This window comes from Gymnoscopelus braueri (genome assembly GCF_963280865.1).
Source record: "Gymnoscopelus braueri genome assembly, chromosome: 20".
NCBI classification, from domain to species: Eukaryota; Metazoa; Chordata; class Actinopteri; order Myctophiformes; family Myctophidae; genus Gymnoscopelus; species Gymnoscopelus braueri.
The window spans coordinates 35,656,124-35,728,212 of NC_137622.1; the positions used below are offsets into that span (position 1 = coordinate 35,656,124).

The 72,089-nt window shown below is 40.8% G+C and overlaps 2 protein-coding genes across 2 annotated transcripts; one reads left to right on the top strand and one right to left on the bottom strand.

Annotated features, from left to right (window-relative positions):
- Positions 1-11,456: 11,456 nt before the first annotated feature.
- LOC308075665 (chemerin-like receptor 1) lies at positions 11,457-19,681 on the bottom strand (the record flags this gene model as incomplete). The annotated part of the gene is made up of 2 exons (XM_080415613.1): positions 11,457-12,693; positions 19,338-19,681. 2 exons carry the CDS (start codon positions 19,679-19,681, stop codon positions 11,457-11,459), a joined length of 1,581 nt encoding a protein of 526 aa, XP_080271739.1.
- A 25,387-nt stretch (positions 19,682-45,068) lies between these two features.
- LOC308075666 (chemerin-like receptor 1) lies at positions 45,069-46,193 on the top strand (the record flags this gene model as incomplete). Its single annotated transcript, XM_080415614.1, has 1 exon — positions 45,069-46,193. One exon carries the CDS (start codon positions 45,069-45,071, stop codon positions 46,191-46,193), a length of 1,125 nt encoding a protein of 374 aa, XP_080271740.1.
- Between the last annotated feature and the right edge of the window lie 25,896 nt (positions 46,194-72,089).

Here is a 72,089-nt window from a genome sequence, read left to right on the forward strand (position 1 = left end):
TAGTATTGTTGTTATATCTTTTGGACAGATACTGTCAATACATATATATGCGCATATCAGCCACTTCATATGTGTCTACCAGTGTGTGCATAGATATTTATTGCCTGGTACATTTGTTCCTTTGTTTTTAACTGCAGTTGTACATAGATACATGTATTCAGATCTGTTTGGATAGGGGGTTACAGATATATATATATATATGCATTTGCCTGTTCAATTGACAACAATTAGGTGTTGTTTACTTGACTTGTATATGTGCGGTGTATATATATATAATCTTTTGTAAACTAGTTGTCAGGCAAAATTAGATTTGTCTACATGTAATTATTTCATTTTTTTGGTTTTATTTTTTGGTACCACAACTTATGACTCAGGCAGAACACAGATTCTGTACTTTATGACTCAGGCAGAACCCATATTCTGTACTTTAGGACTCAGGCAGAACCCAGATTCTGTACTTTAGGACTCAGGCAGAACCCAGATTCTGTACTTTAGGACTCAGGCAGAACCCAGATTCTGTACTTTAGGACTCAGGCAGAACCCAGATTCTGTACTTTATGACTCAGGCAGAACCGACATTCTGTATTTTATGACTCAGGCAGAACCGACATTCTGTATCCTATGTTACTTTGATTTTGTAAATCAATTAAACCTTGACACACACAGATACCTTCTGTGTGTGCCAATCAGAGGGGAATTATTATAGTAATATAATATAATATAATATAATATAGTAATATAGTCCAGATACACCAATACTGAACCCAGCTAGCCCATCCAAAGTCACTAATACTAGCCAAACTCCGTTTCTGACTCATGAGCTGCAGATCATGAATCAAAAAGGACAGAGGTTAGATATTAAACTAATAAGACCATACTGTCCTATTATTTAGATCTTGTTCTATGGGGCGGCCATAGCTGAGTGGTTAGTGAGCCCGCCTAGGGAACCAGCTGGCCCTGGTTGCCCCAGGTTCGATTCCAGGCTATCCCAGCATATGTGCCGATGATATGAAATTTGTCCCTGAGCAAGACTCTTAACCCCAATTGCTCACAGGTTCTCATTGGAAACAAGACCGCAAGGACTTTCATGAACGACCTGTTAAAAGGAATTATCCTTATCCTTATCCTTATTCCTACCTTTGGTCAATTAAAACATTATATATGTTTTTAATATTTGATTTAATTCCCATTTACCTAGAAACCAGCCACCTTTGCTCCAGGCAACCTCTGTATCACTAAAACCAGCTACAGGCATCTCATCCAATCAGACCCTACATCAGCACTGAACCGTTTGTATGATATTTACTTATTTTCTAGGATAAAACACAGCCTGCTGATTTGAGTATTTTAAATAAACTAGAAACTAGTCATTTAAACCTTCCACTTGGCCACAGACAGAAGTATTTAACCTTGGGTAGGGCTGACGGCCTCTTTATCTCACTCACTCACTCTCTCGGTCCCTTGAACGTGTCAACAATCTGTAGTCACTGTCACTGTTTCTCTCTCTCTCTCCCACAAGCCGTGCATTCGCTCAGAATTGTTTTATTTAAATTTTATATCAGTAATTGAGGGGATAATAATTATAGTAAAACAGGTCAATTGTCTACACTAGCCCACCCACTTCTTGATAGATACTAAATAGATTTTGAACACAGTCTTTTACGTTTTAGTCACGTCTGAATAATTACATTTTTGCATTATGGGAAATATCTTTTCCCCGTCACAGGGACCTCGAAGGCCCCTCAGCAGACAGGGACCCACCAGTGGTAAAAAAGCGCAGCACACCACTCACACTGACATAACTTCATTTGATAAGTCAATGTTTGAAAGTGAGGATGATGACGAGGTTTTGTTTGACATAACAAAAATTACTCTTTCTCCACGTTCTCAGGATGTGGACCTGCTTGGACCTGTGCTTGGACCTGCTGTCGGTGAGCCTTCAGGACTTTCACCCCGACCCCACGTTCCTCCATCTGACACAAGCACTAGTAAGAGATCAAAATCTTTACATGAACGTCGGGTTAACACTAAAACGCACCCTACACAATCACTTACTGCACAGCATACAGTAGATCAGATAGAAACACTGATTGCTCCCTTAATTGCCTATACACAGGGGGGTGGCAATTTGGCTTATAGGTACATGAAATGGTCTCCTGAAGATATTAAGAACATTGCAGAAACTTTACCTAATATTCAGGACAATCCAGAGGGGTGGGAGACCGCGCTCAAAGCAGAGATAATAGAACACCAGCTTAACACTACGGAAGTCAGGGACCTTATTGCAAAAAGTAGCCACAAAGCCATGTCACATCAGATTTCAGAGGGGGCCCACCTCCTCGACCTACATGGCCGTGCGATCCAATGTTTCCGTACCGAGCCACCAGCTCTGGACGAACAGAGACCCCATATGATAAGACAGGTAGACCACGAGGAAGCTGTAAACAAAATGATAGGGAACGCACTAGGTCTCCTGCGTGCTAACACTAATTTATCTGTCCTCACCGACATCAAGCAGAAAGACGGAGAGGATGTCTCGGAATTCATTCAGAAATTTAAAACCCAGTTTAACCGCCATTCAGGCCTAACCAGTGGCCAGGTGGGCTACCAGAAATTGTTTAACCTCCTCTTAATGGAGGCTCTACGCCCTCACTTAAAACAGGCCATCACTATGAATGATCCCTTATGGAAAATGAAAACCACAGAGGAACTCACTACTCTAGCTCAGTATTACAACAATTGCATAGCCGAACCAAAGCCTAGGGCTAAACTACAGGCCGTGATTACTGGGGAGGGACACATCAGCCTACAGGCACCACAGAATAACCAAAACCACAACGGGGGATCCGGGGCAAACCGACAGCAGAACCAACCAGGACCATGGAATCAAGGTAATACATCACACACCCAGTCAACCTTTGGGCCACAGGGCTCACAAAATACAAGTCAGGCCCCGCGTCGAGATTATAAGACCATGCAGTGTTATAGTTGTGGAAAATATGGACATACCCAGGCAAGGTGTTACAACCTAAATGATGAACTTCCCTTTAAACGGACAAAGCCACACAGGCCTCAAACTGATGAATTTGAAAAGAACATAGATGAAATTGATTGATGTGTCCTAACTTTTAAAACACTTAAAAGGAATTAGTCCTTGTAGATCTGCTATTTTGCATTTCATGAATCCTGGTACAATTTGATTAGTTTAATTAATTCATATCCATTCACTTAAATAACTTTATTTTATTTTATATAAAGTTGGTTTTAAAGTCTTACACTTATTCCTCATTGTTACTTTACCCATTACTAAGTATATTAGATTCATCCTAGGTTCTCTGCCTCTCATTTCTCCAGTTTCTTATCTGTTTACATTCTCTTGTTCGGAACTGCTCTCATAACAAAGTAGGCTATGATTAATAATTGCTCACAGAGAACACTACATTAACACTATAATATTATACTATGAAGGCTTGTTTTGGGAAAAAAAATATATATATTTTTTTTTATAATTGATGAAAATATTACCATATATATATATATTGACCATGTTCTAATATGATATGTGTCAATATAGTATTTATGAATACCCATCTTGAAATAATCTGATACCTGTTACATTTATATTTACCAAAGACAATTCAGATTGTTAACCCATTTAGTATTAATCTCTCACATTGTTGTCTTGTTCCCATTTATATGGGTCCCACTTTCAATTGTTAACAGAAAATGTACTCAAATATATACAGAATTAGTCCTTGATGTTACAGTATGTGCACACCCCATACCACTGTTGATTTTGTTCACTAATGTTGCTTTGTTCGTGTTTAGTGTCTATCCTCCCTGCTGGTTTTGGGGCCCTGGTATTGGCTAGACACCCACCTATGACCCCTATGACGCTGCTCTCTCCTTCTCTGCTGTGCCTAATGTGTGATTAGGACTTGGCACCTGTATCTCCACGACACCGAGGGCACACCAGCGTATTAATTCCATTTGATTATTTGGCATTCATTAGTTCAATTTCTGATGGGTTGGTTTTAAGTTATATATCTAATGTTTTTTTTTCTTTTCTCGTTAGTGGTTTAGTTTTTATTTTGTTTTGGTAGAAGGGGTTCTGCTTTGGCGACGGGGAAATATTTTCTGGCATAACAGAATCCCACCCTTTTGCTTCGTTGACCAACTCATCATTTTTGACTTCATGTTAAATTTTCACCCTATAGTATTTGTAGAATGCCAAGGATTTCATTTTAGACCAGTTTTACTGTCTCAGAAAAGTCTGTGACCGAATTGTTATGAGAACATTCTGACCTTGTGATGGCCATTGGGCTCAATATAACTTTAACCCATTCCTTCCAATTACAGTAACTCCCTTATAGCTTTATTACTGTCAGCCCATTATAAATATTATTTCCTTTATTTTTGCCATAATGTCAGCACCATCAGCATATGTGAATGAGTTTGTTCATCCAATTTATTAACTTTAACTGTTAAGCAAACTCCAATATCCACAATCCCTTGTGGAGATTTCCGTTTCCGTTAGGGTCTGTAACAGCCACGTTGCTATGGCAACTCATTCCAAAATGACCTCTTATCTACTCCATTACCCATATAATTCCTTACAGGCAGTGTTAGCTTCCCTGGTAACTAACACATAACTATGGCAATATCATCCTAACGACATTGAATTCCTCCATTGAATTCAATTTAACCCATCTCAGTTAAATTAACCCTTATAAGATTCAATATGTTATAATATTATTTAGAAAACATTAACACATAATATTACAAAGATTATAACGTCATTTTGATTTATTAAAAAAAAAAAAAAAAAGGTTTTTAAATATTTGATCATTTTTAACTTAAAACATTTTTTTGAACTTGTCGATCTGCTATTTTTTTTGGGGGAAAGTTTTTATTTCTAGGTATTTTTGTGTACCGTATCTAATTCTAAGGTACCTCAGAACAAAGATGTTTATTCCTTATTTTTTATTGTTACATTTTTTCAAAAATGTAAATTTTATTACAAAAAAAAAAAAATCCTATTTCATTTTTCATTTTTGCTTATTTTTTTTTCATTCACATCAGCAAATTCATTCTCTGACACACTTTATATATATATATAGAATATATATGGTATTGTGTCAAGAGGAGGGAGTTGGTGAATATTTGATTTAAATGTGAATAGTTGATTAACTTGATTTAAATGTGATTTGATTAATATCTTTTTGATTTAGTTTTTTTGTCATTTATCATTGTCATTTAACGATAAATACTAATCTACAGTCTTAGTCACATTCATCCATTTCAGATCTTGCCCCAGGAGTAATCGAAGTTTACAAAACCTCCCCAGGGGAGACTGAGGGTCTCAAACTCCGATGGAAAACCTTTGTATTTTATTTTTCAAGAGTTCTTAACTGTTTTAAACTGCTTATGTTTTGTCAAATACATTTCATGTACACTTTCTACACACAGTAATTCTGTGTTTAATTCATTTACAGATTAAATAATCTTCCTGGTTAAATTGAGTGACAGAAGCCTCTCCTCTCGACTGCTCAAAGAGGAAAAGTAGGTCCTATACGTCTGTGTGAGTAAAGAGGCATCACGTGAGTTTTTCCCGCCATAAATTATTTTGCTTAGGGTTAACATATCTACCCACAGTATTGCTTCAAGGAGAAGTAGGGCTAAAATTCGACTGAGCCTATACACACTTGGGGGCGGGACCTTAAACAACAGCTTCTTGGAAACAAGACTATGTTGGCTAAAGTTCCTGGTGGTACATACATTGTGGGATTTTCAGGAAAAGTTAAAAGTTAAAAAATTCAGATCCTGCCAAGGGATGGCCTTCAAAATAAAATAAAATAAAGAAAGGTTTGACAGATCTGTTCATAATTATAATACCTTATTCTGGGAACTTATGAGGTGATGTCATTTTTCTCATTTAACAGCATATAGAACCCACTGACCATTCTAATTATTCTATAAGTCTATGTAAGATTTCATCCTACTAACGCTGATTATTTACTCATGAAATATAACCATTTTGCTTCCAAATTAATAAACAATACAGTCCTTTTGAAGAAGTAAAAATGTGTTTGTTATCTGAACAATGAAACATTTGTTTTTGCCCTTATAGTCCTTTAATACAATTTAAAAAGGTATTTAAGTCTACATGTATCTGTTTTCTTATATTAATTAATTAATTACATATTATTTTGACGTCATCTACCAATCTTGTCCACAAGAACTGGGGACTTGTTAGAGTTAAAACTATGTCTTTTGTCGACAATATTGATATATATGCCATCATATCCTATTTTAGTGTGCCATCTTGGCATAACTCAAGTTTGCCTACCAATCTTATGATTTTATTAAGTTCGAGGTTGGACAAAACTAATCCTAGTATCAGGTCTCTCCTTTCCTCTAGAGACTGCATGTGTTTTGAGCTGTACAGAGCGCAGGCCCTCCAAGGTCACTGATTATCTCTGGAGGAATACAATAACAGCTCATTGGAGTTAACTTGACCATCTATGACAAAGCAACAACACCTCCATATTTGCTATCTGGTGCCGGCTCCATATGTTTCCAATCAGTAAATACATGTCTTGGTCAACGCTTTGTGATCTAATGTCCTAATGACCGGTATCTCTGTACATGACCTATATCTCTGTATGACCTGACATCGTCACTAATGTACTCTGTCAGCTGTCACCCTGTCACAGATAAACCTGCCACATGTCCTATGATATCGAAGGGATAACTTGTTTATGAAACCATAAGATGTACACAAGGATACTATAAGATGAACAACAACTTATTATGATGACACCCTGATGCCTGACAGCTCATCAGATATGATCTGACGTCTGAGGGTCTTAACCAATCGTTAGGATCCACCTCATAACTGATGTCCGGACTCCAACTTGTGTATAAATACTATTGCCTGTCTTTGTAATAGCAGAGAGATACTTTTGCTGTACGGTGCCTCGTGGATGGATTCTTTCTCTTAATACAATGTCAACCTTTTAATTTGAGAACCAGCCTGTGTCTGCCTTTGATTTCGTCTCATCCTTTTTACACTGGGTTTTCAGCTGTTTAACTACAAATAGTTTTAATTAACATAGAGCAGGATTTACGACCCTTTATAAACTCTATTAATGCTTGATAGAGTCATTTCATTTGATCTCTTATCTTAATTATCATAATGTGTCTAGGGTCCTTAACCTGGTTAAAATGTCCTATTAATAATGCCATATGGGCCTGTAATACTGTCATGTTAAAAATACTCAGTACTCTGTACTCTCAGTCTCTCTGTCTGCCAACCAAGGTCAAATCCAAGCTACAGGCTTTCTCTGCGGCAATCTTGTTTTGGGAACACAGTATCTGGGTGTTCTTTTCTCTACAGCTGTCTCCCTTTAGTGTCACCAAATCTCCACTGACCAGTGACAGGTCAGAGATGTCAAACGTGTTTGACCCAGACATGGGGACGCTGTTGTCCAGAGATAAACTGTCACACAATCATCATCTACCATCATCAGACGACGACGTAACCATCGCTCTCATCCAATCCGAGAAGTCCACCTTCACACGGAACCTCATCGATGTCACATCCTATGATGTCATATGTTTATGTTACTGGACAATGTTAAAAGCTCGTGCTTGCTCTGTTACAATGCGGAGAGACGGACGGCCGATGTTGCGGACCTGTGATATACTGTAAACCTTCTATTGTCTCTCTGATCTGAATACAAACATGTTTCCTTATACCCTTCGCTGCCTGTCTGAGTCTGGTCTTTCCTTATTGTCTCCGTGCTACAAGTATCTGTACTTTGTGTGGGTCATAAGGTGAAATTCAACTCCAACAGTAGTTCTCAAACTTTTTCATGCCAAGGACCCCCAAATGGACACTTTCAAGATTCATCAAAACATTTCAAAAATATACAAAAGCTTTCATGGCGTTCCAGGGGGGTCCCCAGCAAAATGTGTTAATATAGCATCACAATAATTTTAACCACCACTAGATCTGCCTTTTTTTTTATCGTGAAAATGTGTGCCAACCTTTGCTTATATATATTTTTAAAGCAAACATTTGTAACTCAAATCTTTGCTTCTGGGGGTCCCTGGAAAATAATATTTTAGATGGAGGTCCGCGGCCAAATACATATCATTTTGGGGGTCCTTTACATGAAAAAGTTTGAGAACCACTGCTGTAGGGTGTCTTGCTCTTGCTTGTACCTCAATGTAACTTGCTGGTACAATAATGGTTAGAGATAATTAGAATAAGGCCAAGTTTATGAATGAAAACGGGCACAATAGTAAGTAATGTATGTAAATCTTCACCTGTGCTCCATCTCAAGCCAGTACTTTTCCACAAGTAGAACTGGTCCCAATCTGGGCTGAGTGAGTCTGGGCTGAGTGGTCTTGCGATCGAGAAAGGTCGTCACAGGCAGACCTGTATCCCGAGAGAAGACAGACTATGCACCCACTGCACACAAAATGAAGTGGAAACCGAGCTACACTTCCTAACCGTCTGTCCATTGTACCAAGACATCAGAGACACATACTTCCCACAGATTACAACCACACACGAAGATTTTGAAAACATGACCAATGACAAAAAACTCCCATATCTGCAAGGGCGAAGTACAACAATGTGCAAACACAGCAGCAAGATTCGTGAGTTGCTGTGATAGGAGAAGGATATCAAACGGAACACAACCACCCTAAAGACTAATCATTGTGTATATTCCTGCAATATACCTGCACCCAGTGATCTTGGTACAGTACATAGAAATTGATCTATTGAAGATTCTGACTTTCAAATGTACATATTTTTTGTTTTGATTGTATTTCTGTATTGTTGTATTGTGCTTTCTGCTTTGGCAATGTAAACGTATGTTTTCTCATGCCAATAAAGCCCTTTGAATTGAATTGAATTGAGTGGTCACACCCCGCTGATCTGCAATGGGGTGCCTGCCTTGGCACCCCATAGGCAGCTATGAGTGTGCGACTATGCTCTTTTATTATTCACAATAGTAAGTGAGCCAGACCCCAAAACGCAGAAAGGATCAATTGAGGCACAAAGAGGGATGAGAGATAAAGAGGCTGAACTATTGGATGCATGAATAAGCATACAGACTCCAGTCTTATCATTGAACTTCAGTGAACATCCAATTATATTCAGCAGGCTGTTAGCACAATAGAGACACCGTCTGTAAAAGTGTCATTTTCTTCTGGACACTGCACTGGACTAAGTTATTTCCTTATCAAATCGTATATGTAGTAATCTGGTACTCTAGCAACTGATATGGTGTAGTGACCCAAGTAATTGCTGTCAATTTAGTCATTTGTTGTCTCCGCCAGGCTGAACGGCATGGCGAGAGAGTATGTTTTGCACCCTATCCGTCCGTGTGTCCGTGTGTCGATCTGTCTGCGAGCAGCTAATCTCCGGCACCGTTGGCCCGGTCGCTGCCCGGTTTGCAGGATTGGTTCATTTTTAACAAAATGCCTCAAATCATCAACGCAGCATGCCCTTTCTGAAAAATTGTGGTACGCATCTCAAAATATTGTTCCAGGGACCCCCCAGAAGCAAAGATTTGAGTAAGAAATGTTTAAAAAAAAGATATATATATTCAAAGATTTCCTGATTAAAATGAAATAACAGATCTACAAGCTCATTCAAATATTCAAATTCAAATTATTATTTGAATAGCCAAAAAAGAAACGCCTGGACTGTACTGTTTACTGTTTACCAGTCTGTTGACACTCAATGTTGTTTCATGTATTTTAAAACATTCATAATGCTTTTTAAAGCTTTTTAAAACAAGCCTCTTTCTTTTATTGCTAAATGAAACAGATAGAACCCAGAGCACAACTTTTATTTAGAATTATTTATTTTATAGACAGTGGAAGCGAGTTGCTATTATAATGACTGACACAGCCCTGGGTAGGCCGCCCGGCCTGGCAGATAACTGCACTCAGAGAAACACACATTTCTAGCATTTAGAATATAGGCCTTATGAATAATATGATCACCAAGCCTTATGAATAATATGATCACCAAACCTTATTAATATATGATCACCAAACTATTTTGTAGTTGCAAGTTAATAGAAACCTTTAGAGTGTGAATCATCTTCCTGCTAAATGCAAATCCAATGGCCAAAACAAACATTAAACACAAAATCAGTGGAAAAAGTACTCAAATGTTTTAGTAAAAGTATCAATACTGCATTGTAGAAATAGCCTGATTATCAGCCTGAAATTGGCTGCAGTGTTGGCGATTACAAGGGGGAGGGGATTCGAAATTCCCTAAACCAATCACAAGAGATCCACGGATCCACCTACATCTGACATCATTGCACAGCTTGTTTTAGCAGATATTCGCTGATTGGCTTGTCGTTAGACCCACCCCCACCTCCGACTCTCATTGGACGGTACTGGACGGTATCGAAGATATCCTAGGCTCACATTTCAATACCAGACCAAGAGGCAGCCCACTCAGAGAGTGGGCGGGGTCTATGGTTTGGAACCAGGCTAATGTAGAAATACTCTGTTACGAGTAAAAGTGCGGAATTCAAAATTTACTTGAGTGAAGGTACAAAAATATTGGTATGAAAGTGTACTTAAATACCAAAAGTAAAAGTACTCATTATGCAGAATGTCCCATTTCACAAGTTTTTAAATGTATAAAAATCTTTTGATTTTCAAATGGCCGAAATATAGGGCTGAAGTGGGTAATGTATGTTTTGTAATAATAATCAAAATCTACAAAGTAACTAGTAACTAAAGTTTTCAAATAATTGTAGTGGAGTAAAAGTATAATATTTGCCTCTGAAATGTAGTGGAGTAGAAGTATAAGTACTGAAAATTGGAAATACTCAAGTAAAGTAAAAATACCTCAAAATTGTCCTTAAGTACAGTACTTAAGTAAATGTACTTAGTTATTTACACCACTGCACAACATTAAAATGTGTTTTATGACTGTGTGTACAATTACAAACTCAAACCTGAATCAAGAATGTTTTTGCATAAGCTCCATCATGTTGTTGTTATTCATAAAAGGAGAAGAAACTAGAAAAAGTGCAGGTCTCCGCCAGGTCAGGTACGTTATTGTGGCCTCCTGGTGGCGCTATAAAAGGCCAATGTGAAAAGGGTGCCATTTATTCTTAGGCCTTTCACGGCAATCGGACAGTGCATTCCTGATTTGAGGCATTTTGTTCCAAAAATGTGTTTTGCTAAATTAGACCTGCTGGTGGCGCTATAACAGGCCAATGTGAAAAGGAAACATTTAAAACTCAAACTTTAAAGATGCATGTCAAAGAGAAGCTTTGTTTTTAACCACTACTTCAACATATTGTTTTGATATTTTTCATCATCGTTTCAATCTTGGAGAACCTCTAGGCTACTGAGAAGAAAAGCCATTTACAGTTCTACGTATTAATGTACATTCAAAGACAATCCTAAACCTGTGTCTCAGACAAGGCAGTCTCTTCAGTGGTTCGCCCTGGGTTTGTGGAAGTGTTGGTCTGAGGCAGCTCTTCAGTGAAGGCTTTCTCCAGCACCTTTAGGATAGAGCTGCGGAATACATCCTTGAAATCCTGACCCATGAACACGTACAGCAGCGGGTTCAGGCAGCTGTTGAGAAGTGCCAGGCCGCCGGTTATGGGGATCCCGTAGATGACCACATACTCCAGTGTGTCATTGTACATATTGTACACAAAATCAATCAGATACATGATGTGTAAGGGGACCCAGCACAGGAAAAACGCGGTGATAACAGTTGCTATGATTTTGAAGGGGCGACGTGATTGGCCGGCCAGTGAGCGATTATTCCTGAGACGGTAGATGATGACAGAATAGCAGGAGACGATGATGGTGAAAGGGACCACGAATCCTGTGAGGAAGTGAGTGATGATCATGACCCTAGATCTAAATAACCCCATCTGCCTCACTTCTAGTGTATTGATGTTAAGGGTGGGTGCAAAGTTGTCTAAGCACCAGATGATGTCCTCTCTTTGGGAGGGGGACCCTGTGTCCTTAAAGATGAAGTAAGGGGAGCTGAGAGCCAAGGCCAGCACCCAGACACCCAGAATCACCCAAGACGTCTTTCTGACGCTGCGGTGGTTCTGGGCCCACACTGGACACACCACACATACACATCTGTCAACACTGATGACCACCAGGGTGTAGATACTGGCATACATGTTCATGTAGAAAACGGTACCTTCCATTCTGCACATGAATTTGCCAAAAGGCCAGTTGTCCAGAGCTGTGTATGTGATTCTCAGGGGCAGGAACGCTGTAACAAGGAAATCGGCCACAGCGAGGTTGAGGTACCAAACAGTGTTGACGGTTTTCTTCATTTTGAAGCCCGCCACCCAGATGACGATGCCGTTCCCCAACACGCCGAGCACAAAGACCAGGCTGTAAATGACGAGGTACATGATGTAGAGGGATTTCTGAAGTTTAAAAAAAAATGCAAAATCCACTTTTCCATTCTCCTCATAGTCTTCGAAGATATCAGACAGATCCATCTCGTCATAGTCTTCCCAGAAATCAGACAGATCCATCTGCTTATTGTGATAAACAGCAGTTGTGGTCACAATCTCCATTTCGTCAATGTCTTCCCAAAAATCATACAGATCCATCTCTTTATTGTGATAAACAGCAGTTGTGGTCACAATCTCCATAATTGTCCTAAAACCTAAAATAACAAAACAGTTAAGGTACATGCTTTGTTTTAACACGCAATGTATTATTATTATTATTATTATTATTATACTGAAAATAATAGGTGCCAGGGACCCCCATACATGTGTAGCGCCCCACCCGTGACTGTATTAACCAGAGTACAAAAGATGGGACTCTCTGAGTTCTTAACATCCTGAGTTAAAGTTTTACCTTTACTCGAAATCCATAGTGTGTCATGAAATGCAATCACTACAACCTGTAAATAATTATTTCCAGACACTGCATGTATATTGTAAAATCCTTGAAATACTAGAGTGATTTGTTCAGAATTAAATGTGTATACCCAACACTGACAGTAAAGGGTTAGATAACTTTGCCAAAAACAACGAATGAACAGTAAATAGGCATGAACGATTCCTATAACTAATAAATTGGTCTGACTTGTAATACACTTAATTTAATGAACCTTCTAAGCGGCTAAGCCTGTATTACTCAATTCAATTGTATTTACTTTAAACTAAACTAAACCTATAGTATAGCCCTGTTTTAGAACCCAATTCCCTCAATTGAAATAGTTTAAAACTAAACCCTTCCCTACTTTAAAATTATCCTACTCTACCCTGCTAACCTACTTATCCAACCAACTCTGTAATCACCTCAACACAAAAAGAAAACAAATACCATTAAATTGTGTGCCACTTCTTCAGACGACAACCCAGAGCTCACAGTCCAGAATTCCAACACACCCCAGCAAGGATGACTGTCTTTGCGTCCAGTAGCTGCTAGCAAGTAGCAGGCTAATGATGAATGCTAGTGCTTGACTCCAGTTAGCCACTTTGTAAACAGGGCCAAATAGTGCTGAATAATAGCTTGTTATGCTTTTTAATGCTTTTTACCTAAAACAAACATAATATGCACTGAATTAACGTTTTTCTCTTCCATTGAACTCTCACACACTTCCTTTCTTTCAGTGTCTCAGTGTGTGTCAGCATTTTAGTTTTGTATTAACAGGCATTAGTATATAGTTGTTTTCGGTTGGTTCCTGTTTTTCTTTAGGTTACATTAGGTTAGATACTTGTATTTTTGTCTTCTGTTTGGTCTAGGTAAGAATAGTGTTGTATTTTGTTTAGGGGTTTAGGCCTATGTCACCCTGAGGTAATTTAACTATTGTTCTGCAACTTCATTAATAAATCACTGTATTTTGGGGATTTAAACTGGTGTTGGCTGGCTATGTCTAGGGACTGGGTAGGAGGGAGTCCATTTTTGTGTTACACCTGGTGACCCATAGGCCGGGTCGCAACATAATTTGGGGGCTCGTCTTAAAAGTATTTTTTTACAGTTGTGATAGGTTTTTTTCAGTTTGAGTTACGCTGGTTTGGTTTTTGTTATGTTCTGAGTGATTGTTAATATTTCGGGTTGGCAGGTTTGTATATTGTGTTTTTGGGTATCTTTAGTTTGAGTAACTGGTAACTAGTAGGTTGAACATCGCAGGTGATTGGCTTCTGTCTTCATGGACTGGAGTATAAAGCTGCCTACCTTCTGATCATCAGATGTCTTCCTCCTGGCCAGCCTCCAACCACCAGTTCTGTGTCTCAGTGTTTGTCAGCATTTTAGTTTTGTATTAACATGCGTTAGTGTATAGTCATGGAACTGTAGGGGTGGGTGGCCTTTCTTTTGTTTTCAGTTGGTTCCTGTTTTTCTTTAGGTTACAATATGTTAGATACTTGCATTTTTGTCTTCTGTTTGGTCTAGGTAAGAATATTTTGTTTAGGGGTTTATGTCTAAGGTTAGGATTAGGGTTAATTACCCTGAGGTAATTTACCCATTGTTCTGCAACTTCATTAATAAAGCACTGTATTTTTGGATTTAAACTGGTGTTGCCTGGCTATGTCTAGGGACTGGGAGGAGGGAGTCCATTTTTGTGTTACACCTGGTGACCCCTAGGCCAGGTCACAACCAAGACAATAAAATAAAAGCATACAGTAGATACCCGTTTCAAAGTGTTGGAGAGACGTCAGTCAGAGAAGTGTCTTTTGTTCAAACTGTGGTCGGTGAACAGTGAGGAGCTCCTTATATACAGTACATGTAGGTATCATATCATTGCTGTCGGGCAGAAACCTCCTATCTCCAGGTTTTAACTTTTTTTTGTGTGTGTAAATTAACGCCTTACTTCATCAGAGCAAAGAAATTGCACGTTGTGAAATGGTAGATTTTTTTTTTTTTAAACTATCTTTGTAGAAGTGAAAGTGTGTGTGTGTGTGTGTGTGTGTGTGTGTGTGTGTGTGTGTGTGTGTGTGTGTGTGTGTGTGTGTGTGTGTGTGTGTGTGTGTGTGTGTGTGTGTGTGCGCGTGTGCGCGTGTGTGCTTTATGAATATTGAACCAATGAAAAGTGTCAACAACAACTTGTGACTAAACAATAACTATAGTAGATCCATTGGAACACTAAAGTAACCGTTTATGGACATACAAGGTTTCCACCAACAGCATCTAAATAAGGCCAACATTGCAACTCCTTGCAACTGCCATAGAGCACCGAAGTCTGACGTCACTGCCACTAGAGGGCGCTGTTTCACGGGTTCGTGGGAGGGGGGGTCAAAGTTGAACGAAACCTGCACTATATGGTAGAAATAGGTCAACAATACGAATGACGCTAGTTTTTTTGATTAATTTATTTTTAATGAGTGGCCCCACCAAATCACCGGAACTACTTAATATTCATCAGAACCAGACCAGAACTCTGACCACGGGATTCCGGCAATCAATTAATACCTTTGCAAGCACTACATTAATGGCAAGTATTTCTTACAGCTTTAAGTAAAAAAAAATTGAACTAACCCTTTAAGTATATTTTGATGCCTACGGGACTTTTAACTTGTAACAGAGTATTTATACATTTCAGTATTGATACTTTTACTTCTTCCACCACTGCACCAACCCCACCCCTCGCATAGTGCTCCCGTTTCAGCTGCACAGCACACTATAGCCATTAGCTCACAGGGTGAAGGGGCCTCGACAGCCTCGCTGAGTGACTGATGAGACAGATGGATGGATCTACAGTATGGCCGGGGCAGAGTGCTATCAGGGGGAGATGCAGTGGAGAGAAGAAGTGAAATCAAGCCGAGCTGAATCTGCAGTGCTGCTCTCCTGTTGCACGATCCACGAGGCTCCTTCTGTTTGTGTTGCCATGGTAATGAAAGTAGAGCCTGACTATTGGTTTGTTGTTTTCTCTCTCATCTAATCTTCCTGTTAAGACCAGATAATTAATGGAGGGATGGCAGGGGAGAGTCCACGAACCTTGTGTTAAAAGGAGGGGATATATCTTGTTTACCCTGACTATCTCGTCGTTGTATCGTCTCCCCCAGAACACGGCCAGGGCATGTCATTAATACCAGGCCCAAGAGTTCAAAACTTTGAATCCCTATCCGAGTGGATCAGATTTGGGTTTTGGGTAGTTCAAAACCAAAAAACAACAGCATTGGTGATCACTTTGATCATAGAATTATCTCAGTAAACATTATGTCTATAAGAAATATAATAATATACAGAATATAACACCCAAAACCCAAATCTGATCCACTCGGAAATTTGGAAAAAAGGTTTTTGAACTCTTGGACCAGGCGATCTCACAGATAAGGAGGTGTGTCATCCATCCAGAACAAACATGGATTTGCAGAGTATACACAGTGTATACACTTCTACGGTCACTCAATAGTTGTTACGGCCATTGGCCGTAATTATTGTTATTATTATTGTATTTGAGAGGCTACGTTATGATTGGTATTATTGTATTACACTGTTAATTTGTATTTCATTCAGTTGGAGAGTTGTGGCCATTCTATGAATGGGAGAGGAGAGTGGGGCGTAGGCTTGATTGCCTGATTGAAGTCAATTCATTCATGATTCGGCATGGGGGACGTCGACCATCGACTGATCCACACGCGGGGAGTGATCAACCCCACGGATTGGTCAATTCACTGGCAACGACGGGCAGGCAGGCCAAAGCTCGTCTACATAAGCTCAGTCTGGAACTGACAGCCGTTGGGGAAACAACAGCACTCTGTTTGTGCCAGCGGAGACTCCGTTCCTCCTTTCCCCAAAACCAAAACTAAAACTAAACCCAACAAGTGACTATTATGATCCGATACGTTGAAGATCCCTTCGGGGGAAGAACTTTTGTTTAGTTATAGTTTCGTTCTGTTGATTGTTAGCCTGATTTAAGTTTGTTACCTTCGTTATTCAACTCATTCATTAATTTCCTGTCAAATATAATTATTTCTTGTTAATAGATTCACTTTATTTGCACAAAAGCTGTCTCCTTCAATTATGTTGCAATTCTTGCCCTAGACGACGAGGGTCGTAACAGTAGTTGACATACTGTATAATGTGACATGTTCAGCCACACTCAGCTACATCTCAGCGAGATGGAGAGATGAAGGGAGGAGAGAAAAGAAATGATAGATGATGATGCTTTTTATTAAGCTGCAACAAAGGAGAAGTCCTTGGAATTATTCATTAATTGCCCCATGAGGGATATCACATTTTACTAACACTTTCTTCTGTGATAAGTGGAACAGTGTAGACTAGAGGACAGGTTTTTGTGTTGTGACACAAACTATGACTGAGAAAGATGTATTCCCGGGAATGCCCTTTTATTTGATACAAGAAATCTGGGCAAGGCATTAACCCTTTAAGACCGGGAACGCCTCCGTGTAACCACTTTAACCATTATCTTATACTTTGGCTATTCTTTTGAAAAAAAATCGTGAAAATTTGTGCTAATCTTTTAATATGTATTTTTTAAAGCGAACATTTTTTACTCAAATCTTTGCTTCTGGGGGTCCCTGGAACAACATATTTTGAGATGGGGGTCCGCGGCCAAATACATATACTTTTGGGGGTCCTTGACATGAAGAAGTTTGATTATAGCGACTTACGCTTTTTTTTTTAAACTGTTAGATTTAGAAGACATTTGTAGAATCCCCAGAAGCAGATCTACAAGCTCATAGCGTGGCACTCTGTGCCGCGCTATGAGCTTGTAGATCTGCTATTTTTGAATAGCCAAAGCACAATATAAATGGTTAAAGTGGTTAAACTCTAAAATTACAGATGCTTTCCCGGTCTTAGAGGGTTAACATGGTCATCATCTCCATCCCTTCATCAAACATGAGAAAGAATTATGCAAAACACCTCATTTGGAATACCTCAAGTCAATGGAATAAACTGACTGTGAAATATGCACAGCAAAGAAGAATGATAATATTCTCTGAGGAATAAACATGAGTACAGAGAGAAAATGAATAAAACATTTACAAGAGAATTGAAAGTGGAAAAAAAAGGCAAGTAGGATGAAAAGTGAAGCAAAAGGATAATACTTGTATATGAGAGAACGGTAGCTGTACAAATCCCCTCAGTTACAGGATCTGTTACATAATTACATTCTTCTTGCGCCCCAAAACGCGCGAGGGGGGGGGGGGGGTTCCCAGGGGGTCCCCAGCAAAAGTATGTAATATAGCATCACAATCATTTTAACCACTTTATCCATTTTTATGTTCGCTATTCAAAAGATCTGCTTTTTTTTTTATGTTTTGAAAACAATCAAACAATCTTTTTTTTAACATAAATCTTCTCTCCTGGGGGTCCCTGGTAAAAACCTTTTCAGATGGGGGTCCGCGGTCAAAATACATACCATTTTGGGGGTCCTTGACGTGAAGAAGTTTGAGAACCACTGGTATGGGTTAAGGTTCGGGGGCTGAAACTGTGTAGATCTAGTCGAGTGGCAGCTCACTAGTACACTACTATAGATCCCACATTGGGCAACTTTGATGAGCCAAGATAAATGAGGGAGAAATAATAAAGATTGTAAGACAGAAAGTGAGAGAAACAAAGAAACCAAAATAATTGGTCAGATCGAGGATGAACGAGAGAATGAGGGAAAAGTGAAAAAGAAATGCAAATTGAATGAGGTGAAGTTTCAGAGACAAGGAATCAGTGTAAAAGGGGGTGATGCACATTTCGTAGCTGTAAATCAGGAGACCTTTGTTGACTTCATCCCATAAGTATCTTTCCAATAGCAGTAGCTACCTTTCCCCTTAAAGGGGTAGTTCACCCCCAAAATAACTTTTTTTCTATTGATTACTGACCATCTGGAGCCTTGAATTCATAGATATTTTTTAGTTTTTGTCACATTCCTAAGCCAATAATTTGATTATAATAAATGTGTCCCCATTGATTCCGGTAGGAGACACAAATGCATTTGTGTCTCCTACCGGAATCAATGGGGCTAAATTTATTATAATCAAATAATAAAGGAAGGAATGCGACAAAAACAAAAAAATATCCATGAATTCAAGGCTCCATGGGGTGAGTAATCAATAGAAAAAAAGTTATTTGGGGGGTGAACTACCCCTTTAAATACAGTCTGTCACAGGATTTCCCCAGCCGTTACTCCCAGCCAGTGGTGTAAAAAGTACTAATTTTATTAAAACTGCAATGTCGAAATACTCTGTTACAAACTCTGTTACTTCGACATGGCAGCCAGTTCCCACCTGATGTTGTGTGGGAGTTCTGACTGCTCCAGACCGTATTGAATAACTGCCAGCTTGCATAACGTCTTCAGACTAGGATTAAAATCTAAGATGAACAGGTCATACCCCTTCTGTGTGCCCTTTACTATGTGTCCGGCAATGATGATATGATCTCCCACCACGCAACATTGTATGAAAGAATACACAGCCGGGAATGTCCCCTTGGGCTTAACCTTCTTCCAGGAGAAGGTCTCTGGGTTGAATTTCCACAGATATTTAAAGGTCTGGTTTCCAACGTTTTGAACAATAATGTACAGCTCTCCATTGTAGGCAAAGGCTGAATGAAACCAGCATCCTCTTGGACCACGATGAGAAGTCGTGCTCAGCCAGCAGTTGGTCTCTGTGTCAAACACTCTCATGTTGTCCCCGTTCCCACACACGTTCCCGTTCAAGAACCCAAATACAAACATCTTCGTCCCGATGATGGTGGCAGAGTGACGTACCGAAACAGGTGGCGGAGTACCTTTGGTGTTAATTAAAGACCAGACCATTGTGGTGGTGTCCAACTTGAAGATGTCATTAGTACTAGGAGTACTAGTGAGCCGGGCCCATCCTCCATGGATATATATGACCTTCCCAAAGACACAAGCAGAGTGGCCGCTCCTCGCCTCTGGAATAGTCCCAGAAATCTTGGGTTTGAACCATCTGTGGGTGTCGACATCAAACGCATAAAGTATGTTGTTGCGGACATTAGACCCAGTACACCCACCCCAGAGGTAGATGGTGTCTCCTATGAGCACAGCTGTGTGGGTGAAGCGATTAGAGGCAACGTCAAGAGGACGTTCTCCTCCTCTGGTTGTCACTGGGGGCAAATTCATCCATCTCAAAGACACGGTGTTGAAGATTTGCACACTAATTTCACAGTCGTTCGAGTTGTTGTTAGGAAAGGAGTACACCTTGAGCCCGACAACCACACTGTAGAACAACGGATTATTTGGTCCGCCTTTCAGATGTACCGTCCAATGCAACATTTTACAATTTACAGATATTTTTAAAAGACAGTTACATTTCTTGGTACAAGTTGCTTCGGCACTATAAAATACTACTCAAAAGGAACTGGTTGTCCGAGTCTAGGACCTGCTGCAATGGTGTCCGGTAAGAACTTAACAGAGTCTTCACTAGTAGAGTAAATAGTGCTTGCATCTGAACTCAAAGTGTGAAGGCCACCCTTTATATATTGCTTGGCTGGATGCATGCTGACATCTCACGACACGTCACGATCAGTCAGCTTTATCCATATCAGGGGTCATCACGCTTGGATTTTAAACGGCCGGTCCCAATGTCCGGCATGATTCAAATGTATCGGACATCTGATAAAAATAACGGTCATTTTTTATCATTAATGACAAGCAGGTGCGCGTGAATGCAGCCTAACACTTACAGCATGATATTTTGAATTGAACCGTTTGAACATAATTAGTAATATACACCTTTTACAGCAGGGTCATCTTGCACAAATACATTAATTACCTACATAATGGTTTCTCAATATTCCTTCAGAATAACAAACAATCAAAGGGTAGCCTGCTGTACAGAAATGGGTACTTAGATTAATCATTCATAACCTGGCTCAGCTGAGCCGTTAAGGCAATAAATTATAGGCTACTCACAGGATATACACTGTAATAGATAGGCAAGGGATGCAGACCCTGCGTCTGGTTAGGACAGCTTTTGATGAAGCATGTGGTAATCTTGTAGTCTCCTCATAGAGATATTCCATTCAAGTGGTAACGTTTTAACGTGTCCACCTTTATGATTAATGTTGTGTTTCATCTGGATGCGACGGTCCAGTTTTGATAGCTTTTGTGAAGTCTTTAGGCATCCGTGTTTGTCTGACGTTTCATCTTCAAATGCGAGTGCATTGTTGTTAATTTGTGGTTGGACAACATGACAACTTACTGTAACTCACAAGTGCCCTCTCATTTGAAAGTGTCTGTGACGTACTCTAACTAATGATACAACTTGTTTTGACTGGTCAATACACAACTTAATAACCGTGCGGACCGGCCAGTGATCTCACATTTAGAATGCCGACAACATAACTCTAGTCTAGGCGTAAGCGACAACTTCCCAGTAACAACAACTCTCCTGTTCCGGTCTCACCTTCACAATAAAGTGTCTCCCGTTTACCTCCCAATGCAAAGCATTTTACACAGGTTATTATTAACAGGAACAGGTGTAACTTAACCATAAAGATAGAACTTAAAGTTGTACAATGCAGGTTCACAATTAACGATTTTTAGCAACCTCTGCTGGTCACTACAGTCACTGCATACAATTTTCCGTAGTCCTCGATTACCCAGAATTCCATTTGGTTTCACCGGAAAACGGAAGTGTTTCAAAAAGCGTTCTTTTAATTGTTTTATACTATCTGCGGATCGTTTCTCTTAGCCAGTGGAGCATTAGTTACCATGAGCTGTGTTTTCTTTTTCTGTTGTTTTTCAATCTTACAATCCTACATTCTCTTAAAATCAGCGTGAGGTTCCTTTTTGTTATTAGCACGGTAGTTTCTGGCCAAACAGGAAACCGGTGCGGTAGTTCCTGGCCAAACAGGAAACCGGTGCATTTTCCGGCCGGATGACGTCATTTTCGCGGGAGAGTCTCCCCCCACACCGTTCAATAGAAAATATATAAATAAAAGGCTTTCGGGGGTGAAATTCATGGAGTGGGTGTTGTGAAACATTTGCCACTCACAAAAGATATACAATTTAACTTTAGTTTTTGTTTTAAAGTTACCTAGTATTACTTTAACAGCGTGTGTGAGAGACAGAGAGACAGAGACAGAGACACAGAGAGACAGAAAGAGAGAGAGAGATTTGCGGTGATATTATAATGAACTGTCATTGTCAACCGGTCAGGATGTCCGGAGAGATTCATATTTTCCAGTCTTTGTCATAAAATATCGGTCAAAACCGGCAATTACCAGTCTAACGCGACCTCTGATCCATTACATTAGCATGATGTCAGCACTAGATGTCTCTGCCGGCTCCATATATGGAGCTCACCACGCCCAAATATGGAGTTTGTGATGTCAGACTAGTTAGACATGTCGGATAGCTCCATATATAGAGTACCAATATTCAGTGGGTAACTATGGCGACCTATCAAATACCCATATGACGTGAAAGCCTTCGTTACAGGCACCATGAAATAAAGTGGTCGTCATACTTGAGTTGGGGAGAACTGATTGCAGCAGAGCAGACCCCTGCGGACCTGCCTGAAGGCAGCGCACAGTGTATCTGTATATTTTCCCCCCTTTTCCCTCAATGTAGTCGTTATGCAAATTCCCATTTTCTTCCCTCACATCCTTGTTACTGGCGAGTGCCGAACCCTACAGTTGGTCATGTGGGAGGGTGTAGGTGAGGGTGTGTCAAAAGGGTGGTTACAGATGAACACACACACACACACACACACACACACACTTCCAAAGTACGGTATTCAAACTCTACTTGAGTAAAAGTACAAAAGTATTGGCATCAAAATGTATTTAAAGTACCAAAAGTAAAGTACTCATTATGCAGAATGTCCCATTTCAAGTTTTCAAATGTATAAAAATATTTTGAAAAGAGCAGATCTACAAGCTCACAATGCGTCACGATGCAACGCATTGTTTGCTTGTATAGATCGGCTAGTTTCAAATTGCCGAAATGTACACAGGGCTGAAGTGGTTAATGTTTTGTAATAATAATCAAAATCTACAAAGTAACTAGTAACTACATTTTTCAAATAAATGTAGTGGAGTAAAAGTACAATATTTGGATCCAAAATGTAGTGGAGTAGAAGATAAAGTAATGGAAATTGGAAATACTCAAGTTAAGTACAAATACCTAAAAATTGTACTGAAGTACAATACTTCAGTAAATGTACCTAGATACTTTCCACCACTGCTCCCAGCTGCTCATTAGCACCCTGTCTGCCTAAGGCAGTACTTCGAACCCCTCAAGAGAAACAATGCTACGGCACTTTGCTTCCTTTCCTCTCCCAAATGAGCCGACACTATACTGCTGTTTGGGTTGTGTTGAATAAAAACATCTTGTTCTGAAAGTCTTGTAAGGTCATCCACCAATTTGTCCAGGTCTGTCACACAGCCAGCCTGCTGTTATTGAGAGGTTCACTCACAAACACCGACATAGACACAGGATTCCCATAGTGATCCAGTGTCCTCATGTTCATTGGAGGATCGTTGGAGCCAGCAGGCAGTGGTGGAAAAAGTACTCACATATTTTACTTAAGACTCGCTAGTCCAAGGTCATCGCATGCTTATTTAGCTCCAAGGACATGCAGATACACATAAACATTATGCATCACCAGCATCCATAGATTCTAACATGACCTTATCAGCTTGTTGGCAGCGGGCCGTCATTTGGGGTCCCAGGGGACGGCAATTGCCACCCCCTAGCATTCACATCTAACCTAAAATTCAGTTACTTTACTTTTTTTTGCAGATCGGCGAGGAATGCATCTCAATCCACGCCTGTCCATCTACACGTGACACACTTGTTATATAGACACATTCATTAACCACTTTCAACAATAAGTGTTTTATTATACGCTATGTGTTCATCCTGGGTTGAAGTTATAGTGTTGAAACTTGTATTTCTTTTGCCAAAATAAAAATCAATTAATCAATCAATCAATCACCTTCCCAATACCCGACTTGGGGTCCAGAGTCTGACTCATAGTTTAGTTTGAGAACCTCTGGATTAGATGATAAACCAATAATTTTGACCATCCACTGAGGCCACACAGCCCTGAATTTAGAGCCAAAAGAATCAGTGTTGGTCCATCTTTTCTTACTCTATATACACGGACAGTCGGACACATCTCATCTCCTTCTCCTCCTCCTAAAACTAAAACAAAAATAAACACAAGGTCAAACAAAGTAATTTCATTTCTTGGTTGAAATGGAATATGCTTCCTCCTCTTTGGAGGGAACATTATTCCAGAATTCAGGACGCTATCCCTGCGTTTAAAGGAATCACAGGGTCCAATTACAAATGTAGAGGCCGTTAAGACGTTGTACCTACAGCGTTATTCATTAAGCCACAGGCGACTGTTGGATTCACACCTCCTCCACCTCTAGAGACAGCCTCCAACAGCAAAGGGGTAACACTCTCTGATAGGGTAGCTTTGCTGCTTGAATTATTCATCATTTCCTATTGGCTGGCTTTATGTCAACGGTAAGTGAACTAAGAATGTGCTTCCAACTAACCTCAGGTGCTCTCTGCAGTAATTTAAATCACAACACACTTCACACTAAACAAAGAGAATGCGGTGAACTCGCACCACCTCTGGCTTATATAAACAGGGATGACCTGTAGAACATCTTATATTACAGTAACACTGCAGGTTTCCTGCTCAACCTTGCACAGTAGGCTGATATATAGCGCTCATTGTTGGAAGAAAGAAAGTGAGTCAAACTGTTGTTATAAACCTAGAGTTTAGAGAATAAACAGAACTTAAGAGTTTATTGGCTTGAGTAAAAACATATAGGTTTTTGGAGACACTTCACTTTTGCTGCAGCTTTGAATCTTGGTCTTGGAAAGAGAAAATAAGAAGATTTCTAAGTTTTAAACACACTTAGGCTCGGAATACAGACATGCATACATAGGGCTTATAGAAATACAATATGGGCAGATGGTGGAGTAGTAGTGGGCTGCCATGTAGCAGTAAGGCATTTGGTTATAATAGAGGATTTTGATTGAAAAAAAATCAAATTAGTTTCGCTTTTACTTTAGAAAAAATATTATGCACACTGTGCAGGCATATATTTTACAGTTCGAACATATCTATTTTAGGAGCAAATGCGAGTGAAATACTCACACTGTAGAGCCCTTGCCCTGGTCTCTTAATTTCTCTTCCCCTGCTAATAAGGAGAAGCTTTCACGGCCGTGCCGGAAAATGTGCGACAATGATTATGTCTATCCAGGTGTCATCACTGCTAATTGGAGCTGGATCCATTTAACTATATACTTTTACAACTCCACTACATCTCAGACGCAAATATTGTACTTTTTACTCCACTACAGTTATCTGAAAACGTTAGTCACTACTTACTTACTGCCTAAGAAGTACTTTTACTTTTAGTACTTTAAGTATATTTTGATGCCAACACTTTTGCACTTTTACTCAAGTACATTTTGGATACAGGACTTTTACTAAAGCATGTGAGTACTTCTTCCATCACTGCTTTACTCACTTCTGTGCCGTTTGGTTAGTTGTATTTGGTAAATGATTTCAGAGTGACTGAATGAATGTAACTGAAGAAGGTTAATTGGCATATTTATCACGTAGCTTGTTTGTTTGAAACATTCCTCCGCTTATTCCACAACCATATTCCTCCAGTAAACCTCTAGCCATCCCATAATGCCCCTCGATGTTCTCCTAGGAAACCCCTATAGTGGTCTCTGGTTGTTTGGTAATGCTTACACTCTATAGCGGAGAGCAGGAGGGCAGTTCAGTTTCACACGCCCACGGTTCCACCTGACCGTGATTAACCCATTAAGACCGGAAACGCATCTGTGTGTCATTTTAGATTTATTTGGCTATTCAAAAATAGCAGATCTACAAGCTTGTAGATCTTAATTTTTTCTAAAATCATGGATTTTTTTTTACTCAAATGTTTGCTTCTGGGGGGTCCCTGGAACAACATATGGGGGTCTGTGACCAAATACATATCATTTTGGGGGTCCTTGACATGAAAAAAGTTTGAGAACCACTGATATTATAGCAACATAGTTTTTTTTCAAAAAACTGTTTGGATTTAGAAGACATTTGTAGAATCCCCCAGAAGCAAAGATTTGAGTTAAACCTGTTCGCTTTAAAAAAAATATATATATATTAAAAAATGTGCACACATTTTCACAATTTATTTTTTTACGACCTTGTAGATCTGCTATTTTTTGAATAGCCAAAGACATCTAAAATGACACAGACACGTTCCCGGTTTTAATGGGTTAATGTGAGAAGGACACCATCTCACACCCTTATCCTTGAGAGCTGTCTCTCCATGTCTCCATGTTGTGTCCATGTGGAGGCATCATCCTCTGTGTTCATTCAGCCGTGCAGCGTTGTGAGCTCTCATCAAGGTTCAGCTTCCTCTCCTCTCCTCTCATGTGACAGGTTGCTGAGCTGTATAGGACTGACCAGTTAACCCATTAACTCTTTAACCGCCAGAGTAAATAGTGTAACAGTGTCACCCCACTGTCAGCGAAAACGAGCGATTTTTACTGTAGCCTACCTTTGAAAAATCATGGAATATTATCCGTGACCCTCACGGAGATCGCCTCATTACATGCACGGATAGATTTTTCTTTTATTATCGTGAAAATGTGGGCAAATCTTTGAATATATACATTTTTAAAGCAAACATTTGTAATTCAAATCTTTGCTACTGGGGGGATCGGGAACAAAATATTTTACAAATGTTCGCTTTAAAAACTATATATATTCAAAGATTTGCAGAAATGTTCTTGATTTTTCGAAAATAGCAGATCTACAAGCTCATAGCGCGGCACTCGGTGCCGCACTATGAGCTTGTAGATCTGCTATTTTTGAATAGCCTAAGAAATCTTAAAATGACACAGATGCGTTCCCGGTAACCTGAATCACGGCACTGACAGGACTCCTGTCACAGGAGTGACTGTTTCAGGCGGCTGTGTTTTTCACGCTGCCCACTAACACTGGAAGTTCCCAATGGGCATTGCCTTAATCTAATAGACATTCAGCCCTGCTTTCCAGTGGTCTGCTGTGGAGCCTGGCTGCATGATATAGTAAAACAATGTGTGTGTGTGTGTGTGTGTGTGTGTGTGTGTGTGTGTGTGTGTGTGTGTGTGTGTGTGTGTGTGTGTGTGTGTGTGTGTGTGTGTGTGTTCGTTCGTTCTATTATTGTGCTCCATCATGTTCCATCATTGTAACCTGATGTCTTTCTTTATAACAGTGTTAATCTTGGCAGCTGATTGTGGACAAAAATGCTTATTAGATTTAGTCACATTTTAGTAATTTCTATATCCTTGATCGTTATAGTACAGTCTTTATAGTCCAAAGAATTTCTTTAAACCAATCAAATTAGGCCAATACAGGTATTGGATTTAAGATATGGCTGCATGATAATACTGCATGTTCAGAAAATAGAATAGCCCACTAACAAACAAATAAACAAAAAACATCTTTTAGCTTATTAACCTCATCAGACTGGTATCCATCCTGTATTTTTAGCCTTCTGATCTTTCTAAGCAATGGCCAAAATTATAATGTACCTATATTGTACCGTACAGTTTTCTTTTGGCCACGACATACAGTATAGACACAAACACAACCAAGGATTTCCTTGTGATGTCACCGTCAATAAGGAAGACTGTACTGTAGACATACTGCGCAACGCAAACAACCCAACAAAAGTCTGTACGTCACTGACGTACCGTTGGGGAACAGTAACCGTTTCTATATAATTCTACGACAGCAACAGTTCAGAAAAGCTATTTACCCCATTTTGTTTCACTCAAACAAACATGGGTCAATATGACACAGCAAAGAAATAAAAATGAGAGAGAGAGCGAGACAGAGAGACAGAGAGAGAGAGAGAAAATGAGGAATAGGCCACCAAGCCAGTCATGAACCTGTCACAAACTTTAACTTCAGCCACAACACAGCAAAACAATTTGGAATTGATGGCTGTTATTTCAAAGATTCCAGAGGGACGCACGCACATCCCAAAAAAACGTAACCAGTGCTGACCAACAATACGTACATTAAAGAAAAGGAAGGGAAGTCTACACACTTAAGCTCCCAGTAGAACAATGTAATGAAGTTACACAACGTTTCGACCGCTAAGGGTCTTCATCAGGTGTTATTTCAAAGCCCAAAACCTCTAGCTTGAACTTGAAAGGACATTTCCTGTTACTTCAGCGGCAGACACAACATACAAACTGTTGATTCACATCATTCAATTCCAGAGCCAGAAACAGTCACTGAACATTTTCATAGCCACCCAGTCATTGGGTCCCAAAATGACAACAACAGTACAACACAGCTTGAATCACATTAGCACACACACAGCATACAACACAAGCAGCAGCAAAAACAAGAGGTTCCTACTTTGAGCAGTCTTCTACTTGACTTCATCAGTTGTGTAAGTGATGGCCAGGGTTAAACTTTGGAACCCATGGGTAGAGAGATAGAGCCTTCCTCTCTCTAGTTCGTCCCCAGATGTGCCGTCCAGCGGCGTCTCCAGTCACATGGATCCATTGCAGGCGTGGCAGGTCTTCTCTTTTGATGCCATCTCCTGGGTCCCAGATGTAGCAGTGACAACGTGTGGTCCCAGCTGACGATCCCACTCCTGCTTCCCGGGATGCCTTTGTAGACAGGTCCGGGATAGAACTGAGCATCTCTTGTGCCGCCTTGTTGTATGGATGGCAGGACTTGAGTCTGTTTAGAAGCAGCGCTTTCGTAGTGGTGTCATGCAGGATATGTCATGTTTCTGGGCTTTTCTTGCTAGCAGCCTCTCGTCGGAGGCCGGCCGGGGCAATTCCCGCTAGAACTGGAAGAAAGAAATAAAGAAATTTAAGTGAACAAGAATCACAAATATGTATAATGGGGCCGTGGTAAAGTTAGTTTTATTTTGAATAGTTCAGTTGACAGATCAACCACAGAGCTACTCAGTCAAAGTACTCAACTTTATTTGTACCGGTAATTTGTATTTTGCTTCTAAACCAAATGAGATATTGACGCTCAACAAACTCTAAATATTACATGAATATAGCATTTTTACATGTTATGTTTTTATTAACTGCACTTACTAAAAATGATAATGCCTAGATTGATCAGAGTATACAGTAGACATTATATAGATACATACAGGTATATGAGTTGTCCTTAAATGGTCAAGTGATCAAGGGTTGTAAAATCATGCTTCTTCCAGCTCAGAAACATGAAACTAAAATCGAGTCCTTCTTTTTGTCATCATTTGACCTTGAAAGACCTTGAAAAAGTCATTCATGCTTTCATTTCATCACACAAATAGTATAATAGTAAACACGTTTCTCTTCCTTACACATATAAATGTATTTTGTATCTGGTGGCATTTTTAGACATGTTCTGTACACGCATTATAAAAGAGCTACCTAGACATCTGACTAGCCATAGGGTAAGCCTTGAAATACATTGAGAGAAATAAACAGACATCTAGATGTGCTATTCAGGTTGTAACACTTGCTCATCACTTTCAATAGAACAATCATTAGTAACATTTCAGTATAAGGTTTCATACAAGGATATTTGGTGCTGCAACACCCCAACAAAACATTGTTTATTTAGGATATGAAAGTACCCTACCCCTAGAATGACTGTGATATTACCTTTCATTCGGTCTCTTACTTCTACTCCACTACATCTCAGAGACAAATATTGTACTTTTTACTCCACTACAATTATTTGAAAACTTTAGTTACTAGTTACTTTTTTTTCTAGTTACGGTTTTGATTATTATTACAAAACATACATTAACCACTTCAGCCCTAGTACTGTATATACATTTCAGGCATTTTCAGCCATTTGAAAATAGCAGATCTACAAGCTCACAATGCATCACATTGAGAGCTTGTAGATCTGCTATTTTCAAAATATTTATTCATGTGAAAACTTGTGAAATGGGACATTCTGCATAATGAGTACTTTCTACTTTTAGTACATTTTGATACCAATACTTTTGTACTTTTACTCAAGTAGGCCTACATTTTTTATTCCAGACTTTTACTTTCAACAGAGTATTTCTACATTGCGGTACTGATACTTTTACTTAAGTAATACATTTGAGTACTTTTTCCACCACTGATTGCATGTAGTATACCATATGCTATGCACAGCCACTCCTATGCCATTCTGCATGATGAGTCATCACAGCAGCATTAAAAGCAGTTGTGGAAAAAGTATTCAAATGTTTTACTTAAGTAAAAGTATCAATACTGCAATGTAGAAGTAGCTGTTACAAGTAAGAAGTCCGGAATTCTAAATGTACTTGAGTAAAAGTACAAAAGTATTGATATCAGAATGTACTTAAAGTACCAAAATGAAAAGTACTAAAATGTTTGAAAATGGCAACGCATTATTGTGAGCTTGTAGATCTGCTATTTTCAAATAGCCTAGGTATGAAATAGAGCTAAAGTGGTTAATAATGAATGTTAACCACTTTAGGGAGTAAGTGGAGTAAAAGTACAATATTTGGCTCGGAGATGTAGCGAGTAGAAGTAAAAGTAAAGACAATTGGAAATACTCCAGTAAAGTTAAAGTAGGCTACCACACAATTGTACTTAAGTACAGTACTTGAGTAAATGTACTTTGTAGCGCTCCCTTGGTACTCACCCGCTAATGAATGACTCAGACTCAGGGGTCAGCTTGTCATCATTATCCATGTTGTGACGCAGTTTGTCATGACAACTCTTTCAACTGTCACATTCACAGCGCGTGTGACTCAGTACTTTCACTGACAACACTGTGACAACTCTACTCAACTTCCATGAGGTGGAACGTTACATTATACGTTTTTTATTTCTCTTTTTACTTCCAAATGAACGGAGCTTGTATCAAACACCTGTCAGTCTGCTTGATAACAGCAGGTGTGGGAAAGGACCCGCCTGATTAGGGAGCGTGTGCCAACTAATAACCTGCCTTCACAGCTAGGGTGTCTACTAGCTGGGTGATAATAACAATTTGCTGTTTAGCATTCTTATAAGACTATATTGCCTATATACTATATTGACTACATTGGATGTTGCCCCTAGATGTTTTAGTATAATAAATAACTAAGAGAAAGACTGTTTTTAAATTGTATAATGTTTATTCAATTGTACCAAACAAAGAGAATACAGTCCAAGTGAAATAAGACAAAATAAGCCATCACACTATTATTTATTTATTTATGTATTGTGCCTGTGACTGTTTGGGTTCTATTACCCATACATCAAATAACTTTTAACTGAAAAGGTTAAATGGTATGACATCATTCAACCTGTGTGGCATAGTCAACTTTATTATGAAAAATGAAATGAAAAAATAAAATAAATAAACAACTCTTGTTTTCCCTTTTAAAGGAGAAAGAACATATATAAATAAGTAAGAAAAAAATGTAACAGTATAATGATGATGAAAAATGGAAAATAGATGGATAAGGACATTGTATAGAAATATATATATTTTGTTTTAATTGTTATTTACCCCCCCTAATTTTGTCTTTGTTCCTTTGTTATATCAACGATAACAATGACCTTTGGTAGTCAAAACATACCTATAGGCTATACAAGTGGCATACAAAAATGCACACAAAAACTCATTCAGCCTTGATCCCTGTGTAATATTTCATTGTCATGGTCAGATTATTAGAATCCCACACATTCCCCTCTTAGTGGAGTAGCTGACACAAGTAAAGTAAAGTAAAGTGTAATGCATGGTTTTAAATGATTCTCAAACGTGCATTCTTCCTTTTAGTACATTATTTGTTTCAGTTTGAGGACAGTGAAACCTTACACTCATTCAGCATGTCAAACAATCTTTTAATTTACGAACTAAGATAAGCAACTCTGGGTCACTCTGGGTCACTTCTCTAATCAGTACAGGTGATTTCATTAGCTTGCATTGTAACTTACCCGATAAAATAACTTTGTTTGTGCAGCTTATCCCTTTAAAGGTCACCCCAAGAAAAAATTTTTTATTTCAGCACCACTACCTTTACCATTAAATGACAATTCAACCATTTGGTTGAGCATGTTTTTTTAGATAGGAATAAAATCATACTAATACATAAATATAATGAAATAACATTATATGTATTATATTAACAACACTGAATTAGCAAAAGCCCTATTTATCCATAGCAAATAGTACATTTTAATTACTTTAGTTTAGCTTCACTACTTACCATAAAGTGACAAACAACCCGTTTGGTAGAGCATGTTTTCAGAAAATTATTAGACCATTATTAGATTTTTTTTTATTGTATCAAGCTACATAATCAGGTTCAGTAACACCTCTGAGATGATAATATGACAAAAAAAAAATCTTACCTCTGAAATTTCAACCAAAAAAATCCCACCTTTCAGGAGTGGATTAATTGATTTTCACTTCCTAAAAAGTGGCTACCTGAAAATCCATGTGACTGGGAAACAGTGACATCTGGTGGACCTTTTTTTGCCATAACATACCTCAACCAAATGGTAGAAAGGGCTCAATCAGGTTGAGTTAAGTTCAGCAATGTTGTCAATGAGAAATAGTGACTTAAAATGTGCTCTACCAATTGGTTGAGCAGACTGTTAAAGGGTTATACCTTTGAATGAAATTCACTTGAATTAATTCTACTGGATCTCTTCTCCACTAGTCCCCTCCTTAACATTTCAGTCCCCACACACATTTCTGTGTTGTCACTGCTGTTGTATCCATAGAGGTATAATATAACTAGAGGGCGGATTGCCCCGCCCCCAGCTATCATTTCAATGAATGTGCTGTGGCGTTTTGAAGCACCCGGAAACCTGCCGGAAGTAGAATTATTGGTTCGATTTTGTATCCCCATAGAGTTATGAGCATGCGCACTAGTGTCCTTTTTGCGTTCTACGGCAGCCCGTGTGTCAAGGATTGAACGCGAGATATTTATTAAATACACTCGAGATGCATATTTATATGTAAATGCATATGTATGTATGTATAATATGTTTACATATTTATATGTATAAATATAAATATCTCTCAGTATGTTTTGCGCGTGCATGTATTTCTCCCCGCCTGCAGTTCCAGCTTTGGCCACTGGGGTGGCAGCTTCAATGTTTCTCAGCAACTCTGGGGGCTTGGTTGTATCCTACTGACGCACCTGCCAGTGAGGACCCCCCACCGGGAGGAAGTAGAGCCTTCGTCCTACTCCTCCCGCCCCACACTCCCCACTGACAGGTGCCGCCCCAGCCCGTAGGAGTACATGCAACGATCAATATCACCCTCCCCGCCCGGCTTCCCTCCCGCGACTGTGTCTTCTGCGAGCGCGGGCCAATTGTGTTCACATAGACGCCCGTCAAAGCCAAGTTGCATCACGGTGGATCCGAACCCTCAACCTCCGTGGTGGTGGGCAGGGACTTTACCACTGCGCCACCCGAGCACCATCATAGATTGGTTTATATTTAGTTTTTGTCAGTGAAAAAAAGGTAGTTGATGAACATTTTTTAGTCTACGAAATGAACACTGCTTTAGTATTGTTCTGTCACTGCTTCCATTGTCTTTGTCCCTCTGTATCTAGCCGATGGACCTCCGTACTGCCGCCCATCTGTAGCCTTTGTTCCCGCTGGTATACAGGTGATTAATGATCAGGAAATATGTGTTCTTGATGAAAGTTTGTAGTGCCGGGAGGCTCTTTGTAAAAGGGCACTGTTCTCAGAAGGCATTTACAGTCAGCTCTCTGGCAGCCCCTAGAGTACTGTACCTACCAAGACAAACTCAAAATGACCCCACAGAGGCTTTGTCCAGTGGTTTTGGGTGGAGGCTGATGGATTAGAATGAAATCCTGCCAACAACGAATTTGTGCGGGGTAGCCATAGCGGCCATGGTTAGAGGCCGTCTGGGAATCAGGAAGATCCCCCGTTTGCCCCCAGCTTGTCCAGTCTATGTCACAGTGTCCCTGCTTGAGCAAGACATTTAACCCCTAAGTGCTCCCTGGGCACTGTATTAATAGTGTCCACTGCTCCTAATAGTTAGGATGTATAAACGGCACAGAGGACAAAATAATTTAATGTGAAAATATACAGTGACAAAAAAAAAATCCCAAAGGAGTGGGGACAAAATTCTTCTTCTTCTTATGATCTATAAATACATGGAAATTGGTGAATCTCTACGTGTGTGTGTGTGTGTGTGTGTGTGTGTGTGTGTGTGTGTGTGTGTGTGTGTGTGTGTGTGTGTGCGCGCGCGCATGTGCGCATGCGTGCATTGCGTGTAAATCGACAAATCTCTGTATCTGTCCGTCTGTCTGTGTACTCTGGCGACGGGTACAACGAGTACTGCATACGGAGGGCCAACGGGAATCGGCCTAGTTATTATAAATACCAACATTCCTTCTTCCTCCACCTCTGATCGTCTCCCTCCCTCCATATCTCCTTGACATAGAACAGTGGTTTTCAACCAGTGGTCCTTGAGGAGGGATCTTTTCACCACCAGCCGCTTTTGCTGGGAGCACGATCATCTTCAGAGACAACAGAGCTGACAATGATGGTAGCATTGCCACAGGCTTGACTGGCTTGACTGCACACCATATCCCGAACTAGCAGTTGAAGATTCCGCTTGTTCTCCTCAGACGCCCAGAACTTGTCAAGTTGCTGAGGGATGGGTGTGTCTCTGTTCATGGCAATGATGTCGATTCCTGTTCTTGAGTCTGTGTGCCGCATGTGCTCCCCTTCCTTTAGAGACATCTCAATGTAGGAATCGAGTATGAGATGGATGAACCCTGGCTCTTGGCAGAGGGATAATGTTGAGCTGATGATGGCGTTGATGACAGCACCTAAAGTAGGGGATCGTGCAAGTGGCATCTGCCGCATTTTCGACATGAAATCTACCACAACATGAGTGGCAAGAGTAGACTTTGAACTCCATTGGGTGAGGTCAAGTTCAGGCTCAATCTCACTGACAAGTTTTGACTTGTTGACATGAGCTGGTAGGTCACCATCAAACAGGGGAGATGCTGAGAGCATATCATGAGTAAGTATCTGCCGGATGTTCATGCCCCGCTCCTTAGCAATGTCCATACTCCTATGTGCCTCGGCCATGTCTTTGGATGAGACTAACTTCTGCTCCTTCAGAATGGTTGTTGACGTCTTCTGCGGTTGCTCGTTGAAATGAGGTAACTTCCGCTTTGGTATGGTTGTGCTTATTTTCTTGGTCTTCTCAACTAACCTCTCCTGTCTGTATGAGCAGTAGACACGCTCCCCATTTTTTAGACAATTGAGCAGGCGTGGAGTGACCCCTCGGTCAACAGCTTGCTTTGTGAGCAGATTGTGCTGTGGCACAGGCACATTGACCATCATCATGACGCTCTAGCACGAAGTCCAGCAGCTACGCCACATTCCGGTGCATGCTGGAGATGGCATTCTGTATCTTTCATGGTGTGGTTGTTGGTGAGAAAGTTGAGGACATTGGTGATTGACCCAATCTCGTGGAACAAGAGCTCGAACTCTGCCACAGAATTTTCATTGTGTGTGGCTCCTACTACAGTGACCTCCTGGACCCTTCGACACTCGCTGAATGGTCTGCTCAACCTTCATGTCACCTCCTACAGCCCAGACCCAGCCTGGGCGATCCCGAATAACCCACTGGCCTATAGAGAAGCGCCGGTAGAGCTCAGGATGTGTGAACTCTAGCACCTTGATTTGTTCAAGATACCATGAGCCATGACGCAGGTATAGTTTATGCAATCACATTCTGCAAAGATTGGCATAGAGTCCGCATGTAGATTCCAGTTTCCTTCTCTTTCGGAGACTACAGCATTCTTGATGACGGCCACCAACAAAATTCTTATTTGATTTTGTGGTATGGTTTTATTTGTATATCACTTTTATTCCTACATAGTCTTGTTTGCTAATTTCAACACCCAATTAAAATAAAAGTTAAACAGAGATGTTTAGAATTGTGATTTTTCTCATGTACATGTATTTTGCTGTAAATAAAACAAATTATTATGAAAAAGAATACAATAAAAGGGATAGTAAAGTACAAAATCGTAATTGAATTATTGAAAAATGACATTGACATTGATATTTCAATGACAAGATGATCCTTAATGGTCAAAACAATATCAGAAATGAATTCTAAATGTCAGAATTAGTTGAAATAGACTTATTGTACCTGTTTTTACTCCTAACAATGGCCAAGTTATGGCCAATGTTTTTGGAATAGCAAAATGACCTTGACCATGACCTTTCAAGGTCAAAATCACCCAAAATGGTCATACCAATATCAAAAATGAATTCCACACACCCCAATTAGTCAAAATGGAGGTATTACATTTGTTTATACATTCAGAAACAAAAAAGTTGGATTTTCATCATAGCCAATGGCGGCCATTTTTGATTTGGCCATTGCGCCATTCGTGCCACTCTGGCGAACAAGCACCTCCGTGATTTTTCATGTCTAGGGACCCACTGACTCAGTTCAGGTGAGAAATTCCCCCAACACCAAATTGCGAACAGGTCTACAGGCCAGGTACAGTATTAAATGCTAATATGCTGATGTTTGTACCAACACAGAGGTAGTTTGGTTAACAGTCTTTTAAAGATCCTCCTGCTTGTCAACCGAGAGTCGACTCGCACCTCAGATATGCAAGGAACGCGGTATACTTAATTTGAAATCAGCACCAAATGATTAGGGTGATTAAATAATTATCCCATTAAAACCAGGAAAGCATAGCTTTAGCTATACAGTATGTATACTAGGATTTAGAACAGTGGTTTAGAACAGTGGTTCTCAAAAAATACAAGCTCACAGCACGTCACTTCGCGCCGTGCTTTGAGCTTGTACATCTGCTACTTTTTAACATTTAAAAAAAATCTTGAAAGTGTTTGGAAAATGTTGAATATTTGTGTTTTTAACACAAATCTTCTCTTCTGGGGGTCCCTGGCACAACATATTTTCAGACAGGGGGGAGTCCGCAGCCAAATACATATCATTTTGGGGGTCCTTGGCACGAAAAAGGTTTAGAACTACTGATTTAGATGGCAGTTGTAGAATCGGCCTCAGGTCTTAATGGGTTAAAGCACAATGACACTTTGGACAGTTGGGTTAGTTATTCTAACATCTGCATCCAATGAACTTTAAATTTCAACTCTGCTCTTGAAACGGTTGAATAGGAAAAATTGACCACTACTTCACAATAAACTACACCACTGGCTAATTCCACTTGAATCATCTGGTCGTTTTTCATTGTGAGGGGGGGGGGGGGGGGCTATTGGCACCACAGGGATTCAGGGATTCATTCTTCTTCTGTAACCCAATTCTGTACTTGGCTCTGTTCTGCTGACTCTGCTAAAAACCGGGGCAGATTCTTCGGAAATGTTCAGCCCATTCTGTCTTGTTTGGACCCATGCTTATAGATTTAGCAGATGTTTTACTGACTCAGGGTCTCTCATGTGTTTGTTACTGGAACTGCTGATGAAGATATTCTCACACTATTCTGTCCTTACATAAAACACTTTCAGTTCCTACTTCCTACTTCCCTCCCCTGCAACTCAACTTCCTGTCGCCCCCTCCCCCCCCCCCCCCCCAATGCAACCGGAGGCTCCACCGACAATGAAACCGCATCGTCCATATCACGTCCGAGTGGTTTACTGCATAATCTTGTTTGATCTACAGGATGTATTAGCCATACTTCTGTTATTGGTTAATGGATCACATCAAAAGGCATTAGCTGTGAGACAAAGCGCTGTATCTTAACCACTGTAAACCTATACTTTATTGACTCTCAAGAGTCTATACAGTAAGCGGTCCCTTCCTTTTCCCGCTTCACCAAATCTTGAAGGTGAAAATAAGACATACAGGCTGACAATGCACTAAGTTGTTTGTATGACATGCCCAGAATAGGGACGCTATAGGGTTCATGTGGTTAAATTGTCTTAACCCATTAAGGAAAACATGTAATTTCTTGATTTATTTGGCTATTCAAAAAGATCTACAGTATAGCAGATCTACAAGCTCATCGCTATGAGCTTGTAGATCTGCTATTGCTGCTGTTTTTGAAAAAACTATTGTGCACATCTTTGAATATATAATTATGTATTTTTAAAGTGATCATTTTTGGGTGAAAAAAATGGGTTACAAAAATCATGGAACACATTTTTACATCATTTATTTACTACATACATCATTTTTAACTAAAATCGTTGCTTCTGGGGATTCTACAAATGTCTTCAAAATCATAACTTTTTTTTCCTTTAAACTTATGTTGCTATAATATCAGTGGTTCTCAAACCTTTTCATGTCAAGGACCCCCAAAATGATATGTATTTGGACCCCCATCTCAAAATGTGTTGTTCCAGGGAACCCCCAGAAGCACAGATCGGAGGTAAAAACGTTTGCTTTAAAACATAATATTCAAAGATTTGCACTAATTTTCTCAAAATAGCAGATCTACAGGCTCATAGCGCGGCACTCGGTGCCGCACTATGAGCTTGTAGATCTGCTATTTTATATATATACCCAAATAAATCTAAAAATGACAGAGATGCGTTCCCGGTCTTGATGGGTTAAACGCTCTCCATAGTGGGTGTGTGGGTATGAAATATGGGTACTATAACTCAGATTCTTGTGATTGAGTGAGACCCAGAGCACCCTGTATTCCAGGCTGTGTTGTCATCCCAGACATAGTAGACAGGTCTCTAGCAGAGCATGTGGACAACACTTTGAGCTTGGTGGTTCAGCTATACGAGTCTCACGTGGCCTTTGCAGTTGTAGTGAATCAGTTCATGTTTTTATGCTGTGTGCTTTGTGTGTTAGCAGGAGATCCCGAGTGACAAGACATGTTTCTATTTTTATGAATTGAATGTCATGCAATCAAACCTGCACTACTTCTTCCAGATATGTCCTGTGTGTGTGTGTAGACAGCTGTTGATATGCTCTGGCTTTGATTATGTGTTGACGACTGCATTTCCTTGTCATGATTTACACCATGGGGGAAGGGGAGGTATAGAGGCCCTGACAGATAGAAAGCATCAATAAGCTCATCAGAGGAGCACTCAAGGGCTTTTCACGCAGGGAGCGGGTGGCTTGTCGCTAGGCCTTCAGATTGCCCCGCGCCTCCCTATAGTACCTGAATGCTTGCCTTGGAAATGAATTACTTGGTGAGTCGCTTCTCGTGTGAAACGCCCTTCATTCACCGTAGTTGCACCGCAATTATTTATAATTTGAACTGCACCGCAACGTTCGAAATGGAACGAGTGAGGTTCCGTAAAACACACGCAACACAAACAACACACGTATGCTCACACACGCTGGAGCTGTTCTAATCTGTTACATAATCTTTAGATTATGCAACTTGGACATAAAGATACATAAGAGAACTTCAATTGATCAGAAATCGATCAGTACACGCAGAGAGCCGCACAGTCATATCTCTGGACAATTATCTGACAATATGAATGCATGCAAAGTCCTTCCTCTCCTCTGAGGGAAACCATGAGGAGCATAGCACTCCCATGGGGCAATAAACATACCATCGCTACCATATTTCCCATCAAAGGAACAGCCTATGCGAGTAGCATTCTGGCCCGGAGCCTTGAAGTAGCCTAATAAAGTAATGAATTAGGATCCATATACAGTATGAAGCTAATTAGGTTGTGGAGATTTTAGTCGCCTCCAGGAGCCTGTTCAAAGCTGTTTATCTCTTGGCTGGCCATTGCTTTCCATGTCTGCTCATATCTCCTGCTATGGCTCAAACTGGAGGTCATATCATTAATGTAGTCCATCAGCTCTCCCCAGTCAGTCTCTGAAACTATATGAATCTGTCTGGGAGTGATAACACTCTTCTCTATGGTACAGATGAGGTCTCCACTGTATTCTTCATATTAGTAGAAATGCGTTATAGGGAGTGTGGTGTCATTCTAACAGTTTAGATGTTTCTCTGAAAGAGTTTCTGTCTGATACTCTCTGATTGGCTTCTTTAGACCTGTTTAGAAGTTCTGATTTGACTGGGAGCAGTTTGTTTTGACTGGCCAGCTGATGAGCTCAAGGTTCACGGTTCAAAGTTGTTCTTTATTTCTACATCTTGTGCACTGCATAGGAGTATAACTTAATTTTGTTCGGCTTCTTTCAGACAACGTAGCAGCATATATAATCTTAAAAGAAATGCACAAAATCTCTGCACGTCTGCATAACGTACAGTATCGAGAGCCGTCCAACCGACCGACTTCGAACTTGGCACGCGCACGTCGCCGATGTGACGGCCCCTGGGGTCTATGCCAGGGCTATTCTGTATTCACTGTTCTCTGTTGCTGATTGGAGGGTGGCGTTGGAGGTAATCAGGGGTTAGGGGAGACACCTGACCACTGTCTCACACCAGGGCCGTGTTTAAGCACAGGCAATGTAGGCAAATGCCTATGTCTTGTCGGGGGGGGGAAATGCACCCATAAAAAAAATTAATAATAACTAGAAAATGTGCTCCTCGGAGCACAAGTCTCCGCCAGCAGACCTGTGCTATTTTAATAGCACGGGTCGTCTTGGTAGAACGGGTCGTCTTGGTAGAATGCGCGTGGTTTTTGGTGTTCTGCAGGGGCGACTGAATATGTAGTGTCTGCATCTAAAAAATGTTCTTCTTGAAGCAATGTGTCATATGGGAGTCGTCGTAATTGACTGGTTTGTTCAAATGCTTGTCTGTCTTCTTCATCTTCATTGTCTTGAACAGTTTCAGCAGTTGATTGGTGTGTTTGATCTATGTCAGTTTTCTCTAGTGCTACATAATGTATTTGATCAAGGTGGCCAATTGTTACAGTATTAAGACTTCGGCCTTGTTGTGGGATCAATTCAACTCTATAGTCCTCTTCTGTGTTACTGTTGTAGATGAGTATGCTTTCTTAGCTTTGGCCTTCTGCGCCTTTGCTTGACCAATGTTAGGTGTTCTCAGAGGGACACACACACGCACGGACGGACGGGTGATTTGTACTGGAAGGTACTCTTCCAATCAAGACTGATTGATCCTGTCTTACCTCACTTCAAAAACATAAATGGCTTTTTGAAGTGACACACCTATTTATAGGATTTTATTTCGTCATGCGTCCCTCTAGCCAATCAAAGGCATTGGTGTCAACATATTGACACGTGTCACGTGGAGCTTGACCAATGTTAGCTTGGCTAGGAGGGAGGTGAACACACGGCGGGACGAAGCGAAAACATACTCTCCACCTCCGGCGGAGACAATAAAATAACAAGCCTAACCTAACCCTAACCCTAAACCTAAAACCGAAATAAAGTAACAAAGAAACGCCCAAAAACGGCCACAATCCACGCAATAACCGCAAAATTTCACGCGCGTGTATGGGTCGCGTACCATGGGGGGCCCTGGGGGGGGGGGGAACTGTCCGTTGCCTAGGGCGCATTCTGACATTAACACGGCCCTGTCTCACACGCCAGCTATTTGAGTGCACATTTATATTTAAACCTATAGATGTGCAGTCAATGCAATTTGACATATTTTAACCTATAAATGTGCAGTCAATGCATTGAACCTATTTTAAATAAAGTGCTATATACCTACACTATATAGACCAATTATTTGTTTACTAGCACTGAGACTGGACGCACAGGTGATTGTTTCACGCAATCAATTCCCAACCTGTTGTTTTGGGAGGTGCTGGTTTCAGCGCACACCAACCCCCTCTTGTGTGTTGGCTAGTGAGGCGCGTCCTAGCGAGACCTGACAGAATGGGTTTCATTACACGCATACTGGTTGCGCGCATACTGGTTCTTATCAGTGTGACGTCGTCTGTTAAGGGGTCTAAATAAAGTTCACAGTTTATCATATAAAGTGTGTGTACCAAACAGTCTATTAAAGTGCATATTATGGCAATTTAGTAACCATTTGAAACCATTTGGGTAGCTAACAGCAGCAGGGCAAAGGGAATGTATATAATCTGACTAAAATGAAAATAATAATTTACATTAAAAAGTTTGAGATCCACGACCTGCTTTAAACAGTGAAGTCTAAGCTGCTATTTCTGGTCTCTTTGCAGAAAGGAAACGGGCTGTATGTCAAAACCACATAGATCAGCCATATAGTTTCCGTGGGTGATGTTCAGTGGTGTAAAGTAACTAAGTACATATACTCAAGTACTGTACCAACTTTTGAGGTATTTTTTACTTTACTGGAGTATTTCCAGTTTTCTGTACTTTTACTTCTATTCCACTACATCTCAGAGACAAATATTGTACTTTTACTCCATTACAATTATTAGAAAACTTTAGTTACTAATTACTTTGTAGATTTTTATTATTATTACAAAACATACATTAACCACTTCAGCCCTTTTGCAATTTGAAAATAGCCGATCAACAAGCTTAGATCGGCTATTTTCAAAAGATATTTAAACTTTTGAAAACTTGTGAAATGGGACATTCTGCACAATGAGACTTTTACTTTTGGTGTTTTAAGTACATTTTGATACCAATACTTTTGTACTTTTACTCAAGTAAATTTAGAATTCCTGACTCTCACACACACACACACACACACACACACACACACACACACACACGTGTAACCAATTTCACTTTCACTTTAAATCATTTTTTTTGGGTAATTTACAAAAAAGAAAAAAGATAAAACGTATAGGTTTCTGCCCAACAGCAATGATGTGACACCTACAGTACATGTATATAAGGAGCTCCTCAGTGTTCAGACTGTTCACCGACCAGCTAGAACAAGACACTTCTCTGATTGACGTCTCTTCAACACTTTGAAACAGGTATCTTTGCTTTTACTTTCTTTATTATATAGACATGATCGCTATCTAAAATATAGAACAATTTAACACTTATTTTAACATAAATAAATATATCACTTACAAAATGTTGATTTCATCAGCTGTATTTAGTAACGGTAGGCCTATCTATGAAAGGTTTTATATTTTATTTATTTCTTTATTTGTTTGATCCAGTAACCAGAGGTGGACAGTAACGGAGTAAATTTACTTGAGTACTGTACTTAAGTACATATTCTGAGGATCTGTACTTTACTTGAGTATTAGATTTCTTTGATACTTATTACTCTTACTTGAGTACATTTTCAAGACAAATATTTTACTTTTACTTGAGAAAATTTCAAGGAAGGCTGAAAAGTATAAGTTAATTTTAGGTTCACTGGTTGTTGTTTTTTCCCCGTAAAATGCAATTGGCCACACGTTGTATTCGTCAAAGAAGGAACCCCAGCCAATGTTCCCTGTAGCGTGCGCCCGTGCGCCCACGGACGAACGATGAAAAAGATCCCTGCTGAAATATGTCACGCACAGAAAAAAACAACCACTCAGTCTGTGTCAGTGCAGCCAGGACGGGGTGGTGTGTGTGTGTGTGTGTGTGCGTGTGCGTGTGCGTGTGTGTGTCCAATATTGCCTCGTTTAAAAAAAAGAATCCAGCAAACAGCCCAAACAAAGTAGTCCATTGAAGTAGATAGGGACAACTCTTGTTGTCGAGATAAGCACAACATTTTAGATCCCTTAAGAGCAGGGGTTTTCAACAGGTGGTCCGTGGACCACTTGTGGGCCCTGAAGGTATTGCATGTGGTCCCTGACCATGTTGCAATATGTTTTTTTCTTCTTGTTTCTCGGAGGTCAAGAAATTCCACAGAAAAGGGAATTAGAGTGTCAAGAAGGGGAAGTGTACCGGATTGCCTGATGGAGTGAATCATCATTATTACGAAATGTGGCCATATAATTGCATGTGTCTGTGTAGTCCATGGACCACTGGTTGAGAAACAGTGGGATGTATCATGGGATGCATGCATACAGTAGCAAGTGTTAGCAAAGCACTAATTTTAGCTCTAATCTCACCCAACACAACAGTGGTCCCCAGGTTGATTCTTAATCAGGGTGGTGGCCCCTGGTTCACAATCAGTTGAAAACCCCTGCTTTAGAGAGTTTAAAACTATAAATCTGACTGGAGTTTAGGCTAGCACTAGTATTTAGCGCATAGCAGTGACATATGGTACTTTTTTGCCTTGAATATTCTTGAAAGGCAAAAGACATATTTTTTTTACTCTTTACAAATAGATCCAACATGAACAGAAATCGTATCAACTCCCGAATCAATGCGAGAGGAGGAGAGAAGCAGTGGTGAGCTATCTTAAGACCAGAAGCCAAGCTACCTCGGCTGGCCTGAAGGTCTTTAATAAGTGTGCTTTGTTTTTTGCCTTGAAAACAATGCATGCGCCTTGAATTGGGAAACGTTTTTATTTTATTAGGACTCATAGAATCACAAAATGTCCCTGGGTGAGACCCATTCAAATGACCACTCCTGGGTCCTGACACCCACTAACTACATTGAAAACATTGAAACATCACTGCTACTGCTTAGATGAGGAGTTATTTTGTTGCATTGGCATTGCTGAGGTTTTAGACATATTTTAGTTTGTTCAAGACAGTATTATTTAAATTAAATATTGTGTGGTTATTTGGTTATTTTGTGCTGCACCACTAGGCTATAAAGATATTAATTTAGATTACTCGTTTTGAACCAATGCTGCACTAATTTGACTTGTGATTTTAAAAAGCCATATAAAAAAATACAGTAATTCATTGATGTGAAAAATAAGAAATGTTCTTTTACTTTTACTTGTACTTAAGTATTTTTAAAAGCATTTACTCTTGAATACTTAAGTACATTTAAAAGCAAGGACTTTTTTACTCTTACTCTTACTCAAGTACTGGGTCGAGTACTCTGTCCACCTCTGCCAGTAACGGAGGATGCTATGAGCGTCTTGACGGTGGTCATGTGTGTGGGCTAATCATTGATCTTTAGAACATCTCTCCTGTAAGAAACCTTAGCAGATGATTTTGTCCAAAAACTGAAAAAATTTGGCACACTTTATCTCTGGAGTCAGGTGATCAAGATGTATCAGTCAGACTTTTCATATTCCATTCCGATTGGCTATGACTGACAATTTGCGGGCCCGGAATTTTGAAAAGGTTGCCAATAAAAAAAAAAGTACATACTGTATATGAAACAGTTCAGTATAATAATAATAGGCTACATGGCGTGTTAAAACAAAGAATGTACCTTTGGTTTGTTATTTTAGGTTTAAGGACAATGATGGAGATTGTGACCAACACTGCTGTTTATCACGATGAAGAGATCGATCTGTCTGGTGGAAACGGCTCTTACGGGGAGGACTATGAGCAGTATGAATATGATGACTACAAGGATGACCTCAAGATCATGTCCCTTGTCATTTACAGCCTGGTCTTTGTGCTCGGTGTGTTGGGGAACGGCGTTGTCATCTGGGTGACGGGCTTCAAAATGAAGAAAACCGTCAACACCGTTTGGTACCTCAACCTCGCTGTGGCCGACTTCCTCGTTACAGCGTCCCTGCCCCTGACCATCACACGAGTAGCTGTGAACGGCCACTGGCCTTTTGGCAAATTCATGTGCAAAATGGACCACATCATTTTCTTCATGAGCATGTATGCCAGCATCTACACCCTGATGGTCATCAGTGTTGACAGATGTGTATGTGTGGTGTGTCCAGTGTGGGCCCAGAACCATCGCAGTGTCAGAAAGGTATCTTGTGTGAGTCTGGGTGTCTGGGTGCTGGGCTTGGCTCTCAGCGCCCCTTACTTCGTCTTTAGTGAAACAACGCCCTCCGTCCATGATGAGGACATCATCACGTGCCACAACAACTATGCACTCACCGATAACTACACCGATGCCACACCCGAAGTGTGGCAGTTGTGGGGATTTCGATATGGGGTCATGATCATCACTTGCTTCCTCATGGGATTCGTGGTCCCTTTCACTGTCATCGTCTCCTGCTATTCTGTCATCATCTACCGGCTCAGGAATAATCGCTCGCTGGCCGGCCAATCAGGTCGCCCCTTGAAAATCATAGCAACTGTTATCACCACATTTTTCCTTTGCTGGGCCCCCTATCACATCATGTTTCTGATTTATCTTGTGATGATCCTGGAGTACAGTGAAACACTGAATCATGTTGTCACCATTGGGATCCCCATAGCCAACAGCCTCGCACTTCTCAACAGCTGCCTGAACCCGCTGTTGTACGTGTTCATGGGTCAGGATTTCAAGGATGTATTTCGCAGGTCTATCCTAAAGGTGCTGGAGAAAGCCTTCACTGAAGAGCTGCCTCAGACCAACACTTCCACAAACCTAGGGAGCACCAGTCAAGAGACTGCCTTGTCTGAGACACAGGCTTAGGGTTGTCTTTGAATGTGCTTTTTCTTCTCAATACGTTCTCCAATATTGAAACAATGATGAAAAAAATCCAAAATAATAAGTTGAATCAACAGTTTTAAAAAACAATATTGTTTGGAGGTTCTCTTTGACATGCATCTTTAATGTTTGAGTTTCTATTTTTCTCCCTGCTCTCCCTCCTTTTATGTCTTCTCCTTTTTCTGAATAATAACAAAATGATGAAAATTTAATATTTCACCCACTTCTTTACACATGTAAACCAGTGATGAGACAAGTTTATTCTTGATTCAGGTTTCAGAGTTTGTAATTGTACACACAGTCATCAAACACATTTTAAATGTGTGTTTGTTTGTGTGTTTTGGACATTGGATTAGCAGGACTATGCCCCTATGGGCAGAAGTAAAAGACGTTTGGAGGTGCACTTATAGAACAATTATTTGTTTACAAACATTGAGACTGCGGGCACAGGTTCATGTAATCAATTCCCAACAGATCCCCAAACCTGTTGGTGCTGTCATTTGGTTAAAGTTATTTGGCTATTCTTTAGGGGTTTTCTCCCATAGCCTATAACCAAAAGGTTAGCCAGTAGGCACTGGTCAATGGGATAGTGGTGGCCAGGATTGAGACTGAACTATCCACCGCCGGGCACACAGTTGGCTAAATTTGAATATTTGAATGAGCTTGTGCTTCTGCTATTTCTTTTTAAACATGAACATTTGTGGAAATCTTTGAATATACATATATTTTTTAAACATTTTTAACTCAAATATTTGCTTCTGGGGGTCCCTGGAACAACATTTGTTGAGATGGGGGTCGGTGGCCAAATACATATACTTTTGGGGGTCCTTGACGTGAAAGTGTTTGAGCACCACTGATAAAGAAACATACGTTTTTCAGAAAACTGTTAGGATTTAGAAGACATTTGTAGAATCTGCCTCAGGTCTTGACGGGTTAAAGTGGTTTCTGCGCACAAAGGAAACAGGCTGTGATGGAGGATGTACACATACGCGTGTGTGTGTGTGTGTGTGTGTGTGTGTGTGTGTGTGTGTGTGTGTGTGTGTGTGTGTGTGTGTGTGTGTGTGTGTGTGTGTGTGTACATCCTGTGCTACAGATGTAAACTTGTGGTTTTAATCTTTGGCAGGCTAGCTTCAAGTGGCCGGCCTCTCCAAAAGGAGGACCAAACAGTTAGCAAGGTACTGCTCAATATCAGCTATTATAGGACGCCACTCAATTTGGAGGAGGCGTTGTTTCCTTTACCCATGATTTTGTCCGCTGTGTTTGACAATTATGCCAAAAAAAAAAATGTGTATGTAACAATGCTCTGCCTTACATGCACTTTAACTGGCTGTTTTCCCTTTATCTGACTGCACTGGCAGTGTTTATGTCCTTTGTACATCTTGTACTTCTGTTTATGTGGACATAAATACATATTTCAAATGTGTGTGTGTGTGTGTGTGTGTGTGTGTGTGTGTGTGTGTGTGTGTGTGTGTGTGTGTGTGTGTGTGTGTGTGTGTGTGTGTGTGTGTGTGTGTGTGTGTGTGTTCATGCATGCATTAGTATGTAATATGTGCATGTGTGTGTTGTTGAACATATGGAGATGTATTAGAAGGTAATTTATGTTGAACAGCCCACTTTACGATATAGGCTTAAAATGACTTTAACACTTGATTTGCCTAAAAAAGGAATATGATAATGACTGGTTGAAATGACTGCTGAGGTGCACTCGAAGGTTTGCAGCAGGCAGAGGCCTTTTGTGGTTTTGCATTTCCTGTATGTGAGCTACACCCGCTGCGTATGTGACAAACAGCCTATTTATGACTGATCAGTGAGATCAGAGAATACCCAATATTTGATCGATTAATATTGGAATGATTTGGTCATGCCTAATGCAATCATTGGAGGGAAATTAAGTTTAGGCCTATTCACCTCTGGTTTACTTGAGTAAAAGTACAAAAGTATTGGTATCAAAATGTACTTAAAGAACCAAAAGCAAAAGTAGTAAATTGTTTGAAAATAGCAGATCTACAAGCTCACAACGCGATGCATCGCAACGCGTTAGCTTGTAGATTGGCTATTTTCAAATAGCCTAGGTATAAAATAGGGCTGAAGTGGTTAATGTATGCTTTATAATGTAATAATGTATATCTGCAAAGTAACTAGTAACTAAAGTTTTCAAATAATTGTAGTGGAGTAAAAGTACAATATTTGCCTCAGAGATGTAGTGGAGTAGAAGTAAAAGTATAGACAATTGGAAATACTCCAGTAAAGTAAAAGTACCTCAGAATTGTACTTAAGTACAGTACTTGAGTAAATGTACTTAGTTACTTTACACCACTGACAGTATAGTACTGTAACTCTCAGTGACAGTGCGGTGTGCTCGTGCAGCGCTCAGATAGACTTGCATTCCATTATAGCTGCTTTCTGTAATCCATCTCCCTCATCAGAGTCCTTTTCAGGATCTTCCTGTCCTGACCTAACCTGACCCTGCCAGATGGGGGTGGTATTGACTCCACATGTTCACAATCCACCCTCCATCTGGGCTCAGCCTCACTCAGTGAGTAGAGATACTCCACACAGCGGCGTGTGCGAACCAATCAGCGGCTGCTAGGGGTGGGATCTTGGCGAGACCGGATGTGACGTCATCGAGAAGCGCTTATTGCGTTGTAGTTCTTTCATGATTCATCATGGTTGAATAGTATACAAAAGAACTACTGCTGGCGTCATGTACACACGTCAATATGATTGGTTGATAGACATCCAATCACCTGCCAAGTAGCTTGAAAAAAAGGGACCGCCCCTTCATGGATTGTGCTACCGAGGTCCCAGATGGAAGTAGCCTGTGAAACAAATGTGACGCAAGCTTCTTCCATCTGGCGGAGTCAGGTTAGTCCTGACCGAGCATGCTGCAGAAAGTGAAGGAGAAATGTGGTCTGTCCTATGAGACCGCTGTCCTCAGGGTCTCTCCTGTTGTCTCTCTGTGCTGGGTCTCTAATCCCTCCTCAGGTCTCTCCTGTTGTCTCTCTGTGATGGGTCTATAATCCCTCCTCAGGGTCTCTCCTGTTGTCTCTCTGTGCTGGGTCTATAATCCCTGTTGTCTTTGCTCCTGGTCCTAAATGAGATGTGGTGTTGAGGAACACACCGATGATAGTCCAATCTGGTTTCAGAACCCAACATAGCACAGAATCTGCACTGCTAAAAGTTTATAATGACATTGTTTTAACAGTTGACAACGGATCCAGTGTGTCCATCTGTCTGTGAACAGCTAATCTCCAGCACTGTTGGCCCGGTCGCTGCGAAACTGTGCACACACACTCCCTGGATGCTAAAGCCGAACCTCTGCCCCAAATTGTTCAGATTAGCCTGTTATAGTGCCACCAGGAGGCCGATTTTTGTAAAACAATTTTTTTGACAGTACAGACAGTTATTCACTCGTTGAAAAACATTTGGCTGTGCGGTGTGGATACTTTCGTATTCTACATTATTTTAAACATCTGTCTTCATACAACGAAACAACAGAAGGCATAAATGGTAAATGTTTGGCTTGGTTGGTTCTGTGGAAAGCAGCTTTGTTGAATCTACCAGTTAAGGCTGTCATGTCAATATGAGTCCCAGCGCCGCTCTGTTCCATCTGCTTTACAGAGCAAGTTAGATGGGAGCCCGGCGGTCATGGAAGTGAATTTGGCCAAACACGTGTTCGTACTGCTGGCTTCGTAAACGTAAAACATGAAATGGTAGCATGAATGTGTAATGTAACACTATTAGCACTATTAGTGTAACACTGTTAGTGTCTTCATAATTGCATGTTAACATCGGAATACTGATATATCATTGATTTCAGCGGTTTACAATTGCAAACATGATCCGCTTTAATTACTTCAGTCTATATTAGTAGCTTAATGACTAGTATTACATTTATATTGTCTTTTTTATGTCCAATGCATTTGTATTTAAGTTCATAAAGTTAACATAAGTATAACTAAATGCATTTGAAATTAAATAAAATTGTTGCTTTTCAGGATTCCAATAAAAAAATAGCCCAAAAAAATCTGGATAGGCCTACCAATGAAAAAAAAAAAAAAAATAGCAGATCTACAAGATCTTGTTGTAGATCGGCTATTTTTGGTACTTTATATTTATGGTACTGTGTGCCATAGAATGGCATTTTAAAAAGTTAAAATACAGAGATAAGAGGTTTCTGCCCGACAGTATATGCAATGTGGCCCACTGGCCCTCTGGAGTGAGTGTGGAAATATAGTGGCCCTCTCCATCATCAAAGTTGCCCACCCCTGCTCTACAGTATGTATAATGTACGGTTTAGCTGTGTGCGTGCGTGTGTTGGTTAAGCTTAATCAGAGTCAAGTTTTCAGGAATAGTCCATCTACACGCCATCGTGTTATTCTTTTTAAATAACACAACACGGGGTCATTTGAATCCATGTACAGTATGTGCATTTGACAGGGGACCATAGGGTTTCTGTTATGTCTGACATCAGTGCACGTTGAAAGGTTTATGTTGTGTCTGACTATCGGTGCGTTTGAAGATCAAATCTCCATATACGTGCATTTGCTTTATGTTTCGTCTGACATCAGTGCATGTTCATCCCCGATATGTGCATTTGACTCCATATATGTGCATTTGCCGGGGGGCACCTACCTCAAGGCCCGTGGTCCACCGGCCGACCGACCCACCCAGTGGTCAATTTATAGGATATAGGATGACTGCCATGGATCTCCATATTTGGACTGACATCATAGTGACGACACAGGCGTTGAATCAGCTTGGCTTAAGAGCAGACGACACAGCGTGAATGGAGAGAGAAATCAAGTAGGCCCTAACCACCTATAAGAGGAACCATTCCAGAAGAGATCCATAGACTTAATATTCTCGAGGTAAACATTCCTGTATTGCAAGGTACATTACAGCCCATGTATAACAGAAGCATTGACAATGAACCGCTGCTCCCAACAATGAGCAAGCAGCACGGAGACACGGAAGAACCAAGATCTACAAATAATCAACCGCTTACGAAGTCTTTAACTCAATCCGAGGTAAAGAGACGTCAGCTGACTGACACAGGAAAGGAAAGTCACATATGTAAACATTGTGACAGGAGTTTCAGTCGTTTATTTAACCTGAAGACACACCAGCGTGTCCACACCGGAGAAAAACCTTTCCACTGTCTACAGTGTGACAAGAGTTTCAGTCACTCAGGCGTCCTGAAGAAACACCAGCTTGTCCACACCGGAGAAAAACCTTTCCACTGTAAACATTGTAACAGGAGTTTCAGTTCTTTATTTAATCTGGAGACACACCAGCGTATCCACACCAGAGAAAAACCTTTCCACTGTCAACAGTGTGACAAGAGTTTCACTGTGTCGGCCAACCTGAAGATACACCAGCGTGTCCATACCGGAGAAAAACCTTTCCACTGTCAACAGTGTGACAAGAGTTACACTGTGTCGGCTAACCTGAAGATACACCAGCGTGTCCATACCGGAGAAAAACCTTTCCACTGTCAACAGTGTGACAAGAGTTTCCCTGTGCCGGCCACCCTGAAGATACACCAGCGTGTCCATACAGGAGAAAAACCTTTCCACTGTAGACGGTGTGACAGGAGTTTCAGTCAGTTAGGTAGCCTGAAGGAACACCAGCGTGTCCACACCAGAGAAAAACCTTTCCATTGTGACCAGTGTAAAAAGAGGTTCACTGTGTCGGCTAGCCTGAAGAAACACCAGCATATCCACACCTGAGAAAAACCTTTCCACTGTAGACGGTGTGACAGGAGTTTCAGTCAGTCAGGCGACCTGAAGACACACCAACGTGTCCACACCGGAGAAAAACCTTTCCATTGTGAACAATGTAACAAGAGTTGCACTGTGTCGTCTAACCTGAAGACACACCAACGTATCCACACCGGAGAGAAACCTTTCCACTGTAAACATTGTAACAACAGTTTTAATTGTTCGTCTAACCTGAAGACACACCAGCGTATCCACACCGGAGAAAAACCTTTCCACTGTAAACAGTGTCACAGGCGTTTCAGGCAGTTGGGTAGCCTGAAGGGCCACCAGTGTATCCACACTCCACAACTTTGTCCTACAGAGGATGCAGAAATCATTTGAAGAAACATGGTCTGAAACACTACCAGACAGCCCAGATGAAAGACCATGAGCCAAATATCTAGAAAGCGGTGCTCTGTGGAGAGCATATCTCTGCCAGAGAATATGGCATCATCAATTAGACATCAGTCTTCTTGACCAAACATGTAGTGTAGCCGTGTGGAACAGGGATCTGGAATAATGACTGGAACAGATTTGGAATAGATATACTGTATTGGACTGGGACTGGTAAAATGTGACTCATTTCGGGGATTCTGAAATCGCGGAAATTAAGAAAATAGGTCTGTTTTTGTCTCCGCCAGGCCGAAAGGCATGGAGAGAGAGTATGTTTTGCACCCTGTCCGTCTGTCCGTCCGTCCGTCCCGTCTGTCCGCAGTGACCGACACCGTTGGCCCGGTCACTGCGAAACTGTGCACACACACTTCCAAGATGCCAATTCAAAACCTATGCCCGAATTTTTCAGATCAACCTGTCATAGCGCCACCATGGGGCAAATTATTGCAATTTTTTTTTATATTACTCCTACAGATTTTGTCCAGAAATCACGCAAATCGGTCAATCAACACGGATCTGTCCCATTTTCCATACTAGAAGTTCGGCCCGCTACGCGGGCCGAACGTCTAGCGCCCACGCAGCGCCCACTTGGCAGCGCAGATCACTGGCGTAGCATCATGAGGGCCAGTGGGGCCATGGCCCGGTTAGTGAACCGGGCCATGTATAGCTGGCCACGTATAGCTGGCCAAACTCCTGAGAAAAAAAAAAAAAAAAACTCAGGGGAAAACATCGTTTGGGGGTACAAAATCATGGGATCATTTTTTTTGTTTTTAAATACCCAGGGGGTCCGTGGACCCCCCCCCCCTTAGGGGTCCCTGGAGACCCTTGGGACCTACAGACACGGCGAAGGAAAACTGTAAAGCCACAGCCACGCATGCAAGATGTTGCACATGAACTCTGCAGCCGCACTGAGGCGCTCTAACACAAACACTCTGACATTAAGCTTCACACAACAAACATCAGCACCACACACAACATTCACCACACTAATGTTCATTGTTGACAAAGTGATTGCACAGCCGCTTGAGCTATGACAACCACGTTAGCGTTAGCTACATGCTAACGTTGAAAGTGCATTAGCGTTAGCCACATACTAAAGGCTCATGTTAAGCACCCTTGGGAAGTAAGCAGTGAAATACAACAATCGCTATCACAGTAGTGGACATAAACATGCGTTACATTAGTAGGAGGCTGCAGTGACCTCAAAGTGTTGACAATATGAATGACAGGGCGATTTATTAGAGACATGAGGGTGATTGTGCTATCCAGCTGGGCTCGGTGCGTCTGACTGTAATGGCGGCAGCGAGCTATGTGAGGCAGTAGTTGATGCTGCCGTCTGGAGACTGGCCTAAGCATGACACGACCAATGAGAGTTAGCGCTTAGGTTGTTGCTAAGATACGGTGTATGGCACAAAGCGTCTCTGCCCCATAACTTGTAGATCTCGCACACATGATTGGCGAGGCTTGCCAGGTCTGCCTTTTGTCTAAGCGATTTTGGGCGTATTTGGCGCGCTTTTGGGGCTCGTTTGCATAGACCACGGCAGCGCTTGTTTCTCGCCCGTTTCACGGATGTGGCAAGGAAGGTGTTGGGTTGCGCTGCGCTGTGGGGTAGTTGGGGTTGCTCGTGCGCGCGCATCCAGGCAGACACACAACCACAATTCCACAATCAGCCAAATTGTTAGGATTGATTGGCTAAGATTGGCTTCCAAAGTTTGCAGGATTGGTCCATTTGGAACAAAATGCCTCAAATCATGAACGCAGCTTGCGATTTCCGTGACATTTTGCACGCACACTCCCTATAGGCCCAGGAAAAACATCTGCCCTGTATTTTTCACATCTGCTTTTTATAACACCACAAGGAGGCTGACTTAAAAATAAATCATAATTTTTATCCCACGATTTTTGTAACCCATTTTTTTCACCCAGTGCCAATTGCCTATATGTAATCGCACCCAGGACCTTCTAGCTGTGAGGCGACATCGCTACCGACTGCGCCACCATGCCCGGAGGAGGCCAGTTTTTGTGAAGCACATTTTTGGACGCTCCTTCAGATTCTGTCCAAAAATCATGCAAATCGGTACACAGTATCGGCATGTGATCGAGACGGATCTGTCTGATATTTCATATTTCATTGGCTGCGGTTACATGGACAGTTCTATTCCACTTATATTCGGAATGAATGAATTCATTCAGAATAGAAATGCTCATGCAAACACCTCAATTGGAATAGAATATTCCATTCCGGTCTGACCCGAATTAATTTTCATTCGGGTTTGGAGGGGTGGTATATACCGTTTGAATCGGTATATACCAATTGGAATTTACCATATAAACACTTTATTCCGAACGCTCCTCTCTGTTTGGAATACATGCATTCTTTTGCACATGACCGTGCTTAGTAGTGCTGTCAGAATTGGCCAAAAATCTATACAATCTCGGCCACGGTTGGTGCTGAGAAGCGCTCACTCCTGCGGGATAAAATGAACGAATCTATTCAATAGCGTCATTTAATGAGCCTGTAATGGTTAAGCCCAGACTTGTCCAGGAGAACGGACGCTCCGAGGATCTGAGCCTGTGATGGAGGAACAATCTTACCTATCCTTGACATGAAACGGGAACTTATAATCAAAAGAATCTATTCAGTCAGATGAAACATTTTTGTTGTTTAAATACAATTAAGGTAGCCTACATGAGAAATGTGACAAGTAGTATAGGCTAGCCTAAGTTTTACCGTGTCTGGTGCCAATACAAAAATATTAACTGGTCTGAACTTGTAGATCTGCCACTTTCGCATTAAAGCGGCGATAACAAAGGAACGCAGGCTTGCACCGCATACAATGCTGCCTGGCCAGGAGTTGGTGCGTTGCTTCCCGGCCTGCCGACGACCGACAGACCTCCGCCGCGGAGGCACAAGGGGGCTATTGCCTCCTCCCAAACAGGTGAGTGGAACAGATTATGAATCTCTATTCGGAATGAGTTCATTCTGAATGAATACATAATGTCCATGTAACCGCAGCCACTGGCTTCCAAAGTCTGCAGGATTGGTCCGTTTTGAACAAAATGCCTTAAATCATGAACGCAGCGTGCAATTTCCGTGAGATTTTGCACGCACATTCCCACTAGGCCGAGGAATAAATGCCCCCCTTTTCACATTGGCCTGTTATAGCGCCACCAGCAGGTCTAATTTAGCAAAACTTTTTTTTTGAACAAAATGCCTCAAATCATGAATGCAGTGCCTGCTTGCCACGAAAGGCCTAAGATGAAATGTCATGTCATGACCAAGAATAAAGGTAGACAAAGTGGAGACCACACATGACGTCAGTTTCAATAAGAAGTAGATTTATTTTTAGAAAAAGCAATAGTAAATAAAGTAATAGGAATCAACTTAATAAAGTAGGTTATCAATAGATCAGTGATGTGTGCACGTGTATGAATGTATGAGAATTCAAAGCAATATAATCAAAGCAACCAAACCAAACCAGGAGGAGAGACAGAATGAAGACTCAGGCCCCATTATATAGGGTGAGCAATCACCCCACCCAGGTGTACAGGATTCCCCACTAACGAGTCCCTCCCCAGAGAATCCCATGAACACCCATGGACACAGTAAGCCACTGCTCTAGGGCCAAGGGGCCGTCACAGACACCCTTTTCACATTGGCCTATGCCTATCATAGCGCCGCCAGAAGGCCACGATAACCTACCTGACCTGGCGGAGACCTGTGCTCAGACGAACACTTTTTCTAGTTTATAACATGCTGTCCCCATATTCTGATGCCATTCTGATGAATGGTCCCCCTGGCCTGTCTGTCACACCCTATTAAACATGTACGTCTGCATAGTTGACACATGCATATCGTTTCTCTCGGGTGGAACCCAGAGAGAAAGGGAAACCGAGAGAAATGTCCAAAACTGTTACTTTTCAGGTTTCAAATTCAACAATAACAAAAGAGGGCATTAATTTACGAAGAAAAAAACAATTTAAATATGGAGCTAAGAGTTTTCTGCCCGACAGCAACGAACTGTAGGTCTTGTAAATCTTTCACAGCTGTGTGGGCTTAGGTCCTGGAATCCTTTTTTGTCTCTGTTTGCATGTAGGTGTGTTGTTCTAATTGTAGCTGATCCCTGTGCGGTGACATAGTGCTGATGTGGATTTATTGGTGTAGTTGTCTACAGGTGTTCGGGATTCTGTTATGAGTTTTGATGCACATGAAAAACACACCCAGAAACCCACTCACACACAAACACACAGTGATGGAAGAAGTACTCACGTGTTTTACTTAAGTAAAAGTATCAATACTGTAATAATCTAAATCTACATGTACTAGACACAAGTATTTAGTAACTAAAGTTTTCATATACAGCAATTTGTATTGGAGTAAAAGTACAATAATTTCCTCTGAGAAGTAGTGGGGTAAAATTATTGAAAATTGTAAATACTGAAGTAAGTACAAATACCAAAAAAATGTACTTAAAGGGACATTTCACTTTCAAATAAAAGAAACTTTAAAAAAAAAATATATATATATAAAATAAATGAAAAAAGTAATGGAAAAATCATGGCCCCCTCACGCATTAGAATATCCTTCTAATGCGTGAGGGGGCCATGAATTTTCCATTGCTTTTTTCATAATTCTTTTAAATGCTTTTTGTAAGTTTACTTTATTTGAAAGTGAAATATCCCTTTAAGTACAGTACATGAGTACATGCACTTAGTTACTTTACAACACTGTGCACGCGCACACACACACACACACACACACACACACACACACACACACACACACACACACACACACACACACACACACACACACACACACACACACACACACACACACACACACACACACACACACACACACACACACACACACACACACACACATCCAGTGGTAAATCGAGGTCAGAAAAGGCATCTGTGCCTAGAAAGCAATTTTGTATTGAATGCATATTTTCTTTCCTTCCTGTATATGTGCATTAAATCTTCTCATACTAAGTGAATCCTACATCCTTCCTGAGAGGCGTTGGGCCTCTCATGCGTTTCCATACTCTTTCCGTCCTCTCGTCTTTCTGTATCTCTGTCTTCGTTCTCCTCACCCCTCTTCTCATCTGTTTGTTTTCTCCTTCTATTCTCTACCCCCCCCCCCCCAGGTTTTATACAGTACTTTGAGGATAAGAACACAGGAATAATATGATTGTGTTCATCCATTCTCAAAGGTCCTTTGTTCTAAGTTCAGGGCCTGAGGAGCGTTGGGCCACCTATGCGTTTCTATTCTTTCCATCCTCTCATGTTTCTGAGCCTGTCTTCTCTCTCATCCTTTTCATCTCCGCCCTAAGCCCAGCTATTAGTCCCCCCCCTCTCTCTCTCTCTCTTTCTCTCTCTCTCTAAACAGTAATATACCTGTAGTTGGCTCAACTAAAACCCTGTCCCCACTCGCTTGAAATGCCTGGCAAAGAGATGTGGTGAAGACAGAAAAAAGCCATCCAAGTACAGAGACAACTCAGGTCCGTATAGTTTTTTAAACAGCTGCATATGAGGCCACATGAGCATTGGATATTTGAAAATAGCCGAATGACAAGTTCACAACGCGTCACATCACGACTTTTCGAAAGATCTCCACCACCATTAACTTCCTGCTCAGCGTATTTGGGGAAACGGCTGTATCTTTTCAAAAGGAAAGGAAAACCAAAAAGTGGGTGATTTATTTATATATGGCAGTGAAAGAGTTAAGCTCATTGGCCCGAAGCCGGCACAACGCAGCTCAAAACACAACCCACTAAAAACTACATCTCCCATGAGCCTCTTTCTTGTGAGATAGATCATTAACTCTACCCCTCTTTGTCTGGCTGTTGTGTTGAGATCACAAACCAAAGTCTTTTGCGCACCTAGTTGTCAGCTCAGGGACAGGTGTGTTGGTAGAGCAGGACTATAGTTCAGATAGAAAAATAGAATAGAAGAACCAGCACACCTTCAGTCTTCAATTGCTCAATAGAGAAAACGTTTACTAAGGCAACGTTTAGGTCATGGACCACCTTCCTCAGGCATCTGCTGACGTGTGTTGCACCGCAATACAAAAAACTGGGGTCTATACAACTGTCAGGGCTCTCAAAACCAGGCAAGGACCCACAATGTGGAAATCAGCCACAGGAAACAAGGAATGAACTTAAACAGTCTTTACAGAAAAGTCAGGTACACCTTTCACAGGGATACATACAAGCAAACTGACAAACAAGCAAACAAAGGCCAATCTGGGAACCCAGGTCAAAACAAGGAAAAACCTGCTGTTTTTTTACCTTTGAATTTGACTCTGCGGGTAGGTCCCGATAGAACGTGGGTACAGGAAATAGGCCTGTTTGGTCTGCCCTCAGCCCTCCTCTTCCGGTGGCCTATGTTTTCATTCCCACTAACTATATTTCTCCACGGCACACTAACACCATTTCTCTCACGGAATATGGATCGTTATAAGCCCACTTGTTTCTATGATGGAAGAACAAGTTAAATGTACTAAATTTCCGTGGTTTTGTCGTCTCCGAGGACGCTATTGTTAAAAGAGTTTGGGTTTGTTTCCAGTGGGAAGCGAACGCGCAGATGTAAATCCCACCCACTACATTTGATTGGGTAAAGCGCGGCCTGCTTCCTGATCTGAAGGCACGCCCACTTGTAGGCTAATGCTGACACGTTCTGAACGGGGCTCCCGAACAGATTCAGTAGCGCAACTCTGAATCTGTTCTTGAGAGATTAAGCAAAGGCAGACATCAAGGGGTATAACTTAAAGGATAACCTGGCAACTTGGTGTTGCCATGTTGAGAAACAAGCAACTAGCGTTAGCTCGTTCGTCATTAGCGGTAGCCTCTCAGGAACTTTCACTGCATGTTTGACTATCATGAGACTCCACAATGAGTAGTAGTAGAGAAAAAAATAACTTTGCATCGGTTATAATAGACGAATTTCCCTATGACACGCGCTCCCATTATGACAACGGAGAGGGTTGAAAATATGACGACAGGGGAATCTCTGGAAATAAACAATGCCACTGTTTACGTCGGTAGGTGAGTAACGACACATCAAAGATAACACTTAAAATGTCCGGAATTCTCCTTTAAGGAGAATGGGAGCAGGTGAGGTGAGCAACACAGGTGAAACAAGTAACAATCAGGGCACTGAGCTAATGGGGGCACAGACTGTGGCAGAGGCAGAAACTGTGACAACAATCACACACACACACACACACACACACACACACACACACACACACACACACACACACACACACACACACACACACACACACACACACACACACACACACACACACACACACACCTCATTGATTGTGATAAGGCGCAATGGGTGGGTGATCCCATCTGAATAAATTATGTCATTTCAATCAGTCTGTACAATCAGTTGATTACACATCAAGTTACTCGATTACAATACTCAACGACAGTGGATCATCATAATATAAACATAATCATCAACTCCTCAAAACACCTCAATAACGAATACAAAACTAATACAAATAAAGTCAGAGAATTTGTTATGTCAACTTGTAGCTACCCCGCTCTGTTCAGGCAGAGGATTATGTGCAGTGCTTAGTTGGGAGTGGAGAAATGGAACGGGAGAGTTCCAGGAGATCAGGAACATGCACAACGAGCAGCTGATGGTCGAGAAGAGAGGAGGAGATGGAGATGGATGGCACGCACAGTGTGGACAGCGAGGACTATGAGGACCCACGTGCACGCACACAGACTCTGGACACCTCCGTCACAATACATGGCCATGCACGCATAGAAAAGCAGTGGTGTAAAGTAACTAAGTACATGTACTCAAGTACTGTACTTGAGTACAATTTTGAGGTACTTTTACTTTACTGGAGTATTTCCAGTTTTCAGTAATTTTACTTCTATTCCACTACATCTCAGAGGCAAATATTGTACTTTTTGAAAACTTTAGTCACTATTTACAGATATCATTTTGAAGATATAAATGATCACATTATAAAATATACATGAACCACTTTAGCCCTATTTTATACGTAGGCTATTTGAAAATAGCCGATCTACGAGCTCACAACGCGTCGCGACAAATTGTGAGCTTGTAGCTTGTAGATCTGCTATTTTCAAACATTTTAGTACTTTTACTTTTGGTACTTTAAAGGGGTAGTTCACCCCCAAAATATTTTTTTTTCTATTGATTACTGACCATCTGGAGCCTTGAATTCATAGATATTTTTTTGTTTTTGTCACATTCCTAAGCCAATAATTTGATTATAATAAATGTGTCCCCATTGATTCCGGTAGGAGACACAAATGCATTTGTGTCTCCTACCGGAATCAATGGGGCTAAATTTATTATAATCAAATAATAAAGGAAGGAATGCGACAAAAACAAAAAAATATCCATGAATTCAAGGCTCCATGGGGTGAGTAATCAATAGAAAAAAAGTTATTTGGGGGGTGAACTACCCCTTTAAGTACATTTTGATACCAATACTTTTGTACTTTTACTCAAGTACATTTTGAATTCCGGACTTTTACTTGTAACAGAGTACTTCTACATTGCAGTATTGATACTTTTACTTAAGTAAAACATTTGAGTAGCCTACTTTTTCCACCACCGTAGAAAAGTACATTGAAAGAAAGGGTCGGCACATTGCACAGTGTGCTGAAGACAATATCAAATAACATCGGAATACAGAGCCAGTCAAATCTATTCCCTTTGAATGATCTCAGCTGTACGCGCTGTGCGTGTGTGTGTGTGTGTGTGTGTGTGTGCGTGCACGTGCGCAGGCGCACGTGTGTGTGCGCGCGCGGGTGTCACAGCTGCCGGCTTGTTACAGGCTCTTTGGAGTGACACTGAAGGGCCATAAGAGAGCCTGGTCTTTGCTCAAAGGAGCCTGATTCTCTGCACTGAATCATCAAGAAAACAGCAGCACTGCTGGTGTCTCTGGCCATTATAACCGTCAAGAGTGCATGTCACCAGGGCAACAAAGTAGTCACAGATGTCAGGAGTTGCCTCCATTTCTCTGTCGTGTCCCCCCCCCCGTCCCCCCCGTCCCCCCCATTTTCTATGTGTGACTCATTCTACTCTCTCATCCCTGCTTTTTAATCATTATGATCCATGTCATCGGATAATGAGAGACCTTCCCCAATCAGCATGCAGATGCATGTACAGGTGACCATCTGTGCCGGCTCCTCTCGCAATAAAGCGACCCTCTGGCTATCAGATTAACGTGGCTGTCAGAAACCTGCCATTTGATTGGACGGGGGTGGCATTGGCTGAGGTGAGAGGGGTTAATCTAACATGGTCTGGTGTTTGTCATAACAGGATAATTGTTCCCTCTCTTTGCTCATTAACCTCTAAGTGGAGAGGCTTGTTTACACCTCGAAGCGATCCTCCCACTGAAGGAAATAAAATGTAACACCTGACACCATGACTGCAGCCCTCTTGGTTTATGTCTGAAGAGGATGAGGCCTCTGACCTGTGATTACTACTGAAAAGAAAAGTGCATGCTCCCGTGTGCGCGCGTGTGTGTTGTGTTAACATTGTTCAGAGTAATCTTGCTAAGTGATAGGGAGTGTCTGGGCAGCAACTGGATGTGGCTTTCTGACCGATATATCCCACATCTAAAAACCTCCATCCTGTTGGGTCACACACACACACACACACACACACACACACACACACACACACACACACACACACACACACACACACACACACACACACACACACACACACACACACACACACACACACACACACACACACACACACACACACACACACACACACACACACACACACACACACACACACACACAGGATTCGAACCCTCCCGCGTGGGAAGCCAACATCTCTTTCAACTTTCAAGCCATCAGGCTGAGGTTGTGAGCCATTCTGCTACACACAGCTGGAGTTATTTAGCGCCACAGATGATGGTCTCTCTATAACCATTATCTCCTCAGCTCAGTCTAGGAGAGTAGAGCTCATAATACAGCACATCTAAAGAGCGGAGCAAACAGTAATACGCCTCATGCTCTCCCTTCCGCAATACTGAGGGGCGAATTCACAAAGAATGCATCACTCCCAATATTAACACCATGAATTGTGCATCAGTGGTGCCCACTATCTGCCCCGTCTTAAGTCCGATTCTCAAAAGATATTGCGCAAATGATATGCTGGCACAAACACGCCCATAACATTTACAGTGCAGTTAGCCCTGGTAGAGCTGGTGGTTAGGAGAACAAAAGCCTGAAAATGGACAATGCCTGTGTAGTAATCAAAATGAAGATGCTAATAACTTTGACTCTGTGGCTATTAGCACTGGTGTTTGTGAAGTGGATGTTGTTGATTTTGCAGTGCTTTCCATTTGCATAGAAAGGGGCCGAATATGGTGCCAAATGTATGTATAATTACCTCATTTAAATCCACACAAAGAGCACAGAGATACTATTTGCTGGGCAGCGCAGTTAGGGGTGCATTTCACCCTTTGTAAGGGAGAATTAGACGCTTATTTTCTGTCTTATTTGAGCGTGTAATGGCCTCAAAAGCCTCACATTCCCTTTCTGAAGTCACCCCTTAGTGTTTATTGTGCCACAGAGTTAACAGAGATGCTTATTCACCGTTTGTTGAAACTGAACCCATAGCTGCTGAATGACCATCATTGCAACATGCTAAATCAGTGGTTCCAAAACTGTTTAGCTCAAGACCCAAAAGAGAAATTATGCTAGTCGTTTGCCCAGGACCCAAACTAGTGAAACCTTTTTAATTTAAATTTATGGAAATTATTAGATTTTTTTTTCATTTAATTTATGTAATACTTTTGGAAAATATTGGAATTGTTTTTAATTGATGAAAAGTTGGGATTTTTTGTTTACATTTGTTTTAATCTTTTGAAAATATGTATATTTTTCAAATGAAAAAAATTGATATTTACTCGTGACCCATAAAAATTGGTTCAAAAATGGGTCCCGACCAATTGTGTGGAAACAGTGTACGAAATAGTGATGAGGAAATATTTTTTGGAGAGATGTAGACAGAGATCTGAAATGTGCATAATGCACTAGCCAACAGCCCCTGCATCCTTTCACTCACACACACTCCAAAAACTGTCTGGAACGCTCCAAATGCGACTTTTGGGTTGTGAACGGATTCCTTCTCCTTTCATTTGTCAGGTCCTCACCTTGCTAGTTGTCACAGGTAATGGAAATGATGACAGCTTCTTGTTTAGAAGAAGAGAATCCATTAAGCCCCTGCTGTTCATTTCTGCAGGCAGAAACGCCAACATAATATATGTCTGTCATCATGTGTTTATGAAAAGATTATCTGAATGGTCTACTTTAAATGAATTGGAAAACGCCAAGTTTGGGAGGCTCTAGCAATTGTATTGCATTGCATTGTAGACTGAGGTTCAAATTCAATCAGCTGTTTAATTGGATAATGATATCCCTCCCTTTGTTTTTGCCTCTGGGGGCACCACCTCCTTTTTTATGTCGAAACAGGAACTCGGTTTTGCTCCTCCCCTTTCTTGGTCCACTTCCTCCCGGGTGCGTCTGTGTTTATTCGTACTAACAACAACATTAAATGTTTAGGGCAGTGGCGCTGACAGATTCTGCTGTTAGCAGAATCTGACTTGAAAGATGATATGATAATACTACAAGTAAGACGCGCGAACGCGGGAAGCGAACGCCAACAAAAATAAATGATAATGAAAAGAAATCATCTAAAAAAAAGTAACCAATAAAAAAATATATTAAAAAAAAGGAGCATCTTAGAAAAATACAAATTCCCAAAAAAATTTTTTTGAATGTTTTTGAACAATTCAACAAAGTGTTTGAAGTGGCTGTTTCACCCACTTCCTTTCATTTGATGTATGGTACGTCTATATTGGACATTTACTTGGCTGGACACAGGGCTGAGGCAGTGCACGCACACAGAGACGCACACACACAAGCCGAGCACGGTTTCATAGTAAGCTCCACTTGCGCGGAGGCGCGCCTTCGGTATTGGACATTTACTTGGCTGCACACAGGGCTGAGGCAGTGCACGCACACAGAGACGCACACACACAAGCCGAGCACGGTTTCATAGTAAGCTCCACTTGCGCGGCTTCGGCGCGCCTCCTTCCGCTGCGTTCGCAAATATGAGGCTCTCAACTCATGCAGAGAGCTGCTTCGTAAATTGATGCTTGTTTTCCACTCCATACTCATCTCTCCATGCTCTGTGGCTCCTGTTGAGCTGCTGGCCTGCACTCCTCTGTTTGATACAACATATAGAGGTGAAATAATCATTCTGCAGCAAATTCACTGCATGGTCACCCTTCATTCACATCAACCACAGAGGCAGAGTTGATCTTTAACGGTGTTGCCTTTGATTAGACTGTTGTGTGACAGAAATGTGTCTCCCGCATCAGTGATCCTTGGTAAATATGTTAATCAAATCCGCACATAGGGGCATAGATGAATCATGGGAGACAGTCTCATTAAAAGGAAGGGTATAAGTGATTTTCTTTGTTTAAAATACGTGTTAAATAGCTTTATATTCTGATAGTACTCATTGCTGTAGAATGTTTGTTCAGTAACAAGAGTCTCCATGTCTCTCCAGCTCTTTATTAAACATGCATTTTGAGGTCGGGATACCAATTTAATCCGATCAGAATAGAGAGACAGGATACAGATTAAACAAGTGAAATCGTAAGTGATGACACAAATAAATGAGCAGACAAAAGTTTTAACTGGAACACTATAAAAATGAAGCTGATAAATGGGTACTCTCTCCTGAATGGCTGAAATTGTGTCACCTACTGGAACATTTATTTTCTATTTTATTAAAGAGCTGGAGAGACAGGGATATCCCTGTGACAAAACATTCTATAGCAACAAACACTCTATAGCAATGATTACTATCAGGATATAGAGCTTAAACCTTTTCACAAAAAACGTTTTGTTTTTACCAAAGAATATCACTTACCTTAACCTTTAAGAAACAACAGGAAGAGAAATCAGTTTTCAGGTGGGTTTCTCTCCAGACCGGTAGCCATTGTGGGCTGAATGATGTTGAACAGATGCCATCAGTTCACCCTCATTGGTCGATTGACCGTCACCAAGCTGTCGCCACACATCACTGGATGTCCATCAGCTCAGCGTCTGAATAACGTCAACACACAGACACAATGCCACCTCTCAGAGTAGAAATTTGTTCTGTTGTTCAACTAAATCACTGTCAGATTTGATAAAGAAACCAGTCTGCTGCTACTTTGTAAGAAAGAAAAGGCAGTTGTATTCCTGATGTGCTCTATGTTTGATTGATGATCCCTGTTGCCGGTTTAGCACTTTTTAAATCAGGGCTATATACTGTGTTGTTCTAGTCTCTTGTTTGCATTATGTTTGTGTGTACAAGTATATATTGTCTCTGTCGGGTGGAAACCTCACATGTCCAAAACAGTTACTTTTCAGGATTCAAATTCAAAAATAGCAACAGTAGCAGACCAACAAGCTCGAAACAGATCTGCTACTTCTCATGCTTTTGTGTGACGCTGTAGTATGATAAAGTAGGGCATTAGTTTATGAAAAAACACATAAAGTTTAAATCTGCCCGACAACAGCGATATGTTGCCCACGTAGTGGTGCACATGTGTGTGTAAACCTCTTGAGGGTATCTGACTGAAGGGTATCTGACTGAAATAGCTGGTGCGCTATAATTTCTTACAGTCATACAGTAACTTGGTCTTTTTTTTAATGGAAGATTATTTTTTGGGGCTTTTATGCCTTTATTTATAGGACAATAGACTGACAGGAAATGGGGAGAGAGATGGGGAGTGATACGTGGCGGCCCAGGCCAGTAACTTGGTCTTCTATCAACAAAATGTCAGATCTGTGGCCCAAAACTTTGGAGTCTTATTTTTTATCCAAACCTCAACTTTGAGAGCAACACATCAACAGCGATCGGCAGCGAGCCCCTAATGCGTTTACAAAACTTTCCCACTGTTACAGAGGAGCACTTTAACCGAAACCAGGGCCGCTCAAATTAAATAGAGCTTTTATTCTTTCACAGCCATGGGCACATTTTTAAGATTGCTTTAATGGTTTACCGCGTTTGAACGCTTTCGGTGTCACTAATGGATGAGTTGTTATTTGGTGGATGTTGGGAGAAACATTCCACTTTGAAACCTTGTGCAATAAAATAACCCTCAAGTGTTTTGTAACTCGATACAATATATTGAACAGAAAAAGTTCAGCTTTGGTGGAGAGACTGTTTCTCTCCAGTACTTTTCCGGCTCTCTTTACTTGCTTAGGCTCATTCTCTCCTCCTGGGGCAGAAGACACCACCGATAGTTCTCCTGTGTCTCCTGTTCTGTGCTGACATTTCTCTCTCTTTGATATTCCTTAAATGTCACAGCCATCATCGTTATGTATCTGGCTAGCAGCGAGGGGTGTGATTTTCAGTGAACTATTAAAACATTCATCTACTAAAATAACTTTTACATCGTTCCGACATACAAATCAAACAGTTGTCTGGACCCACAGAGGTACTGTAGCCCTTAGCATGCTGCTAGAGTGCCACTTTATTCCAGTGATGGAAGAAGTACTCAAATGTTTTTACTTAAGTAAAATTATCAATACTGCAATATAAAAATACTGTTACAAGTAAAAGTCTGGTATTCAAAATGTACTTGAGTGAAAGTACAAAAGTACTACTAATCAAAATATACCAGTACCAAAAGTAAAAGTACTAAAGGTACTACTAACAGTACTATGCAGAATGTCCCATTTCACAAGTTTTTAAATGTATAAAATGTATAAAAATCTTTTGAAAATAGCAGATCTACAAGCTCACAACGGGTCACATCGTTGTGAGCTTGTAGATTGGCTATTTTCAAATAGCCAAAGTTTAAATAAGGCTGAAGTGGTAAATGTATGTTTTGTGATAATAATCACAATCTACAAAGTAACTAGTAACTAAAGGTTTTCAAATAATTGTAGTGGAGTAAAAGTAAAATATTTGCCTCTGCGATGTAGTGGAGTAGAAGTATTTAAAATTGGAAATAGCCTACTCAGTAAAGTAAAAATACCTCAAAATTGTACTTACGTACAGTACTTGAATACATGTACTTAGTTACTTTCCACCACTGCTTTTTCCACATGAACCGTAGCATTCCTATTCTGGGGCAAACAATTTGGCAAAAATTGCAGATCTACAGTCTCACAACGCACCACGTTGTGATGCGTTGTGAGCTTGCCTGCTATTTTTGACAAAGAGATTTGGTGTATAAAGTACAGAGCCCTGGGGGACACCGGTCAACAAAGAATATAATAGGGTTTTTAACCCTCATTTAGTGTTTTCATCTGTGTTCGCGTTAGCCATGCCATCACTCTTCACCATCACCAGCATGGCGAGCATTTTGTCTATCGTCTCTGTTGGGTGGAAACTTCATTATGTCCAAAACTGTTACTCAAAAGTAGCAAAAGTAGCAGATCTCCAAGCTCAAAACGCATCGCTTTGCGCCGCGTTTTGAGCTTGCAGATCTGCTACTTTCGATGCTTTTGTGTGACGCTGTAGTATGATCAAGTAGGGCGTTAATTTACGAAAGACAAAAAGTTAAAATATGGAGGTTTCTGCCTGACAGCAACAATAAAACGTTCTCTACTTCGCTGAGTGGAATAGATTATTTTCTGTAACACAACACTCAATGATACATCTCAATATAACCTCAGTGACGTCCATGTATAAACTTCTTAAAGATAGCGATACTCCTGAGTAAAGCACTGCCAGGATAACTCATAACTCATGCTTGCTCATAATCTCTATCACACACTGCAATGTCAACTGACTGATATTTCATTCAGCCACATTCCCCACTAAAGCTCACGGGGCGATCGCCGAACTGTTAGGTGAATCGGTATGGATTTATGTGCATCTGCAATGCAGGAGCAACTCGTGAGTTTGTGTCACTAACAAGCGTCTATAATAACTGTATGTTATTCAGTGGTTCTCAACCTTTTCAGGCTGTGACCCAGTTCATATTTGAACTGGGGGGAAAAAATCATGTGGGTACCCCCCTGGGGGTCCCGACCCACAGGTTGAGAACCACTGTGTTATATGACTGTTTGGTCCATGAATGTAAAAGAAAATATATTCTAGCAAGTGCAGGTATATGATTGACGGCACATGAGGTAGAGCGGACGCTTGGGAACCGTAGGTTCCCAGTTCGATCCCGGGCTCCCCCAATGTTAGTGTCGAAGTGTCCTTGAGCAAGGCGCTGAACCCCTAATTGCGCCCGATGGGCAGCTTGGTGCCTTGCATGGTTTCCTCCGCCATCGGTGTGTGAATGTGTGTGTGAATGTGTGTGTGTGAACGGGTGAATGTAATGCACAATCATGGTAAAGCGCCTTGGATAAAGGCTCTATATACATTTTACCATTTTATAAGATTGAGCATTGTCCTTCTACTGTATTCTTCATATTCTCTCTCTCCACACACCACAGTGAAGGTCATACGCCTCTGCCCATTTAGGTCTACGTTGATTCTCCAGCAACATGGCCATTTTTGTAGATGTTTTGAAGTGTACTCTAGTTTACACTGTAGTGAATTATAGAGGGTAACAGCCAGCAGTAATGAAGTCCATTTTTCAAAGAGAATTTTAACAGTTGACCTTCCATTACAGACAGTATCAGGATAATGGTTGTGGCCGCTACCATATTGACCATGGGAAAGAACTGCTTTTTATCTCAAGGTTAAGACGCAATACTGACCAGATTTAACAAGGTCTACAATAAATAAAAGTATTAATTCTGCCCTCCGAACACTCGCCATCTGTTGACCAGCACACAGTAACAAAGGGGGAGAGAGAGAGAGAGAGAGAGAGAGAGAGAGAGAGAGAGAGAGAGAGAGAGAGAGAGAGATGGGGGCGCAATAAAAATATCTCCCTTAAACCAGACAAGCAGCAATATAACAATATCAGCCCCTTGTAAATTCCTTCATTGGCTATAACAGAAATATGGCTGGTAGGGTTCATGTTTTATGAGGGGGGGTGAGGAGAATTAAAACTGCCTTCATAAACAAAATTGTTTGCGGGATTCTGAAATTAGCTCTACCGATCCGTGGCTTGCCTTTCCACATGATCTATGAATGATTATCCACCTGTCTTCACCTCATAGATCATTTACCTTGTAATTTTACCATTAATTAACTACTCAATACTTGCTGTGCTCACTGGCCTAAATGAGGCACCAGTTTGTGGATTCTTCAGCATTAGATACACAACTGTTGAAAGTGATGATGTGCATTCATTATTGTGTTCTTAAATACTTATTTTTCTATCTAGATGAAATCAAAACCTTGCATTACACTCATGTTTCATCCATTTTGAGGAGCCGTAATAGAGGTTTATATGTTTTTAATATTGAACCTAGAAGAGAACAGAAGTAGCAGGGGATCAAAAAAAAATATTGAAAAGCAAAAATGATTAAAAAGCAATGCACTAGTAAGATGTATTCCATCTACACACTCACTTTATTGGGAAGTACTGTATATCCATTCAATTGACAGAACCCCAGTGGAAACAAAAATAAAGACTTGACGAAGTTTTGAATAAATATCAGTTCATATGATTCCATAATTCAATGTTTCACATTGCAACCTCATTGCCACCTATTGGAGACTGCTTTTCCAAAAGTTATTCTCTCCTACATAGTTGCTTGTAATGTGTGGGGATTTTGCATTGCATCCTCTGCATCCTGCGATGGCATCTTATAGTATAGTGGTTGAATCTACCCTGATTTTCACATTGTTTTAACGTTTGTTGTACACAGCTGCACAACACAGGCTGATTGTGTGGGCCTCTGTGAAACTAGATCCACTGAAGTTAGCTCAGGTTGACCTCAGAGATTATGGTTTGAGTGACCTTTAAAAAACTGCCCACCCATCATAGCTGACAAATAGAGTTGACATTCACTAGCTGTTTGCCACAGCTATATTGAAATCCCTTTGATTTTATCTCTAGCATGCAGTGTACACCCACATATAGTACATGTACATACTGTATCTGGACAGCATAAAGTTCCTTCCAGTGGTGGAGGTTTACTCAAGTACTGTACTTACAGTAAGTACTTAACTTTACTGGAGTATTTCACATTTGTTATACTTTTAAGTTTACTCCACTACATCTCAGAGTCACATATTTCCATATGTATTCCACTGCAATTATTTGAAAACTTTAGTTACTAGTTATTTTGTAGATGTGAATTATTATTATAAAACATACATTAACCACCTCAACCCTATTTAAACGTTGGCTATTTTCAAAAGATTTTTTATACAGTTTAAATGTGAAAACTTGTAAAATGGGACATTCTGCATAATAAGTACTTTCACTTCCACACTACCACACTTTTACTTGTAACAGAAAATAGTAATATTTCTGCATTGTGGTATTGATACTTTTACTTAGTAACAGATTTGAATACTTTTTCCACCACTGGCTCCTTCATACTTTACAGGAGACTGCAGGGGAAAAAGCATGATTAACTACGCTTTGTGGCTGTGCTCCTTACAGACAAGATCAATAAAATAAAGCACCATAATTAATTTGAGAGGTGCGCTCAGTAGAGCGCAAATCGCTGCCAGGAGGCGTGCCCTAATAATAATACTGATGCAAGTAAAACTCAAACTGTATGTGGCAGTTTTACATGGTCTCTCTTTCTCCCTCTCTCGCTTATAGGCTACACATTAATTGGCTTCCTCTTTCCATCTTTCTGTCTGTTGTGGGGGGTTGTGTGCGAGTATGAAAAGGCACCAGGGACGCTGGAAGTCATTTTTCACGTTTTTTCACCTTTTTCAAAAAAAAAAATTGTATTCCCCAAAGTTAAATACATCATTGTTTTAATATATAAGTGTGTATATAGACTTTTAAAATGATATATATTTGTTTAATTTACAAAAAAAAAAATGTTCAAATTTTTTTCTTTCTCTTCCCCACCACCAGGGGTGCTGCAGCACCCTCAGCACCCCACTTCCAGCATCCCTGAAAGGCACTGCATGAGGAGATGGGATATAATAAAGGATGCTGATTTACATAATCTCATTGCAACAAGAGTAGACAGGCTATATCGACACACATCTTTGGACACTGAACACATCAAAAAGTAGTATGGCGTGTTTGCGTCACTAGAACAAACATAACATTACAATGTTATAGCCTAACGCGTTGCAACATGTTTGTGCGACCTTCCATTGCGATCCTGCTCGTAATTCTGAACATATTTCTGTCTGTAATCTGTCTGTTCATTCTTTTTGTCAATTATGTTTGCATCATCAGTCACCCAAAGGTTGCAATTTGAAATGTAATTGTTGGGTTTACGCTGCTCTCATCAATCGCAAGAGGAAATAAGATCCATAATATCACTAACATTATTAACATTGATACATTTAAGATTGACTAGCCAAATAGGTATTTTAGGATGTATGCTGAAAACAAACTTTTGAGGCCATCTTTGTTTACAATAATTGCAAGAAATCATACCCAACTTTATGATCCTCTCTTCATCTGTCCAGTTGGTTTTGAACTTGGAGCAGAATGTTGCAGAGAAGAGCTCAGGATCCTTCTTCATGTCCTCAAATAACAAGTTGAGGTCATTGTTGGAGAGACTGTGGTGTGGTAGTGGGAGGCACACATCGATGCAAGTCTCCGTCTTTGCGAGCTTGTCTTCTAGGAGGTGAATGG